General features: G+C 40.1%; 1 pseudogene; it reads right to left on the bottom strand.

The window, feature by feature from the left end:
* Positions 1-46,630: 46,630 nt before the first annotated feature.
* LOC134581428 (forkhead box protein N2-like) lies at positions 46,631-47,787 on the bottom strand (annotated as a pseudogene).
* Between the last annotated feature and the right edge of the window lie 24,302 nt (positions 47,788-72,089).

Below are 72,089 nucleotides of genomic sequence, written 5' to 3'. Positions count from 1 at the left end.
GCTTCATCCTCTAGCGCTTTAATGGCCGCTTGGTTAATCCTAGTCCTTTCCTCATTATTGAACAATGTCATTAATAACTGCTGGCAATCAGCCCATGTCGGATTATGTGTCTGAACTATCGAGGTGAACAGATCGGTCATAGCTTGTGGTTTCTCAGTGTACGAGGAATTGTGGGTCTTCCAATTCAAGAGATCGGTAGTCGTGAACGGGACATATACGAAGACTGGGTCAGCATATACCATTTGACCAGCGGCATCGAGATAGGCTGACCCAGGATTCAGACGAAGAGGCATCTGGTAATGTTTGGGTCGTTGGGTACCGGTTAGTTGCCGGGTTAGTATAGGGCTACGTGGAGGGGCGTCGGTTAGAGGTTCCGGTCGGGGGGTGGTAAGACATGATGATGTGGAAGCTTGATTTTGGGGAAGGTCGGTGAATAGAATATTCCGAGCCGAGCTAGAAGAAGCTTGACCGGAAGTTTGAAGTGGCGCCAAATCAGGATAATCGGATCTAACGGGGATGGTTCCGGAAGGGAAGGTTTAGTACGACGGGGGGTGGATTCTGCACTGGAGGAGGAAGCGGAAGCGGATGGGGGCAATGGGGGAAGGGGTGTAGAACTTCCTGTACTCGTATCACTTCCTTCTAAAGGGAAGTAAGGGGGCGGCAAAGGGATCTCGGACTCAGGGGGCGTGTCCAAAATGGACCTAACCATAGTCCTAGTGGACAAACAAGTCCTGGCCACCATGAGGCGACATTGCTCCTCTTGGCATATCCGAATCCATCTTGGCGAGTCGTTTACGGCCTGTCTCCAACAATCAATATATGGAAACTGTCCGTAAAGTTCAGGCCTACCTGATACAGCCACGTGTACACGCTGTACCAGAGTTGGATCCAAACTGCCACGTGGCGGCCATGCCGCAACCAAAGTAGGCCACTCCCTAGTGCACAAAGTGACCAAACGTACAGGGGACATTTTAACCCCCAAATCACATGTTGTAAATCCCTTTTTAAAATTCTTTACCATACAACCTAAGGGATCCAAAATCGTCGACTCCGACGCGCCCATACTTATCAATGGAGCGTCGTTGACAACGAATACTATGCACACGTTCTATTCAACAGTCACACCCATTTCTTCCGGCAACAGCACCACGTGGTACAGTTACCAAATGAAACGTACACAATAACACGATAAACACTCAGGGAATTCCCGTACACACACAGCTGTTACACCAGTCACTAAATAATCAATATTATGCCCTTTGGCGAAACTATACAGTCACCCACGCTATAATTCTCTATATATGAATTACCCGTCTATAACACACCCCAGTAACATCGTCTTTTACAAATAGTAGTTACAGTACGGTTAGCATAGGTCAAAGCACAATTTAAGGTCACAATACAATTATTAGTGGTTATGGTGTTAAACATGCAATAGACGACAATGATTAGTACTTATATACAGTGTCAGTGAATATACAGGGTTATGGTACCGTGCACTATGATACAGCAACACACTATTAACACTCTCGCTAGACGGCTGAGCTCGCGCTATCTAACAAGATATACACTTTACTAACAATCTTTAACACATATACAATCCCAACTAAACTATTGGCCAGTACCTTGATGGACTACCTAAAACTATCTACATCCGTTTTGGTTAGCCACACTGCCCAAGCACCACATATAGCGAACTAGAGGGCGGAATTTACAACAGAACCCTTTTAGTCTTTCTACTCTATCAATAGTCTAGTGGGTTCCAAATTTACACGCCTTCCCACTTAGCCAAGATAGGTTAAGATCTAGCAAACGATAATGTACATCAGAGTCTGCTTAGTCTCCCGGTCCCTCCGACCTAGCGATTGTACACCCTAGAGCGCTAGTCTAGACAAGACACCGGTGTCCGGCTAGGGCTATTTACACCAGAACCCCGCCTGACTCCAAACCAAATCAAACGGTCTTACTAAAGAGCGTTCAATTGAGCGGTGCGCCTTCGCTCCTTCCCTCCGACAGAGGGGGCAGATTCCATACACAGATTTAAACCCCTTATGGGCCTACCGCACAATCGGTATACCCCTAGTGGGTCCGCCGTCTAAAACAGCGGTCGTCTTACCTCCTCGTTCCTGAACCTGAGTTCACACTCATCGACGGGGACACCCCAGCACTTCTTACGTAGAGGCCGATGATCTCCTGGACAACAGACCAGTGGCGCCGAGACGAAGGGAGGTCCACGCAGAAGTTCAGGGGTGCAGCCGTAGAGAACGTGGGCAAAGATAGACCGTCTCACGCCTCTGCCTCTCAGCTACCGTTGAACGATGAGCTTCCCGGCCAATGCACCAAATGATACCGGAGAAACTGACGGAAGCCAAGCACAGAGAGATGGACACAGGTTTCTTCAGGAAGGAAGAGATTCTTTATTCGGTTCACCGATCGGGACTCAGAGGGACTAATGTCACCAAAATACAACAAGTTCTGAGCCCCGGACAATAGTGCAGGCTCCTTATATAGGCACATAACTCCTCCCATATTAAGCTCCACCCGCACATTCTCTTGACCAATCAATACAAATAAGAATTAACTTCCTGCTTGACCGCATGGCCTGTCCAGCACAATGGAGGAGGGGAATACTACATCCTGTATTCTTGCACATGCTCCGTACACTACTGATCGTATCTTGCCACGTGCAACTAACTGATCGATACGTCAGCATATGCACGTACACATGCCACGTGGTAATCTCGGCCTACAAAATTTATTTTTACCGAGATTCCACCACAATGTCAATCTACACTTCCTGACACTCTGTTTCAGAAGCCGAATACCACTGAGTGACCTGGAGATCTGGAGGTGGAGGAAGCCTTTGGGGTTAAACCATTTGAGAGAGGTTTGACCCCTTATAGGAAAGAGAGCACACAGGGGCTTCCTGGCATCATAGCATTTTCATTTAGATGAAGTTGTTATGGTGACCAGAATGTTCCTTTAATTTGATTAAAGGAGCACTGAATACAAGCATGTATTCCTGACACCATTGTTGTGAAAACGCTATTCACCCTTGCTTTATGTGATAATGACTATGCCCCTTCCCTTTCATGACACTGTCAAAAAGGGGCCAAACATGGATGTCATTATAATTATGCCCACCCCTGGAAAAAGTCCAGCGGATGCCCATGACCCTAAATTAATGATGATAAGGTAATGAAATGTGTTATCAATATATTACAAGGTGTGAATTATGTTGCTAAACAATCTTCACTTTTACTTTGTTTACATAACACTTTCTGTCCTTGATTACTTTCATGTATTGCAGCAAAGTGTAAAAATCCCTGTTGATTTTCTTTCCTACAAATAGAATTTGACATGATTTTCATGCTGTTTTTATTTGCTTTATTGCAATAACAAATTAAACTTATTGGCTCAAACTGCTAAAATACCAACCTACGCTTTCATTATCTGCTTATCTTCACAACTGCATCTTCCTACTCATTTACCTCCCCCTCTCATCTGTCTTAACACACTGTCATAGTGTAACTTAGAATGTATACAATAGTCGAATTCCCTTCAGCTCCAATTAAAGAGGCTCTGTAACTTAGAAAGCGTGAACGAGCCAGCTTTAGATCTGTATACACATAATCTATATTCTGAGTCTGTGAAATCACAGGTATTTATAATTCAGTTTAAAATGATCCTACCTGAAGATTATGTATGTCTTTTGCAAGAGCACCACTGGAAATTAATATAAGCGGCTGCATTCACAAATATCTCCACTATCCTCATTTCACTTCACAGCGCATGAGTGCTAATATCAGATTGTGGAAGCCATCTTCGTAGTTTTTCCTATGCCGAACAGTTCCACAATTCAGTACTGACAGAAGTTTGCTAAATTATTGTAATTATACGTTTGTTTAAATTTTTGACTGGTACTATTATTAAATTGAAAAATAAGCACTATTATGTTTGTCATGGCAGAGTCCCTTCAAGAGGCCAGAAACTATAGTTCATGTGTACTTTGAATGTAATTCAGAGACACGTTAAAAAATTGTAACTGAATGTCCAAATTAATTTCAGAGCAATTCAGTGTCTATTTAAAAATATCTCCAAACAATCTGAAATCTGTATGTTGTTAGAAAATTATTTTAATTTGATCTCTGATTTATTATTCAAACATTTTATTGTAAATTATGCAGAGTGTCAGCAGCGGTGTGGGTGTCAGGATTACATGACCAATTTGTTCACAGATTCAGAAATTTGAACATATGTTCTGACCAGGGCTGGATTTCCCATTAGAGAGTAGATACATGTCTACAGACATACGTCGCCTAGGGAGCAACTATTTTAACCCTACAATGTGCCTTTTTGGATCGTGAGAGGGCTGGTGGGAAGCAATAACCACCAGGAGCCTTGCCAATGTCCTCTCTAGTCCAGTTGTCCTCCTATACTTGATAGCAGAGCAGCAAGGACAGTTTAAGAGGGTGTAAAACTCAGTGCTGTCCCAGTGTCTGTGTGTAAGTCTGGTCAGGAAGAGGAAAGGATAATTTGCCATTTGCCGACTAAATGCCTCTCACACAGAAATTGCCCTGCAGGAATAGCAGGCACAGCATTGAGTGATGCACACTGTATAACAGGTACTGCAGCTTTAATATCAATCATAGGATGTTGTCCTGACTGCAGAAGACGAGTGGGGAAGTGCTTTGCAAACAATGGTTCAAAAATCCACATGCCCTAACACCTCTTTTCCTAACAACTCCCACAACCTAAATAAACACATTCCTTTCATTGTCCCAAATCTAAACACTCAAAACTTAAACCGGAAAACATTTCTAGCTTTAAAACTGGACACCCTATGTACACCAATACTAAATTAAACCCAACTGTAACCTTAAACTTAATAATCCACACCCCCTGTACCTTCCCTAACCATGCTTACTGAATTTTATGTATAGCTCAGTTAATATTTCGTATGTCGTCAAATATCCCCATTCTATAACTGTTATGCTCTGAGGATTATATTTGGGCTATTCCACCATAAAAATAATGTAATTTATAAAGCAGCCAATGATTCCGAAGAACATATTAAAAAAATGAAAAATACATTTATGTTCATGTTGGCTCAAGTCAGTAAGCTATTCGTGAATAGTTTCACTATGGGCCTGCTTCAAGTAATTATTATTAACTAACCTAAAATTACAGTTCTAAACAGCCTTTCCTTCAAACAATACTTAACAATAAATTCAGAAAGTTCCTATCTTCAAATATTATATTTTTACCCTTTTAAAAGATTTGATATTCTCGGGTAACATATGTAAACATTAACAAAAAAGAAATATTGATAGAAAATGAAATTTAATTTGAAATATAGAGTGCCTTTTGACAAAAAAATCCAATTATCAAATACATTTAGACAGTAGAATGTTTCACTTGAATGTCTGTTTCTGACTTTTTTATTTAAACACTTTAGACTAATAAGTTATCTCAGCATGTAATTAAAAATGATCCATCATGTCTTCTTTTCACTGATAATGGAAAAAAGAGCCAGATATTTTCTGATACCAACATAAAAAAATGAATCCTCACTGAAGGTCAGTGAATTTAGTGTATACATTCATTTTTGAAATCATTTGAGAAATTAAGGCTTTATTGAATGAAATGTAGGCTGCTAGCTGGATTACAAGAGTTCCATTATGTTCTTGCTTTTACCTTTTATACTATAGTAATTGTGCACAGTGTTTAATTGTATAATTTATACAGATAGTGCAGTGTAATCTTCCTGGTATTTTAACAGTTTTAAAATGGGATAATTGCATTTAGTTCAAGTTCTAGATAATAACTCTGTCTGAAGAAAGATATGAAAGCCTTTTAGTGTTTTTCAGCTTTGGCTGCCTTATCCAGACTGTAGCTAATTTGCCGCTGCTTGTGCAGATTTTAAAAATGAAAAAGAATATCGTTAACATTATTAAAAATATTAATGATTGCTCACACACTTGAAGGCAATGGCTGTGCCAGACGCTACGCAACTCATTAACAGGCACATGGGATGGTGGCAGCCATTAGGTAGCTTAGGATTTTGTGGTTTTTCTGTAATTGAGCATCTAGCTTTATAAGTCAGAGCCCAAGGACCTAAACTAGAGCCTAAATTAGAACATGTTGAAAATCTTTGATTTCACACAAACGTATAGTAGTATTTGTTTGTTGTGTTTACATTTAGACAGGTGTTTCTTATTATTTTTCTTATTATTTTATTATGTATATAGCGCCATCAGATTCCGTAGCGCCGTACAATTGTCTTGTAATATTCATGAAAAATGGTACCATGATTTATTGAGAGTACATTTCTTTTACTTCATGAGCAAAATAGGTGGACTACTCTCAAAAAGCATTCAGTGTCTCCATGTAGAACAAAGCACGCAAAAGCAGTTAACATCACTCTATACTTCCCTGAGCAGTTGCAAAATGATAATTTGTTTCAATGGTGTTTTCAATCAGTGCACATCTAGGCAATAGGGATACAGATATCATTATTCATCTCATGGATGACATTAACGGAAAACTCCAAGCACAGGACACTACAGGTTGTTTTAATGGTTATGGAGCAAAAAGTGCCCACCCCCAATATAACCACTACAACATGCTGTGGTGGTTATGGTGTATCTGCTGTGAGCTTCTAATGTAAAAGGATAGAGACATTGTGGACAAAGCTGGAAGGAAAAGGTGGCAAACTGTTTGAGGACAACAGGTCATGTTCTCCTCAAACAAAAATGATAAAGAAAGGAAAACCAAAAGAACAAAAAATGACAGGTCAGCGTTAAATAAACAACTGCTAAAGAAACAAACCACACCTGCCAAGGTTATTGAGTGAAAAATCTGGTGCCATGGGTGATTTTCCCAAAAGCCAGAAGAGCATGCAGTAGCAGCTGGTGATGGCAGAGTTGAAGCTTTGGAACTGTCTAGTTCCAATTACCAGCTGCCACTGGGCAAAGGCTATAACCATCCAAAGAGAGATCCACCACAATATTCAGTTAAGTTAATGTCCCACCATCTCCACCACTGGAGTTGGATGCTTACCAGCAAGAAGGTTAATCAAATTATTATATGTTATTGAATGATGAGCTGGATATATTAATAGCATATGTACAGCCCATTGATTGTGGTATCTTGGAACATCCCTGTAGAATACAAGTATGTGGAGTGTAGATTGAAATCGAAATCTCTTTAGAGAAGGATGGCCACACACTAACCTTAAGATGTGAATAGCTGAGATGCAGGCCTGTACCCAAGGAGCTTGAAGAGTGTTTACTGACCTTATGACTATTGCAACTGGTCAATGGACTGATTTAAAAGGCGATATTTATAAGTGACAACATTTGCTTTGTAACATGGCAGCCCTACCTGTTGGTTATCACTTCAGATTTTTGTTAACATAAATGATATACTGTATAATCTACCAGTAATTGCTTGATATAGCATTCAAGTTTGTGTTAATTTAGTATGGAAATGTGCTCTTCAATTAGCATGATTGATCTTTGCACTCGTTTTATTTTTGAGATATTACAGCTAATGTTGATTTGAAAGTGAAGGGTGATGTACTCAACAAGATCAGTAAAGACTGACAAGATTTCCATTTACGAGTTTTAAAATTAGCTCTGTCTTGTTCTAATATGGAACGCTTTTAACAAAAAAAGAACTTTATGTGTAACATGATGTATGTTTGAAAGGTCTTCTTTTGAGATTTGCCATGTGTTAGGGATTTTTTTAAATCAGAGTATGTGGGCTCCAAAGCTAAAAAATGGTTCTCAAAAATATAGTTTGTCTTAGTTCACCTTGAGGGTGGATTAGAAAAAGGATGGTTTGCAGTTGAGGATAATTAAGATTTCTATGTGGAGGTGTAGAATATTTGAATGGACCTTAACGTGCCTTCAGTGACTATCATACTGACAGCCACGAGAGGAGCTTACACCGAAATGGTGGAGCAAACCTTCACAATTTTAATTTTAATAGTCTCAGAGAGACCATCTGATTGGGGCAGTTTGGAAATTAAAACGTAACCAATTGTGTATAATTAAAAATAAATAAAAATTAAATCTTAATAGCAAATTTATTGGCATAAACCTAGAAACTAGTTTGTTCAGTTCATATGCAACTCAGTGAACACATATAAACTTAATGTACTTCACTCTGGCTCTGGAAATATTTAATTAGTTTGTTATTATTAACAAAAATGGCAACAGCCCAATATTTCAGTGAACATTTGAACAACAACCTATCAAACCCAATAAACTTCTAGAAAATCATAAAAAGCATACAAACCCCACAATCCACTCCCAACCCTCCACTGTCAAAATGGACAACCAAACACTGCAACACCCCCTAGATGTAGCAAATGCCTGTAATAATTATTTTGTTGGATGTGCTACCACCCTGGTGGCTAAGATAACAAATTACACTCATTTTCAGACCGCAAATAAAGATCAGGCCCTGTCAAATCTTCAAAATCCTCATATAGAGAAATTCAATTTTAGACCTGTGCCTGTTAGTGTCGTTAATAAATAAACCCAAGCTACCGCAGCTTGAGGCTGTGCTCCAAAACTAATTCACAGAGGTAGAAAAGTGGATAGCGGATAACAAACTCTTCCTAAACACTGACAAAACTGTTACAATGATCTTTGGAAGTGTACCTAAATTACATAGACTACAAAATCAACAATTGTGTATCAGAACAAATTCAAATAGCACACTGACCGCAGTCTGCTCTTTTTAATATCTAGGTATGTTGCTAGACCCCAATTTATCCTTTGGCCTTCACATTGAAAAAAATATCTTCAAAACTTTACCCAAAACTAGGTGCCCTGTACAGAAACAAATCCTGCCTAAGCCCTACAGTAAGTAACAGATAGTGCAACAAATGCTAATGCCGGTCATTGATTATGGGGATGTAGTGTATGCACCCGCACTGCAAACCCACCTTAATAAAATTAATACGTTGTATAATTCGTTCTGCCGCTTTGTACTAGAATGTAATTACTTTACCCACCACTGTGACATGCTAAAGGAACGAAACTGGCTGTCGCTGGAATCCCGACGCACTCTTCATCTTTCCAGCCTTGTGCATAAGAGCATTTCCGGGAAGTTCCCACCCTACCTGAGTAGAATGCTCTCCCCGGCTGTTCCCACCTCCTATAACTTCCGATCCAGTACTAGCGCAATATTTAGCATACTGCAATAAAAATTAAGTGGCTTGATCCTCCTTTTCCTACAGGGCACCGCAATTATGGAATAACCTCTGGGACACAGTCAAATCTTCATTCAATCTAAAATCTTAAGAGAACTATGGCAATAAACCTCAGCACAGAATGCACCTGTCATGGTTGAATTTATTTATTACCAGTTATGTATTAAATTTATATATGTGTATTTATATATAGTTTGTATATTGCATTTTTGTAATATTGTATCCTATTGTAACAATGCAATGTTTTGTGGACAAAGACACAGGACATACTTGAAAACAAGAGAAATCTCAATGTATCCATCCTAGTAAAATATTTTATAAATAAATAATTTATTATTATTATTGCTTGTATTAATTATGCTTCCAATAAACTACTTACAGGCAATGTCTATGTCTAGACCTGTCTTGCCCCCCCATGACGCAATTTGCATCCATTAATTACTAGAATTCTCCATGTTCACACCTCCAGGTTAGTGATTGGCTGAGAGTGGTCAGCTTACTGTTCTCAGCATATCAGCAGCGCCCCTGCCCGGCGTCGCTCAGGTAAGAGTGACTCCAGGGGCCTCCAGGCACCATAACCACTTAATTTCGAATTTTATGAGTAGAAAAATATTGAGATGAAAATGATAACATATTTCAACACCATGAATGAGGTACTGGATTCCTGTTTATATGAACATACATCTTTATATCTAATGTTTTTTGTTTTTTTTATTTCCATATTTTCGTGATTAATTAGCAAAACAATCTTCCAGTGATTTTAACATGACCAAGACCTTAGCACTCTGCACTGAGAGGGATTTAAGTCATTAAACAAACCCTAAACAATCCAGGGTGGTTTTGGCTCTTTCTATAAAGACAGTTACTGGGTTTCCCTCTGTAGACTAAGTAAATAAGCACATGCTTCCCTTTCCTTCAATGTCATACATTGCTGTCACGTTTTACTGCACACATCTTGCACATTTAATTTAGGCTTTCCTGTTATAACTGACAACAGAAGTAACAGACTGTTAAACAGTATAATATTCGTCTTTATTTAGAAATAACTTGCTAAGTATTGACTCGCTTGTGTAGGTCTCTAGGGTAAAAATAGCTGATGACATCCTGGAGTGATCAACTGCACTAAAGTCAGATGAACATGGTGCATTTAGTGGAACCAACACTTTGAGTGTGAAAAAATATACTAAAGCATCAAGTATTTGTCAGTGTTTTTTTTCTGTTTTTTTTTGTCTTTGTTAGCAAATGAGATCTAAATATATGTTTTGTTTTTCAGATTTGTGTTCATAGGTCTGAGTATAGATTAATATAAAGTTACTTTGTGATCAATTATTATAAAGTTAATTGCTTAGGATTATTGAATGTGAATTTAGCATATAGACTATTCCTCCAATAGAAATAAAAATGCAGAAATGGATATGTAAGAGGACTTGTGAAGCAAAAAGGCTCAACACTTTGTGTATTTAACAGATGCCTATGGTTTTGACCTCTGCATCTCACAAAAACGTTTGACATTTAATATGCACCTCACAATCTATTGTAACTGAAATGTATTGTAACATGCTTTGATTATGATTCCTGCCTCACAAAAACCATGTTAGCCTAATGCTTAATAAAAAATAAAAAAAACACGAGTAAACTCTGCCATACTGTTCCACTGATTTCAATGTGTACTTCTAACGCAATAGGACCCCACTGCCAGAATTTAAAAGTATAGCTTTTAAACCTTTTCTCCCTTAATGCACCAGCCTCCACTGTGCAGCTCGCCTCTTTGGATTAAATCATTCAGATCAATTATTGCAGCCAATCTCAGCCAATCCAGTGCTTTCCCATAGTGTTCCTTTCTATGAGAACATCTGATTAAAATAGTGAAGTTTTACTCCGTTATTTTGACTTGCAGAACAGCAATATTTTCAGATGCTAAGTTAAAACGAGAGGGTGCGGGGGGAGTGGAGGGGGGAGAGGGGTGTGGACATGACAAGTGTTCTGTGTGCCTGTAGAGTCCATTTAAACCAATACAATAAAATGTGGATCATAATGAGGTACTAGAACCCATGCTTGTCTTTGGTCAAAGCACAGACTGTCAGGATAAACTCATGAAGATAAATGTATTTGGGAATCTGGAAAATCCCCTGAAATGAAAAACAACAAATAAAACTCAAAAAAGTGACATATGATGTAACATAATGGTTTCAAGGCATTTACAACCCTTTACCCAAATATCCTTTATTACAGGGGTTCTATCAGCTATTACCAAAAAAGTCACACATAGTTGACATATTTCACAACCCTTGCAATGTGTAGTATGAATTCGATAAAGATTTACCAATTGAAACTTTGTGAAATGGTTTTATATGCAATTGTATTTATAAGGCATCAGGTATAAAAAATATCACGTTTGATATCAATAAAGTTTCCTAAGTTTTAGAGTTAGACCTGGTAACACTGAGTTCAGCAACTGTACAAACATATGTTATTGTATGTTTGCAGCTAGGTTTGGAATATATTTCCTGCCTCTCATGAACTTGCATGCCTACTTATTCCCCTTCCTCAGTAGGGCAAGCCTAGAAAAATTGACAAAGGCAAATATCTGGGTCGAAACGTTGTGGTATTCACCTTTTTCCAATAAATGTGCATATATAGAGCCTTGGAGTGCCTGGACCTACTTTCTACGATTGGTATTTAAACTGTGCTGGTCTGGTGGTGGCCCTGGGTCTGGTTGCACCCATCTTTGGCGCATGTGAATTGAGTGCAGTTCTTTTTTGTTTTTATTGGAATATACTAGCAAACTTAGTTAAACCAAAAGTGTTTATAATATCGGATGATATCTTGGAACTTTATAATTCAATTTAGTAGACAAATATAAGTTGTATAGGTTTATTGCTTCATGCAAAGCTCTCTTAGGGCAGAAAGTACTGCTTTACTAGGACAGTAAATAATAGGATGTTTCTGTTAATTTCTCCCATTTTATTTTGTTTGGAGTTATTTGAATTTGTTCGTCTGGTATAGAAAATCACGTTACTGAAGAGATGTATAATAAAATGTTTTATATAGATTTGATAAATTGTGTTTTAGAGTTTTTAATCTAATTTGGACCGGGTAACCTATTACTCCACATTTTAAAATTGTCTTAGTAATGATAGCTTTTACATCAGCATAGGTGTGTAGTGCATTAACAAGGCAATTTACCCTGGAATGTCTTCACTATATCCCCTTGTGCTAAAGGAATCGAGAACATTCAATGAAAAATAAAGGCAGTTATCTAATAAAGGAGATAGACTGCTAGAAAAGGGGTGAAATGGAATAATGATTGGTACGAAATATTACCCCCTACCAGGTTCTCTTTTAAAGGGACACTACAGTCACCAGAACAACTACAGCTTATTGTATTTGTTCTGGTGAGTAGAATCATTCCCATCATGCTTTTTGCTGTATACACTGTATTCTCACAGAAAATGCAGTGTTAACATTACAGCCTAGTGATAACCCCACTGGCCATTCCTTAGAAGGCTGCTAGAGGTGCTTCCTGGGGAAGTCCTGTCTAGTGTGCAGCACTGTCATTCAGTGTCTCCATCTTCTGCATGCAGACACTGAACTTTCCTCATAGAAATGCATTGATTCAATTAATCTCTATGAAGAGATGCTCATTGGCCAGGGCTTTGTTTGACTTGTGTTGACTCTGCCTCCTTGACAGTCTCAGCCAATCTTATGGGAAAGCACTGGGATTGGCTCAGACCACCACTTCTGATGATGTCAGCAGACAGAGGCAGTTCACAGGCAAACAGGGGTAGAGGTAGCAGCTGCAGACTTGAATACAAATACGATTTTACTATATTTAGGTAAGTAAGACAGGGTCGGGGGGGGGGGGTAGATGGTGCTTTTAGCACTATAGGGTCAGAAATATATGTTTGTGTTCTTGACACTATAGTGATCCTTTAAGTGTATAAGAAGAGGTAGAAAGAAGAAGGATTTTTGAATACCAAATATTTTACTTTTAAAGAGTGACAAAGCAGGTGTAAAAGAAAACCTAGATGTACACAATAAAATGTGTCACATGGAATTGTTTCAAATGAGTGTAAACTAGACTACAATCATGGCTTAAATGTGCAAGTCCTACGTTACTAGCCAGGTCTTAAAAGTCAATCACCTCTGCTCAGTGAAGAATCTATGACATACGTACCAAGGGGTAAATTTCTACTTACCAGGGCTAATTGTTCATTTCCCAATGACTAGAGGAGAGTGGGGATTTTGAGCCGTGCTAGAATTCAGACTAGAGTTTGTGAGAAACACAGAGCAAACATTATGAGGATATTTCCTTCTGTGGAGTGGAGATAGGGTAAAAAAACCCATCATCATAGATTTGGCTTTATCATCTTTTACTTTTATGACATGCTGAGATTAACACTGTTTTACTCATAAAATTATTTTACATGACTACTGTAAAATTTGGAATTGACAAATAATTAGAGGCAGATGATGATTACACAATTGCAAATACATGTTACTTAATTGCAAGATTCTGGACCATAAACATGAAAAGATAATCTCTAACCACCACTGACATGACATTGGTATCCATCGACATGGCTAATTGCTCATAAATTATCTATAACGTGACAAAACGTAGAGGTAAAGGATACTGCAGTAACACTTAAACAAACAAAAAAAAACATTTTGAAAAACATTTTACTTCTGTGCAGTGGTTTTGGTGGGCTTGTCCAAGTCTGTCAATGATGTCTTCTGGGGCTATTCTGTTACACAGTGGGACTATTATCTCACGTTCTGTATTTATGTGGGTAAGTGTATTATTCAGGGGCATTGGACATTGAGAAAGGTTTGTCCACCTGAAATGTTTGTGTTTTGGGGTTTTTCATTCAATTTATAGCACGGAGGTGAGGTGCACTTGACATACTTGTTTGTCCTTGTTCTGTTTTTTTTCCATGATAATAAATTATCTGCATGTCACTTGTATTATACAGACAAGCAGTGCTACAGCTTGCTGCTGACCACATCAGTTTATAGGACTATTAGCAAATGGAATTTTTTTGCAGATGAAAAACAATGAATACGTTTGAATGACTTGTTGTTGTTTCCTAGTTACAAATATTTTCTCCATATTTTTATCACACCATTTCAAGCATAGTGGAATTTTTTAATCATTTCATTTTAGACAGGAAACCAGTTTCTGAGTCAGAGAAATGTTGGCTCAACCTATTTTGGCTCATGGCTAATGAGCTGATAATTATCTTATCGTATCACAATCCAAGGATTCAAGCTGGGGAAGACCATTCACTAGACTTTTTTATATCAAAACAACCAGAACAATTCATGGAAAAGATAAGTGACTCTTGAACTGTTGTCTACACTTAATGGATTTTATTAAAAACATTATTAATATTCTTTTTTTTATTATTATTATTTTATGCACTGTTTTCACTCATGTATTCTTTTTCTGTTGTTATATACTGTTAACATGAGTGAAAGGCATCAAAACTGAATTCTCATTCACTCTCTTAAGTATTTATTCATTGGGATTTATTATTATTAAGCTATACTTACTGATGATTTATTTTTATGAGATGAACTGTTGTATGATAATAATATGTCTATTGATTTATAATCTCAAAGTATTCACAGAACAACTATATGGATTTGAGAATTCACTGAGTTTAATTCACTGAGTACTAAAGGCACCCAGACCACTTCAGCTCATAGGCACCCAGACCACTTCAGCTCATTTAAGTGGTCTGTCCTTGTTAGTTTAACCCTGCATTTGTAAATATCACAGTTATTGATAAATTGCAATACTTACACTGCAGGGTTAATTTCACCTGTCTACCAGACATCAACTAGAGGCAGATGCAGGTGGTTAGGTGACCTTTGATTGCCTAACACTTAACATTCTCATGCTTTCCAGTGTCAGCTAAACCCCATAGGAAAGCATTAATACAAAGATTTTCCTATGGGGTAATCCTAATTCGAGTGCCGCACATGCGCATTAGGTCTCCCCCACCGGCTGACAACGGCGGAGGAGGATAAGAGGCAGAGCCTGATCCAGTGCCGAGGGACATCGATGCTGGATTCAGGTAAGTGACAAAAGGGTTTTTAACCTTTTCATCACTACTGAGGGGATTGAGTGAGGGGGGGCACTATTGGGTACTATAGTGCAGGAATACAACGTTGTATTCCTTGGTCTATAGTTTACCTTTATTGCCAAGAATATTCAGAATTATTGATTTCAGTGGACACTCTACAACAAACCAAAGCTGAGCTAATGTACAGATTGCCTCTTAAAGTCATTGAGGTCTTTGCTCAGCTGTGGAATATTAATTGTGAATTTACCATACTCCCATGGGGCCATGTACTATTCTACCAATTTACTTCACTAATAATTCCCTTACCATTTGTGTGACTTTACCCCACTCCCTCTAGCATGTAAGCTCATTGAGCAGGGCCCTCAACCCCTCTGTTTCTGTGCGTCAAACTTGTCTGGTTACAACTACATGTTTGTTGGTCCACCCATTGTAAAGCGTTGTGGAATTTGTTGGCGCTATATAAATAATAATAATAATAATAATAATAATAATAATAATGTACAACTTAGTCATACCTCATTTTTGCTGAAACTTTGACAAAAGTAAATATGAAGTTATTTCTGAATATCCAACCTCACACCTGATATTTCTATGCTTTTGTTTCAGATCCATTTATTCTCTTTGTTTGCAGTGAACAAATCAAACAAAAGCAATTGAAATAGCTGAATACAAACAAATACTTCAAGTGGTTGCCGCAAATTCAACTGAAAATTCAACTTATAGTGACTTCTCCAGCTTTAAAATTATTCAACCATTTCACGACAAGCATTTTTAGCACTTAGTAGAGCACCATTTTTCTGCAAATGAGATGCATAGCCAGACACCAGCTTCTGGCACCGTTCCAGAGGAATCTTAGCCAATTGCTCATGAGCAATGGCATCCAGCTCAGTAATATTCATGGGTTTGCATGATGCAACCACCGTCTTCAAACTCCACTAGAGATTTTCGATGGGGCTCAAGTCAAATGACTGTGATGGCCACTGTAAAATTTTCCTGGACTTCTTCTGCAACCAAGCATTGGTGGAATTTGGAAAGGTCCAATGAAGCCCAAGCTTCAGCTTCCTCAAAGACGGCATGACATTTTCTCCTAGGATTTCCTGATACTTCAATGAATCCATCTTGCCTTCCACACACTGCAGGTTTCCAGTGCAAAGCAGCCCCAGAGCATTAAATTGCTTAACTGTAGGCAGAGTGCTCTGTTCAGAGGATGTTTCATTATTCTTCCTCCAGACATACCGTTGATCCATTGGGCCGAAATGTTCCAGTTTTGTTTCATTGCTCAACAGAACAGAATCTCAAAACTTCTGTTGTTTACTTATATGATTTAGAACATATTGGAGCTGACTTTTGCTGCAGGTCTTTTGCAGGTACTCGAGGGGTTTTCACAACCTGCCTTCTCAGAAATCTGGTTGCCGCCATTTACAACTTTATTTTTCTCCCCCGTGTAAACACTGTTTGCTCAACTTTGCACTTGCAAACTATGCTTCTAATGGTGTCTCTAGGAACATTCAGTGCCTTCACTATATTTTTTTTTTTTTTTTTTTTTAAATTCTTTATTTTTTGCGCAGGTGAGTACAAACATATCTATTAAACGCCACAACAGCGTACACGTAGGTAGTTACAAGTTATACAGTGGCAGAAACATTTGCGCATTTTCTATTTTAGGAGTAAAGACTTAACAGAATTACATTAACAGTTGAAGAAAAGAAATATGGTACATCTGAAGGTCAGAGATCATACTAGCTGAGTGATGAGTAGGCATGAGATGTTATGAGATGTTATGAGTAGGCATGGGATGTTACTAGGGTTTTCCGTACTTCATTCGAATATGGCATGTGATAAGGATCTCTAATAGGCTGACCTTGTGTGTCTAGTGTCTTAACCTCTATAAGCAAGCATTGGCAATTTGTGTTTGCGTACTGGCATACCAGTATTGTGTCTGCTATGCCTGGCATGCCTTATGGGTCGGCTATAGGTCGCTTAATAGTCTGGTTGTTTTGTGGGCATCCTATATCATAGTTTACATATAAGATAAGTGGAGCCGACATTTCCTTTTTGCGCTTAGCGGTCTCCCTAGACAAATGTTGTCAGAGCGTTAGACAAGTAATACCTACGACAGAAGCAACGATGGGAGGCTAGAGACGGTATAATCAATACCACGACAATCAACTTCAGCACATTTTCAACATAAAAGAAGTCAGGCTAGGCAGGACAGTCAAAATATAAGGACACCACAGAAAAGAAAAATTCTAACTTGTCGGACATGCGGCACGCTGCATATTGTGGAGTCGAGTGTTAGAGCACAGTATTACATGCAGTTTTTGCACTTTGTTTTGTTTAAGTAGTTAACATGCAAGCATAGCATAAAAGGGTCATGCAATAGACTGTCTGATTAGAACATCATACGGTTGAAGAAATTATAGTTATGAAAACAAGGAACATAGGATGAACAATTTCCCCTATCGGGGTAATAACTGCTAACCACATTGTCCTAGAGGCAATGTTTGATGGTTAATGCCTGTACAATGAGCGATACTTAGCTACGTGGCTCCTACAGGTGTGATCCAGGCACTGTGAGCCCTGGGTAGTGTTGGGCAGTGACACCTAACAGGGGGTATTAAGACTAGGGTATACTCAGGTTAGTAGGTGATGCTATGGGGCCGAAGGACTCCGGGGCACCCTCCCAATTTGTCAACAGACAGTCCCTTAATGTGTTGAGGAGGGCTGAAGATATGCGTGGAGAGTCCGGCCATCAATCTGGATTCTGCGGCAAAATTGAGTGAAAGAAGTCACCACTATCAGGCTGTGTCCAGGGGACCAAGGGGCAGTGATGTGTGCCAGGATAGCAGTGTCCCTGTGTTTGGGTTCAGGTCGTGATTGTCGCGTAGGATGCCGCTGGTGGGCGAAGTGGCACGAACTCTGGGGCTGCGGCTGCATCTCTGCTAAAGGAATGCCCTTGTCCGGACGTTGTCCCCGGTTCTGTAGGTGAGTTCCCCAGGAGATTGAGTTTGTGCAAGGCCTCCGCGGCCTCGCGTGGGTCCCGAATGACATGTGAAGTTTGCCCGGCGGTGACTTGTAGAGTGCGGCCTGGTCCCCACCGGTATTTAATTTGGTGCTGTCGCAGTTCAGTGGTAAATTGACGCAAGGACCTTCTCCATGCTAGTGTCCCACTGGAGAGATTCGCGTAGAAGGACAGGGTCATGTCCTCGAAAGAGTAAGTGATGTGGCCCCTGGTAGCTTCCAGTACTGCAGCCTTGTCTTTGAGGGTTTGAAAACGGATCACCACATCTCTGGTGGAGTTAGGTGGTGCATTTACTGGTCGAGGCACCCGAAAGATCCCATCAATAAGGACGGCTTTGGCTGTCTTCGGGTTTAGCAGTGCGGCGAGCATTCTCCTGATGAGGTGTGGGAGCTCTGCCTCGGGTACTGTGTCTGCTACACCTCTGACCTTCAGATGAGTTTGGCGCCGTTTATCTTCCAGCGTTGAGAGTTGATGTTCGTGCTGCAGGTTTTGTTGTTGCAGATTATGCACGGCTGTCTGGAGCTCCGTGATTTGGCAGGTATGTTTGGTGGTTGTCTCCTCCACTGCTCCCAGCCGTGTTGCAATGGTTTTGAGGTCTCCCCGGATCAGGGCCACATCCGCGGCTATCTTGCCGTGGTGTTCCGCCATGAGCGTGCTCAAGGCCTCCATGGTCACCGGGGTGGGGTTTGATCCTACCGGCTGGGTCTGTGCCCGCATCGACGGTGGTAGCGCCGGGGCCGGTATCAGGACTTCGTCAGCGTCGTCGGAGTTCTCATCTGAGAAATCCGTGCAGCCTCCGTGCAGGGACGCCATCTTGGCATCTGTGGCATCGTGGGCCTGCCGCCAGAGCTCCCCTATGTTCATGCCCAGCCGGGGCTTGTCCGCTCTCTGCTTTTTCAATTTTCGGCCCATCGTGCCCTTGGGTAAGTAAAGATTATCCTGAGGTGAGGCTGGCTCGTGTGTGAGCGCGGGTAGTAGTCTTTTAGGGCAGTTAATGTCGGGCCTTCACTATATTTTTTATCCTGTTCCTTGTTTGTGAAAAACGATGATCTCTTCTCTTTGTGGGCCATTCTTTTGACTTAGTCGTATTTCTAACATGCAGTAATGCATGACACTCAACAAACCCCTAGCCAGTTCACGTATTTCAAGTATTCAAGCACACCTGGTGCAACTAATAAAGCCCTTGATTAGTTGCATTAGGTGTGCTTGAGAAAACACTTGTTTTGCATATTTGTGCTTTTGTGAGGGATTTTATTGAGACTGGAGAATTCATCATAAGTTGTATTTTCAGTTGAATTTGGGGAAACCACTTAAAGCATTCATTTTCTTGAGCTAGTTCATTGTTTTTGTTTGTTTGCAAACAGCTGAAAGTCTGTAAATTGTGATAATAAACCTAATATTTAATGGGGGAAGGGGTGTCATGTCCTACCTCCTGGCATTACCGCTACCATGGCACTTCCGGGTAGACGGAGCTCCACCATGCCCCCTTCTCTGATGCGATCTCCCCAAGCTACATAGGGAGACCGCGCCAGATTCAAAACGCTGGATTATTGAAAGGCTTCCCCTCGAACCTCAAAACCGGCTATATAGAATTATTTCTCTTACTATTACGTGTACCGGACCCGGACTGGAAATCGTTTACTCACCTTCTCCTCTCCTCGACCACGGATTGTATCACGGACCTGCTCTTACCTCCTAAGAAACTCTCTCTCTTCATGGAGAAAACGCTAAAAACAAGCCTGGAACTATCTGCTACTAAGTAGCTAAGTATTACTCTTAGTTCATTGTGGATTCTGCCTGCTTGCAACTCTACTTAACTCTCTATTGCTACAAACTAACAAATACTATTGCAACTTACTAAAATATTATTGCTCTGAATAGATAGTCTCTTCCATGGACTAATTAATTGCCTCTTTCTACTGTATTGCAAATCTGATGCTGCTTGCTCTGTTTAACCAATTAACAACTTCCAAATATTTAAAGCTACAGTACCTGTCAGGCCCGGACTGGCCATCTGGCACACCGGGCAAATGCCCCGTGGGCCGCGGTGGCCAGGGGCTGAGGCCGGCAGGGGAAGTCCCAGGATCTCCCCTGCCGGTCTATGCAGGGCCGGCACTATCTGAGCGCCGGCCACGCTGTTTTCAATGAGATCTCCTCACCGGCCCACTTGGAGAGACATGCGGCTGGGGAGGGAGAGGACCCGGCGGAGCTCTAACTTGCAGCTCCGCCAGGTTCCTCTCGCGAGATCCGGCGCATTGCCATAGCAACGGCTGGATCTCGCGCGAGTGAACTCTAGCCTCGCAAGCTAGAGTTCACTCACCGCTGGACCACCAGGGATAGTGCCTGAACCCCCCTATCAGATACCACCATGCCGGATCTCCCCCCCTCCGAGGCTAAAGGTAAGAAGGTAGGGGGGGACATAATGCCTACTTTTTTTTATCTTACCCCCAAACACTCAATCCCTTCTAACATTCACACACATCACTCTCACACCCATCACACACAGCACTCTCACCCTCACCACTCTCACACCCATCACACACAGCACTCTCACCCTCAGCACTCTCACACATCATCCACAGCACTATCACCCTCAGCACTATCACACACACATCATCCACAGCACTATTACACACATCACCCTCAGCACTCTCACACATCATCCACAGCACTATCACCCTCAGCACTCTCACACATCATCCACAGCACTATCACCCTCAGCACTCTCACACACATCATACATAGCACTATCACCCTCAGCACTCTCACACACATCATACACAGCACTATCACCCTCAGCACTCTCACACACACACATCATCCACAGCACTATCACACACATCACCCTCAGCACTCTCACACATCATCCACAGCACTATCACCCTCAGCACTCACACACATCACACTCAGCACTATCACAAAACACATCATACGCAGCACTGTCACACACATCACACACAGCACTCTTACACATCATCCACAGCACTATCACACTCGGCACTCTCACACACAGCACCCTCACACACATCACCCTCAGTACTCACACACATCATCCACAGCACTATCACACTCAGCACTCTCACATACATCGCACTCACACACACATCACACTCAACACTATCACAAAACACATCATACACAGCACTCTCACACCGCACCCTCACACACATCACACACAGCATCCATCATACACACATACTGCACCCCTCACATACACACAGAACCTCCCCAACACACTGCACCACACACATACACAATACTTCCAAACATATGTATATATATATATATATATATATATATATATATATAATATATGTATGTGTGTATATGTATACATATATACACACACACACACACACACACTACATTCCTGACATACACACTCTGGATTTTGACACTGTTGCACATAGAAGGCTTTTGACACTGTTGCACATAGAAGGCTTATCAACAAACTACAATCTTTGAGTTTGGATTCCAATATTGTTGAATGGGTAAGGCAGTGGCTGAGTGACAGGCAACAGAGGGTTGTAGTCAATGGAGTATATTCAAAGCTTGGGCTTGTCACCAGTGGGGTACCTCAGGGATCTGTACTTGGACCCATTCTCTTTAATATTTTTATTAGTGATATTGCAGAAGGTCTTGATGGTAAGGTGTGTCTTTTTGCGGATGATACTAAGATATGTAACAGGGTTGATGTTCCAGGAGGGATAAGCCAAATGGAAAAGGATTTAGGTAAACTAGAAAAATGGTCAGAGTTGTGGCAACTGACATTTAATGTGGATAAGTGCAAGATAATGCATCTTGGACGTAAAAACCCAAGGGCAGAGTACAGAATATTTGATAGAGTCCTAACCTCAACATCTGAGGAAAGGGATTTAGGGGTGATTATTTCTGATGACTTAAAGGTAGGCAGACAATGTAATAGAGCAGCAGGAAATGCTAGCAGAATGCTTGGTTGTATAGGGAGAGGTATTAGCAGTAGAAAGAGGGAAGTGCTCATGCCATTGTACAGAACACTGGTGAGACCTCACTTGGAGTACTGTACACAGTACTGGAGACCCTATCTTCAGAAGGATATTGATACCTTAGAGAGAGTTCAAAGAAGGGCTACTAAACTGGTTCATGGATTGCAGGATAAAACTTACCAGGAAAGGTTAAAGGATCTTAACATGTATAGCATGGAGGAAAGACGAGACAGGGGGGATATGATAGAAACATTTAAATACATAAAGGGAATCAACACAGTAAAGGAGGAGACTATATTTAAAAGAAGAAAAACTACCACAACAAGAGGACATAGTCTTAAATTAGAGGGACAAAGGTTTAAAAATAATATCAGGAAGTATTACTTTACTGAGAGGGTAGTGGATGCATGGAATAGCCTTCCAGCTGAAGTGGTAGAGGTTAACACAGTAAAGGAGTTTAAGCATGCATGGGATAGGCATAAGGTTATCCTAACTATAAGATAAGGCCAGGGACTAATGAAAGTATTTAGAAAACTGGGCAGACTAGATGGGCCGAATGGTTCTTATCTGCCGTCACATTCTATGTTTCTATGTTTCTATGTTTCTATGGATCCCCTATACACACACTAGATTCATTGTAAGCAAACACATACTACACCCCTAAACACACACTCTCTACAAACACTACATCACCTACACACACACACACTATAGCCTGTATGCACACACTTGCTACATCCCCTATGCACACATTCTCTACAGCCCCTAGCCACATATTCATTACATTACACCACAAACACAACACGACTAAAACCGAGTTAGTTGCTGGCTAATCATGGCAACATCACTTATGGGTAGCTCTGCCCCTAACCAGATCAGGGCAGGATCCATTAATAACAAAAGAGAGGAAATAGACTAGTTTGTCCTACTTTTCTTTTTTTGGCCACCTTCCCATGTGCACCATGGGTTTCCCAGGCACATTTCAGCCTCTCTGTGCCTGAAGGACCCAGTAAACAGCCTGCATGAGCAGGACTAACTGGTTCAGATTCAAACTAGTGATTTGAATCTACTTTAAGGACTGACTTACAACATGCTGAGGACTAGACTAGGCCCAATTGTACTTCAGAAGCCATATATTATTTCCCCTACAGAACCTAGAGGCTACTGGGAGATAGACCTCTTCATTCAGGAAAACTTCTTTCTATTTCTACCTTTCCTCAGTTCGTGTACTCACATGTTCGTGTATTTCCTTAATTCGGGAGTTTGATCTTGTGCCCTTGTGGGTAGGCCTCGTAATCTGGTAAGTGTTTCCCTGTCCGTTCATCTCGTTTTCCTTTCAAAGGGATTCTCCGGCTAACTTCAGTTCATTTATAGTCTGTTCTCATGAATTGGCGCGAACTGTGATAGGAAAAAGGCGTGAAAGGCTCAGTGTTCTAACGAACGATCTGTGCATGCGCAAACTGTTCACTTAAAGTTACAGGTTTCCATTCGGTTCTTAAAGTGACAAGTGCTTTCTGTCTCTATGAAAATATCTTTCAGTGCTGCCAGTTGTATTTTCCTTCACACCTTAAGATAAGAATGTCTCCCATTTTCATTACTATTCATAGGAAATAATATATTTTCCTTGAAACAAATTTCTCCTCACTCAGCGCTTTTTATTCCTTTTTTATAGATGTCCTTTTCCTCTGCCTCCTACCACTCAGGTTCAAATAAACATAGGTGAGCCAAAGTTTATTAGTTTATAAGGGGGAAAAAAGGAATGCCATACAGGCCTCATAGTTACTTACATGGCCCTTCTTATTTTGCAGCCCAAACATGTGCTGGGATAGATCCCCCAGGAAACACAAGGAAAAATCTAATTGCTACTTGGCCTGCCATAAAACTGCTCTAGAGGGTAAAAATGTATGCCTCACCTGTATGACAGAAGTGGCAGACATTAAGCCCAGAAAGTGTTCTCCTCAAGAAGAACTTAAAACCTAGATATCCCAAGCCATAGCAGTAGGCTTCAAGGCTTCTACTAAAAACACCACCTCCAAAAAGTGTCAACGAACTGAACCCTCTTCTCCCTCATCTGAGTCTGAGCTGGAATTCTTTGAGGATATTTCTAACGAAGAGGAGGAGGATATGGAGTATGGCCCCAAATCCTTAGACTACAAATCTGTCGAAAAACGTATCTTCCTCATAAATAATACCCTAACATTACAGGAAGAAAAGACGAAATTCGTGGAATCCAACAAATATTTTGAAGATCTCAGATCTTCAAAACCCTCATTTCTTGTGCATCCTTCTATCAAGGAAATGATCCTTAGTGAATAGGCCAGGCCAGAGAAAAAAGTTACCCTCAAAAATAAAAATCCAAGGATCTACCCTTTCACCTCCAAGGATTGCAAAACTTGGTCTGCTATTCCAAAGATTGATGCGGCTGTGATAAAGATTGCAAAACGTACTGCGATTGCCATTGACTCCATATTTACGGAAACCTAAGAGACTGGGTGCCAATCTAATTATAGCTTATCTGTCTCTGGGCTCAGTCTTACACCCAGCTATAGCTCTTTCCACCGTGTCCAGAGCTATGAAAGTATGGTTAGACAACCTGGAAGACGATATTCAAAGAGGTGTGAGAGGTGTCCTTCTGGACAGCCTTAGGGATTTCAAACTTGCAGCAGACTTCAGCTCTGAAGCATCCCTCGATATCTGCAAGATGATTGCCAAAAGCATGGCATTGTCTGTCTCAGCCAAAAGCACCCTGTGGTTGCACTCTTGGGGAGCTGACTATTCTTCAAAATCCTTGCTATGCGATCTTCTCTTTCAGGCTGATTTCCTTTTTTGGAAAAGTCCTCAATGAGGATATCCAAAAAGCTGCAGATAGCAAGAAAGCTTTCCTACCTCAGGGGATGAGAACCCCATACTCAACTTTGTTGAAAGACAAAAGATTTTGTGACAGGTCCTTTAGAGACAACGACAACAGAGCATATCGACCAGGTAAAGAATACAACAGATATGCGTCTTGGAGATCCTTTCAGTCTCCCTCATCTTCCTCTAAATCCAGAGGGGGGGATTAGGAGTCCCTTCTAAAAACATCTGAAGGTTTACAGGCCCATACAGACTGCCTAGGAGGAAGACTTCATCAATTCGAGGAAGAGTGATACCGTGAACTTGATGTGAGAGAGCTTATTATCAAGTACCTTTCGGTTACTTCTGTCTCCAGAATGACCAACAAATTGTTTGTCCTTCCTTCGGGCCTTTGTAAGAGTGAATCGGCCTCTTCCTCTACCTTAGGAGACCTAGTGAAGACTTCCTTCCTAAAGTTGTATCTAGATTTCATCTACTCCAGGAGGTGGTTCTCCCATCCTTCTGTACTTCCCCATCTTCTCCCGAGGAAGAGTGATACCGTGAACTCGATGTGAGAGAGCTTATTATCAAGTACCTATCGGTTACTTCTGTCTTCAAAATCACCAACAAATTGTTTGTTCTTCCTTCGGGCCATTGTAAGGGAGACGCGGCCTCTTCCTCTACCTTACAGAGATGGATAGCTTCTGTCATAACAGACTCCTACCTGCGGTACAAGCTGACTCCTCTAGCCAGAATCAGTGCTCACTCCACCAGGTCCCTGGCTACGTCTTGGACTAATTGGGCAGAGGTACCTCCGGATGACATCTGCAGGGCAGCTACTTGGTCCACTCCTACAACCTTCATTAAGCACTACAAATTGGACCTACTTCCTTTGGCAGAGTCTTGTCGGCTGTTAATGCTCATAATAATTTGCTCTCATAATAATTTCCTCTTATCATTTGCTCTCACATACCCCCTCACCCAAAAACCTCAGCCTAACCCCCCTCAACTCAGGAGGGACCTTAATTCTCTTGATCTCCAACAGTTGTCAGCTGATATTGATTCACAACTGCTGTCCATCCCTTCCCTCTCCTGTCCTTCACAGGCCATCTCCATATATAACTCTACTCTTACATCTGCCTTGAACACTGCAGCGCCACTCCAAACAAGCACCTCGAGGAGGACCCGCCCCCAACCATGGCATACTAAATCAACGCGCTACCTGCAAAGATGCTCCCGTTGTGCTGAACGCTCTGGAGGAAGTCTCGCACCCAGTCAGACTTTCTCCATTATAGATTCATATTGTGTTCATACAGTGCAGCCCTTGCCCTTGCCAAACAGTCCTATTTTTCCACTCTCATTAGTTCATGTTCCCGCAACCCCAGGCGTCTCTTTCACACCTTTAATTCTCTTCTTCGCCCTGCTGTGGCCACCCCCAAAACTAACCTTACTGCTGATAACTTCGCATGTTACTTCACTGACAAGATTGAACAGCTAAGGAAAGAATTCTCCCCTCCTTGCCTTTCTGTTTCTCAATCACACATAGATCATGCCTTTCCTACCCTTCAGACATTCTCCCCAGCTACTGACCAAGAGGTGGCTGCTCTTCTTTGCTCCTCTCGCCCCACCACTTGCCCGCTCGATCCTGTCCCATCTCACCTTATTAGATCTCTCTCCACTTGTCTCGTGCCTTCTCTAACACACATCTTCAACTGCTCGCTCTCCTCTGGCATCGTCCCTGCTGACCTTAAACATGCCACTGTAGTACCTATACTAAAAAAAACATCCCTCGACCCATCCACCCCCTCTAACTACCGTCCCATATCCCTGCTCCCTTTTTCCTCAAAGCTTCTGGAAAGACTTGTCTTTACCCGTGTGTCTCATTTCCTCAATTCCAACTCTCTCCTTGACCCTCTTCAATCTGGCTTCCGCCCTCTCCACTCTACAGAGACTGCCCTTATCAAAGTTACTAACGACCTAATCGCAGCTAAATCCAAAGGCCACTACTCCATACTAATTCTTCTTGACCTCTCAGCGGCCTTTGACACCGTTGATCATGCTCTCCTTCTTCAAACTCTTCAATCGCTTGGTCTCTGTGACTCTGTCCTCTCATGGTTTTCCTCTTATCTCTCCCAACGCTCATTCAGTGTCTCCTTTTCTAATGATACCTCCTCCCCTTGCCCTGTCTCAGTTGGAGTTCCCCAAGGCTCCGTCCTTGGTCCCCTTCTATTTTCTCTTTATACTGCCTCTCTTGGCAAACTTATTACCTCTTTTGGATTTCACTACCACCTGTACGCTGATGACACCCAGCTATATCTCTCCTCCCCGGACCTCTCCCCTGCCGTCCTGCAACGTGTCACTGCTTGCCTTTCTTCCATCTCTGACTGGATGTCCTCCCGCTTTCTGAAACTCAATCTCTCAAAAACTGAGCTCCTTGTCTTTCCTCCTCCTAATACTGATCCTCCTCTTTCGCTCTCCCTCCAAGTTTGTGGTACCAACATCAGTCCATCCTTGCAAGCGTGCTGTCTTGGCGTCATACTTGACTCTGGTCTCACCTTTGAGCCTCACATCCAGCATGTTGCCAAATCCTGTAGATTCCATCTTAAAAACATAGCCCGCATCCGCCCCTTTCTTGCACCAGATACTACCAAGGAGCTTGTCCATGCTCTAGTAAGTTCCCGCATGGATTATTGTAACCCTCTCCTGATTGGTCTCCCCAATAGCCGTACTGCACCCTTACAGTCCGTAATGAATGCTGCTGCTAGATTGATTTTCCTCTCTAGTCGTTTCTCTCACACCTCACCCCTCTGCCAGTCCTTACATTGGCTTCCTGTATGCTATAGGAGTCAATTCAAGGTACTAACTCACACCTATAAAGCACTGAACAACTCTAGCCCCTCTTATATCTCCTCACAGATCCATAGGTATGTCCCTTCTCGGTCTCTCCGTTCTGCCCGTGACCACCTCCTGTCCGTTGTCCGCACTCGTACAGCCAACTCGCGCTTGCAGGACTTCTCGCGGGCGGCTCCCTTCCTATGGAATAGCCTGCCTACTGCCATCAGACTCTCCCCTAGTCTTGCATCTTTTAAGAAGTGCCTTAAAACCCATCTCTTTAGGAAAGCTTATGGCCTCCAAGACTAACCCTTACCTCACATACCTGTCTCTTGCCCTCTCCTAAAGGGCAGCCCACCTTATTTGATTGTAAATTCCTGTCCTAATGTGTTTTACACCCCACCTCCTATAGAATGTAAGCTTGTTTGAGCAGGGTCCTCTTCAACCTATTGTTCCTGTAAGTTTATTTGTAATTGTCCTATTTATAGTTAAATCCCCCTCTCATAATATTGTAAAGCGCTACGGAATCTGTTGGCGCTATATAAATGGCAATAATAAATAAAATAAATAAATAAAACTTAGGTTTCCTTTGCAGCAATCAGAGTCTTGTGTCAATTCCATTTAATTTCTCCTCACTTCCAAGGTTTTTTTTGCTTGGGTATTACCCATAAGTGATGCAACCATGATTAGCCAGGGATATGGAAAATTAGATTACATACTTACCTAGTAATTTTCTTTCCCTGGCTATTTATCATGGCAGCATTAGTCACCTACCCTTCTTTCTTTTTAACTGGACTGAGGTATGGAAGGAGGAGGGACCTTTTATGCCTTCAGTCTCTTTCCTCTATTTTTTTTATTGGTTGATCCTGTCCTGATCTGGTTAGGGGCATCGCTACCCATAAGTGATGCTGCCATGATAAATAGCCAGGAAAAGAAAATTACTAGTTAAGTACGTAATTACATTTTCCATATTAATGTTTCTGTTATTTTCAACTTATCATTAGCCACACATTGAGACTCACACTTCGGAATGAGAGTTTGCAAAATGCGTCTATGATAAAGTTCATCTTGAATAAAACACTATGAGGAAAGGAGTGTAAAGTCACATTTGTTTTGGAGAGTTTGGTGGGTAAAATGGTAGAACGTTCTCTGTCAACTTTGGAACAGAGTAGATATTGTAGTCAGTGAGTTCTAGTATTGTAAATTACATCTCACAAGTTGGACTGTCTAGTCTTTCCTTCCACAATGGCCTTTCCTCTGTTAACGTAAATCAACAGCAGTTTAAAATAGGAATATTTCATACAAAGGAATTGTAAAGCTTCACTGTCCAATTACTGCAATGTTTCTTTTTTGTTAAATAAGCCCCTTTGGGTTCAATATGTTTTCTTATAAATTCATTCATAGGGTTTCATAGGTCTATTTTGGATTACATCTGTAAATTAATTATTTATGAAGTATTGGCCATACAACTGAAATATATTACATCCAGTCTGCAGTCATAGAAATTAGGCAATGTTTCTTATTTAGTAAAATAATTAGCTGTATTGCTAATTTGTGTCAACAGACATCTCATTAGTTTGCAATCTTTAGCATGAGTATTTGTCTTAATGTTGTGTCCTTGTCTATGATATTTGAGATATCGCTTAAAAGAGCAACTATACTCTTTCCAAAACCATTAGCATGTACTTATTAATACCCTTCAGAATGATTGATTTAATGAAATTCATTGCACTCACAATTTCAGGCATTAGCAGTAATGTTGAATATCACAGCAAGCGAATCCATATGTCACTTTTTACTTTAACAGATTTTTGTTTGGTAATAAATCAAGGTAGCTAAACACAACTGGTATGGTTCAATTTACTTGTGAAATAAAATTTAGCAAAAGGATAACATTGGACTTAACATGGTATGGGTAAGGTATAATAACCGCATGCCAGCAATGGCATTGTTCCACCCTCAATGGATTTTGGAACGTAAGGAATTTTTTACCAGAGTGCTGTTTAGTTGCCACTGAACTTTATTAATATGCCATTGCTTGATATGGTTACTTGTATTTTGTAAAGGACAAAATAAAATGTTGGAAAATTACAGCATAAAAATAAGTTACAGGCATAAAATAGACGTGAATACGTTTCCATTAACTGTATAGAGTCAAACATTCACTTCTCAGTATATCTATCATCTACTAATCACCTGGCCGTATATCCACCTCAGATCCAGGTTCTTGCCAGATCGCCAAGTTTCAGTTGGCTAGCTCACGGTTGACCTCTATCCTGTTTTTTGACATTTGAGTTCAATCTAGTTCTTGTGGCTCGAATGTTTAGTTTATATTTTTTGTGACATGTACAGTTTTGTTTCTAACATCCACATACTTGTTGCCAAAAGGTGGCTGATCCAATTTTAAAGGATCACTCCAAGCACTATAACCACTATATTTTTTAATGGTTCGATTACTTACCACTGGGTGCTGCTCCCCGTCTCCACTACTAACATGAAAAATAAGAGCTTCCATTTAGCTCTAAGTCCTGCAGTGCAAGGCTAAGCTCAGGAGCTCAACATATGAGTGTGTACTTACAATGGGGGACTATGCCAGGGCACTCCTGGTACCATAACCACTATGGCGAGCTGTAAAGATTATGGTGCGTGGAGTGTTCTTTAAGTCCAGTGTCCTAGACCTTGACCTCCACTTGACTATGCTCCTCTTTTCACCTCTCAGATGACTTTGTGTCTAGCAAAGTCCTCATTAGGACCTGTAAGCACATTTCCATCCTTTTTTACTGTACAAACTCTGTAAAAAAAAATTCTTAATCCACATAAAGTTCATCATTCACTTTTTCTACAGTGCTGAAGTACGGTCTGCCGTCAGGATCTAATACAATTCTGACAAACAGAGCTTTATGGTAAATGTAACTGGAAGTTCAGAGGAGCTATATCTGTTAAATAATGAAGTTATAATAATGCTTTACTAAAGAAGAAGCACATGTCAACTTTATTGAAATCATTAGCATTAGCATTTAATGGATGAGATCCTGCCTATTGCACTTATTGCAGTTTAGCCTGTAAAAGGTTAATAGTTTTTAGTAGGTGTGTAATGCATTCTATATTTTGGTAACAGATATGCCACCTAATTATACAGAGAGGCACAGTATTTATCATAGCGGAGAATGAAGCAGAGAAATATAATAAAATACATAATTATTAAAATAATTGTTATATAATACATCATCCACACAAAAGTGGTGCATTTTCTTGTCTCAGTCAGTCTTTAATTCACAATATAGCATCAGAAATGGCTTAACATTTTTATTTTTTTTTAAGCAAAAGTACACAGTGACAATGTAATTATGGATCCTTAATGCCAAGATCCTGACTTGTTTAGAAATGTAGGTCAAAGGGTTCAAAAAAGGACTGTCATTCTACACGGAAGAAGTATTTAATTAAAATAGTAGCTGTCAAAGAACTGACAGGGAAAAAATGGAGAAAGTAAAAAATAAATAAATATCTATTTGTTTTTGCTTCATAATAGGTTATCATCCATGTAAACTTCGAAAAAGTCCTGTGCCATTAAGATTGCAATAAGTATCACATTGTCCTTTGGGAAACTAATGAGGCTGACTTGTGTCACCTCGAAGTCTTTCTGCCACCTTTAAACCCGAGAGACCTTTTTCCTCCAGGCATTTCATAGCTACACCGTTCGACACAAACCTGGTCGTAATTAGTTCTTAACTCTCTATTAATAATCTCTTATTTTTAGCTATATACTTAAAAATCTTTCTGAAATTAAAGAATACTAAAATATTAGGATTTTGAAATTGTAAATAAATGCAAAATGGAATGCAAGTAAGTTGAAATAGTTCTGGCCAAAAGGATGAGGGGTAACTAGAATGGGTAAGTTGATAAAATTCTTATATCAGTGTACACAATCCAAAATTGAAATGCAATTTTAGTTGAATTTAGTTGTCCTTGCCTTTCCTTACATTTTTTTTTTTCCTGCCTCTCTTTACTTTTTTTGTCCATGCCAGTGATAGGATGGCTAGAGGTCCACTAAAAAGGAGAAGAAGGGTTTAAGCACTAGCTGGGTCAGGATGCTTGCCAACAACGGCAGAACTCTAACTGGACACCAACGTCAAGCAAAAAAAAGGTGAACATCCTTGAGACTTGTCAGTTTAAAAATGTAGACTATATTCCATCACAAAAAGAAAATATGGACCCTCATTAAAATGTATGGGTTTCATCTACTCTACTGACTTAATCAAAGACTAAGGTTTTAAAGGATTCTATGAGATTATACCAACACTAGTTTTTATGTTATAATACAGTAATTTTGAGGAGTAAAGGTTTTGTTCTGAACATTATTGGAAATTTAGGTGAAACAATGGCCCAAAATTGCAAATATCCCTTAACAGCCATATAGATTTTCATCCTATCAGAGATTCAAGACGTTTGGCATGTCCCAGTGGACATTTAAGTAACTCTGAAATATCAAGCGTATTGTATTCTATAAAAAAGAGGGTAGCTGAAACACCTGCTTTCTCATCCATTAGAGTACAATCAGTTTGGTTCCATGATTATACAAACCACACAGAATATTCAAAAGAGTTTTCAGAATTCTACAGCAGAGCATCATTTTCACACTTTGTATTTTCCACGGGGCAGACAAAATGTTAGTAGATAGAGACATGTAGGGATTAGAGGCAAAAAAAAACACAATAGATAGATAAATAAACAGAAAACTAGATAAACACAAAACCAGACAGACAGACAGGTCATTTCTTTTAACATTATCCCACACGTGCTCCCTGCTAATTCTGACAAATAAGGTAATCCAAATTTAACATAAATAATAAATGTCTGTGATTTATGTATGATTTTTAGAAAAAAATATTTTTGTATTTTATTTTTTTTAATTCCACAGAAAACACTTTGTACCTTTTATTACATATTTAAAGATCGCTGGGGATTTTTTTAATTTAATATGTTGCCTAGACACTCAAGCCTTTGCATTTTTTAGGTGGTTATTTTTCTATGTCTTAATTCCAATATGATCATTCACATCTTTTGGGTTCGTAGCCAATACCTCACACCACCTCCTAGACATTAAGTAATGGTCATACCCTCCCCGAATATTACTTGTTTTTCATTATACAATATTAAACCTTTTTTTTTTTTTAAATTATAGTTATTGTATTCCAGAAAAAAAAATAACTATTTATGGTTTTAACCCCTTAATGACACAACTTCTGGAATAAAAGGGAATCATGACGGAATATATCCGTCGTCTGTCCTTAAAATCTACGTTAAGGCTTTGGTTGTTTACAGCTAATCTTAACACATGTATGAGTAGGGGCATATTTCCTTGTGTAGTATGTAAGCATGTATATATTGATATACCCACCACATGTGTTCCCTATTAAGGGTTAATGGGTATGTTGCTTTTTTAGAGGAATGCCTCTTTCTGTTTAATTAGAGATTTCTTTGCCTGAAGCTGAGGGAAGCAAAGTGACTTGTTAGTATAGGACCCACCTAAGAGGTTTAGTCTTGTTGTGGTAGGTGGGCTTACATCTAATGGCCAATGGAGTAACTAAATAACCTCCATTTATTTAAATATGCATTGGGATTTGGGCTGGTGCCCAAATAACTTTTTTTTCTTTGGTTTTTATTGATGTATTGGGGTTGATGTGTGCTATGGTCGTTGTTGCTGTCCAGTAGTGGTGGGAGTTTGAGCGTAGGACTTATTTTTGTGTATATGTATATGTATCTTACTGTATATTTTACATAATGTCTCAAAGTAATCATAATGCCTCTTGTTTGTAACCCTGTTTTATAAGCCAGAGGAACAATGAGACTATATTAATAGAGTATATGACAATATATAAAGCAAAATATATTGTACACCACAAGGCTTTCCAACTAAAGTCCAGCCGCACAAAATAAAATATCCCAAATATCCCAAATCCTTGTTTAAAACTTTAGTTAAGCAAAAATAATTAAATTCATACTTTTCAAAAATGTATTTTTTTTCCATCTCTTCTAATGGGGTGTCATCCATTTTTGAAGCATACTCACCTCCTCTCCAATAGTTCCAGCACCACCATGAGCCCACCTTCGTGGGTCTTCTTTATGGACTTCCTCTCTGTTTAGGAAAGTTCTTCATTCCCAGTTTGGAGATTGATACACAAGCACTTCAATAGTCATATTGTGGAAATGAGGACAAACCTTCTCACTGAACTATACAATAACAGTTTGCATCACTAATAGAATCTTAAATAAATACAAAAATGATATATATATATATATAATATGTTTACTTACATTTTTTCCTTCTTTTACTGTGCATAATATCACTTTTTGTTACCTCTTTAATTTATATTTTTTCAGTGAGGTACTATATTTCCTCTTCATCTGTCAAAGGTATTTAAATATGGACACGATATCTTTTTCTGTATGCTCTACAGTTTGCCTACATTCTGTTTATTCCTTATTTGTTCTTGTTCAGCAAATTGATGGTAAAATAGGCATATTATGCTTTATTTTATTTTTTTTTGCTTACTGTTTAAATATAACCCAATGCTGAATGGGCTGCACCAACTAAAATAGAAAGTTAATAGCGAAATATTAGTGAGAGATAATTTTCACTTGTTCACAGAGATTAATCATTTGGAAGAAGCACAATACCGTGAATTTTCTGAAGAACAATAATGAACGTGATACCAGATAATTGGCCTTTTTGGTCCACTTAGTGTATCTCCATACAGGTAATAATGAATCACAGATGATATAATGATGTGATCTGTAATTGAACAAGACAAATGAAAGGACATCACCCCAACCTGAATCCCGAACAAGACAGACAATGAATTAAATGATTTATTTAATTATTCGCAGGTAAAAAAAAAAAATGAAACAGTGTTACATGTTGAAAGAAAGTCACAAAGGCACCGAAAAAGTAACTATGATCAGAACATTATCTCAGAGGCAGTATTTTTAACGCTGTAGTTTTTTTTTTAAGATTAGTCTACAGTTACAAAAAAAATAAAAAAGCAGATGGTTGGTGCAAACACAGGTGAATAATTACAATAGACATCACTGTGTAATTAACATCTACTAGAGCAGGGGTTCTCAACCTTGTCCTCAAGGACCCCCTATCAGTCCAGGGTTTAGGGATTACCTGGGTGTGTCTAAGGTGTTTAGAAAAATAAAAACAAAAACACCTTAGAGTCTAAGGTGGTTTTTCCCCCCCTTTTTCTAAACACCTTAGACACACCCAGGTAATCCCCAAATCCTGGACTGGTAGGGGGTCCTGAGGACTGAGTTGAGATCCCCTGTACTAGAGTGTCAGGATCGGGTCAGGGATCCAACACGCAGAGTACAAAGAGTAGCAGATACGTATACCGGTCCTTAGAATGGCCGGACTTAACGTATAACTACTATAGAATGGTCAGAGACAAGCCGAGGTCGAGGGAACGAGAGGACAGGAAAGCGAGAGACAAGCCGGGTCAAGGATAACAGAAAGACAGGAGAGTAAACAACAAAGCCGGGTCAGAACCAAAAGACAAGTGAATAACAAAGCACTGTGTGACTAGGCGGACTAGAACCACGACAGGGCAATGAGTGAATGAGAGAGCCACTGTTAAGTATCCTGGCTAGGGAGAGAAGACACGCCTCCGGCGAGTCCTGATTCGTCTCCCGAGATTTGAGTGGCAGGACGTTCCGGGTTGGCGTCATGACGTCTACCTCCGGTCCTCCTGTTATAAAAGGAAGTGACTCCCTCGCGGCCGGCGTTAGCAAGACCGAGTGAACCGCGGGAGGCCGAGGAGACATGCCGACCGGACGAATAAACTTCTAAGTCTCTACCTCTCTCAGAGGTAGAGACTTCAGGTACCCTGACAGTACCCCCCCTCTCAGATACGCCCACCGGGCGGAAGGAGCCGGGGCGAGATGGAAAGCGGGAGTGAAATGCCCTGCGAAGACGAGGAGCATGAACATCCTCTTGTGGTACCCAACTCCTCTCCTCAGGACCATATCCCTTCCAGTCAACTAAATATTGTACTCGCCCCCGGGAGACACGAGAATCAATAATGGAGTTAACCTCATATTCCTCCTGACCCTCCACCTGAACAGGGCGCGGAGGGGCGATTGTAGAGGAGAATCTGTTACAGATTAGAGGTTTCAGCAATGACACGTGAAAGGAGTTCGGGATGCGCAAAGTAGCTGGGAGAGCTAGACGATAAGCCACTGGGTTAATTCGAGTCAAGATCCTGTAGGGACCAATATAACGAGGAGCGAATTTCATGGAAGGAACTTTAAGGCGAATATTCCTAGTACTCAACCACACTCTATCGCCTGGAACAAAATTCGGAGCCGCCCTTCTACGTTTGTCAGCATGTTTCTTAACCAGAACAGAATTGTGTAGAAGAATCTGTCGAGTCTGATCCCACAACTTCCTCAAATTGGCCACATGGACATCAACCGACGGCACTCCTTGGGAAGGAGAAACCGGGGGAAGAATAGATGGATGAAAGCCATAGTTCATGAAGAAGGGGCTTGAATGCGTAGAGTCACAAACGAGATTGTTGTGCGCAAACTCCGCCCAAGGAATCAAACCGACCCAATCGTCCTGGTGTTCGGAAACAAAACAACGTAAGTATTGCTCAATCTTCTGGTTGGTTCGTTCAGCAGCTCCGTTAGACTGAGGATGATAGGCGGATGAAAAATTCAATTTGATGCCTAATTGAGAACAGAACGACCTCCAAAAATGTGAAACAAATTGGGAGCCTCTATCAGAAGTGATCTCCGAAGGAATCCCATGCAAGCGAAAAATCTCTTTAGCAAAGACTTCCGCCAATTCAGGGGAAGTCGGGAGTTTAGGCAAAGGTACGAAATGTGCCATCTTGGTAAACCTATCGACTACGGTGAGGATAACAGTGTGCTTTTTAGAAACAGGCAGATCCACAATGAAGTCCATTGCCACACAGGACCAAGGTTTGTCAGGAATTTCCAGAGGTTGTAGAAGGCCACAAGGAAGCGAATGCGGTAGTTTAGTTTTAGTACAGACCACACAAACCCCGATAAAATCCTTAATATCCTTCCGTAACGACGGCCACCAGAAATCCTTGGAGATCAAAGAATACGTCTTGCGAACACCTGGATGACCAGCCACCTTACTCTCGTGAAGACACTGTAAGAGCTCCAATTGGAGTTCAGGAGGGACGAAAAGTCTGGAAGCCGGAGTCAGTCTAGGTGCCAGATGCTGCAAGTTCCTTATCTGATCAAGTAGTGGAGAATGAACTTTGAGAGTAGTGTTAGCGATAATGTTACACTTGGGTACTATAGAGGACAAAACCGGCTCAGATACGGCAGCAGGTTCATATTGGCGAGATAAGGCGTCGGCTTTAGAATTCTTAGACCCTGGCCTATATGTGAGTACGTAGTTGAAGTGAGTGAGAAATATGGACCAACGAACCTGTCTAGATGATATTCGTTTAGCCTCTCCAATATAGGATAAGTTTTTATGATCTGTCAAAATAGTAACAGGATGCAAAGTACCCTCCAACAAATGTCTCCACTCCTTCAAGGCCATTATAACCGCTAGTAGTTCCCTGTCACCAATGTCATATCTGCTTTCAGTACCTGACAATTTTTTGGAAAAGTATCCACAAGGATGTAATGGTTTATCTACACCCAACCTTTGGGACAGAACAGCACCTATACCTGTCTCAGAAGCGTCAACTTCGAGTAGGAAAGGTAGAGTAGTATCAGGGTGAACTAAAATTGGTGCGGAAGCAAACAGCTCCTTGAGTGTCTTAAAAGCCAGAAGTGCTTCAGTAGACCAATTCTTAGTCTCAGCCCCTTGTTTGGTCATATTGGTGATGGGAGCAATGATAGAGGAGTATCCCTTAATGAAACGTCTGTAGTAATTAGAGAAACCAATGAATCTCTGGATAGCCTTGAGACCCTTAGGTAAAGGCCACTCTAATATGGATTGGAGCTTCTCCGGGTCCATTTCAAACCCCTCCCCAGAAATCACATAACCAAGAAAGGTAGTTTGGGATTGGTCAAAGCTGCATTTCTCTAGTTTGCAGTATAAGCCATGCTGAAGAAGTTTGTGTAAAACCCTTCTGACTTGTCCGTGGTGAGTCTCAATATCCCTGGAATGTATAAGTATATCATCAAGGTATACAATCACACAGTCATCTTGAAACTCCCTAAGAACCTCATTAATAAGGTCCTGAAATACCGCCGGGGCATTGCAGAGACCAAAAGGCATTACAGTATACTCATAGTGCCCATATCGAGTATTGAATGCAGTTTTCCACTCGTCACCGTCGTGGATTCTCACCAAATTATAAGCACCTCTAAGGTCTAACTTAGTGAAAATTTTAGAACTTTTTAATCGATCAAAAAGCTCGGTGATCAAGGGAATCGGATATACATTTCTGATGGTTATCTTGTTAAGGCCTCGGTAGTCAATGCAAGGTCTTAAAGAACCATCCTTCTTTTTAACAAAAAAGAATCCAGCCCCAGCAGGAGAGGAGGATCTTCTAATGAACCCCTTGTCTAGGTTTTCACGAATATACTCCTCTAGAACTAAGTTTTCATTCGTAGACAAAGGGTATACATGACCCCTGGGGGGCATGGTACCAGAAAGTAAATTAATTTTGCAATCAAAAGGCCTATGTGGTGGTAAGGTATCAGCCTTTCTTTTGTCAAATACTGCCTTTAAATCTTGATACAAGGACGGTATCTGTACTTTGGTAGAGTCGGTAGCGTTATTAAGTGAGTTGACACTACAAAGAGGTGACACTTTCTGTAAACAATTCTCTTGACAATTCTGACCCCACGAAACTATTTCCCCTGATCTCCAATCTATAACGGGGTTATGTCTCTTAAGCCAGGAGTATCCCAGGACTATGGGAACAGAAGGGGATGAAATGAGTAGTAGGGATATCTCCTCCTTGTGTAGAATACCAGTAGTTAAGTAAAGAGGTGTGGTCTCCCGGAAAATCACAGGCTCAACTAAAGGTCTACCATCAATGGCTTCAACAGCCAAGGGTGTCTTCCTTAACTGGGATGGGATAGTGTGTTTGGTGAGAAACTTTTGGTCGATAAAACTCTCAGCAGCGCCGGAGTCTATCAATGCCATAGTCTCTAAAGTTCCCTTCTCCCAAGTTAAAGAGACCGGTAATAGGAGTCTATGTTCTTTGTAGTTATGAGTAGAGGACAAAATCGAAACACCCAAGGTCTGTCCTCTAGAGAAACTTAGGTGCGAGCGTTTCCCGGACGGCTGGGACAGCTCAAACGTACATGACCTCTGGCCCCACAATACATACACAGTCCCTCTCTTTTCCTGTACTGTCTCTCCTCCTCTGAGAGACGAGTAAGGCCTAACTGCATAGGTTCTGAAACCTGTGGATTTTTGGTTTCAGAAATTTGAAATGATGGTGCTAGTCTAGAGGAAGATTTAGCGGTTCTATCTCGAGTATTCTGTCTCTCCCTTAGACGTTCGTCAATACGAGAGATAAAGGAAATTAAGTCCTCCAGATTCTCGGGAAGCTCTCTTGTCGCTACCTCATCAAGTATTACATCAGATAATCCATTTAAGAATACGTCTATATAGGCCTGTTCATTCCATTTTACCTCTGCCGCCAAAGACCTGAACTCTAGTGCATAATCCACAAGTGTTTGGTTGTCTTGTCTAAGGCGCAACAGTAATCTGGCTGCATTGGCCCTCCTGCCAGGAGGGTCAAAAGTTCTTTTAAAAGCAGCTACAAAGGAATTATAGTTATAGACTAATGGATTATCATTCTCCCACAACGGATTAGCCCATCTCAGAGCTTTCTCAATGAGTAAGGTAATAATAAATCCCACTTTTGCCCTATCAGTAGGGTATGAACGGGGCTGTAGCTCGAAATGAATACTGATCTGGTTCAAAAAGCCACGACACCTCTCAGGAGAACCAGCATAACGTACAGGTGGGGTAACTCGGGAAGAAGCACCTACAGTAGCTACCTCTAACCCCGGACCCACAGAAGAAGCAGACGTATTACGCATCTCCTCAGGTGGATTAATAGGGCGAGACAGCAGCGCCTGTAGTGCTAGAGCCATCTGATCCATCCTATGATCCATGGCGTCAAACCTAGGATCAGGAGAACCAAGCTGACAATTTGTACCTGCAGGATCCATGGCCCTGTCGTAATGTCAGGATCGGGTCAGGGATCCAACACGCAGAGTACAAAGAGTAGCAGATACGTATACCGGTCCTTAGAATGGCCGGACTTAACGTATAACTACTATAGAATGGTCAGAGACAAGCCGAGGTCGAGGGAACGAGAGGACAGGAAAGCGAGAGACAAGCCGGGTCAAGGATAACAGAAAGACAGGAGAGTAAACAACAAAGCCGGGTCAGAACCAAAAGACAAGTGAATAACAAAGCACTGTGTGACTAGGCGGACTAGAACCACGACAGGGCAATGAGTGAATGAGAGAGCCACTGTTAAGTATCCTGGCTAGGGAGAGAAGACACGCCTCCGGCGAGTCCTGATTCGTCTCCCGAGATTTGAGTGGCAGGACGTTCCGGGTTGGCGTCATGACGTCTACCTCCGGTCCTCCTGTTATAAAAGGAAGTGACTCCCTCGCGGCCGGCGTTAGCAAGACCGAGTGAACCGCGGGAGGCCGAGGAGACATGCCGACCGGACGAATAAACTTCTAAGTCTCTACCTCTCTCAGAGGTAGAGACTTCAGGTACCCTGACATAGAGGCTCTGAGCCTAGCACCACAATATAGTCTAATCTTGGGAAAATTGGGTCAGATTTGGAGTGATTAATTATGCTTGTTTAGTTTCATTCATTGACGTTTATTTTAAGCATCATTTTTAAAAGCATGATGTGTTAAAGAGACTATTTTATCATGACAGCTCTATTATGTAATATTGTTTAGCATCTAGTATCTGATAGGCCTGACAAACTAGCAAAAGAGGTGATTGCTCATGGGAAAAGGATACTTTATTTATAAAATGGACTACTCTAATTTATAATAGGAAATTAGAGTTAGTTGTTTTTTTTTTCTCCTACCTTTTTGGTTAAATTGCTTCCATACTCACTATATAATGTTGCATTATATTATTTTTTTTATTTTTATTTTTTACTTTAATTAAAAAACAAAACCTTTTGGCTATCAGAGAGTATATTTTACATAACAGAGCAAGGGGAATTCATGTAATCTGATGTGAAATTATTGAATTTATTGCAGGGGTTCCATTACGAAGCTCACAGCTTTCCACATACTGATTGCCAGAATTTCGAGCCCTAACTTGCTGAATTAAGACGTTATAACTGTTCAATAAAAATAGTCATTAGATATCACTGGGGAGAGTGTATCTATGTTGCACACTACTGCTTTTCCTTAGCGGTTTCACACAGAATTAGGACAGCTTATAGTACCTCTGATGGGTTCTAGATAACTGCACTAGGGATGCTAGATTCACATGTTTTGGGGACAAATATGAATCACTGATATCATTAGGCAGTGCATGGAAATTGCTTCTTGCCAATGCATAAGATTCAGTTGATGCTCAAAAGTAAATTAAACAAATCTTATAATTAATCACAAAAGTTCTTTTGGCATCCCTCCGGTTATCAAGCTGATGGAATCTGTTTTTTCCTTACACAGTGTATTCTGATAAAATGATAAAGATTCAAACATCTGAGTTAAATTATGCTTATTTTAACATTATTATTGTGGGCATGGTACAATTTACATGCCAGTAGTTTCAAGTAATTTTAGTATCATTGTTGTGAAATAGCAGACAATCAAAAAAAATATATTCTTTTGTCAAAGAGTGAATTAATTACAATATTGTAAAGCCCTTGCAGAATACGTTGGCACTATGCAAATGTCAATATTATTATTAATAATAATAATAATATCTTCACAAAGCAATTTCACTATTTAGACCAATATAACAAATATGTTATTCCCTGCCTTGCCAAAATAAATGTACACTTTATTGTTAAAAATAAATAAACATATTTATTTATTTTTAATGTTAGAGTGTTTCTGTTAGTGTTTCGACTTAGGGCCTTCCCCCATTTTAAAAGAAAAAAAAAAAGTTTCAAATCTTTATAAAATCTCCTTGTACAGCTACTCCGCTTCCAGTGATGTCTTCAGTAATGATGACTTTTATCCAAACCAATACTTTTCTCTTTAATGGGTGGATACGCGTCAATCGCCATCCTACACCAATCAAAAAACATAAAGAGCATTTGGTGTCATCATTATGTGCATAATGGCAATGAATCTACAGACCTTTAATTCTCAAATGTCTTAATAAGAAGGAGCCTGTGCTGTGGTACTGACAAGTGGAAGGGTGGGGGGGGGGAGGGGGGGGAAGGGATCTTTTGTTTTTCTGCTGCACTACAACAATCTGGTGTTGAATAAGTTTATGTCATTCTTACTAATCCCGGAGCTCCTCGATTCAGCCGGGGGTCATAAATGCACGATGCACGACTCGAAGTACAGGACCTATCAGTTTGCACGAACAGAAACTCCCAAATTCGGCCTTTTGCCAAATTCGGGTCTTTAGGAGCTCTACTATGATGCAGACCAATGGCATTGATTCCCTCCCTTTTTAAGCCAGGGCTTTTCAGTAGCAAGTTGCCCTGTTGTGGTTCTTGTATACCCCAAAATGCGCTTTATTTATTTTGGATTTCTTGTTACTTACTTTGGCTTGTTTATCGTTTCTCCACTTCCTGTGTTCCTGACCTTGGCTTGTTTTACCATTTATGCCACGGGTGTCAAACACAAGGCCCGCAGGCCGAATCCGGCCCGCCAGACCTCATCATGAGGCCCGTGTAGCCGCCGCCGGCCACCAGCCTTCACCCAGGGCCGGCGCGTCCATAAGGCGGCTCAGGCGGCCGCCTTAGGGCGCACTGGCCCGGGGGCGCAAATGTCCGGGTGACCGGCAGGAGGGAAGCGCACAGCTCCCCTCTCCTGCCGGTCACTTCTTGTAGCGTGGCCGAGCGCCAAGCTGCAGTGCCGCGGACTGTGTGGAGGGGGCGGGCATATGAACACGTCATATCCCTGCTCCCTCTGTAGCACACAGTGCGGCTGGCGCCCAGCAGGGGCGGAGCTACCGCCGGCCCCCTCACATCAGCCTGGGAGGAAGTCCTCCCAAGAAGACAGCAGAGGGCAGAGAGGAGGGGGGCTGGGCAGGACCAGCTCCTCCAACTCCCAACTACCTCAGGCAGCACTCTGGATCCCAGGTAAGCCACCCTCCTGAACCTGTCTGTCTGTGTGTATGTATGTCAGTCTGTCTGTGTGTATGTCTGTCTGTGTGTATGTCAGTCTGTCAGTGTGTATGTCTGTCAGTGTGTGTATGTCTGTCTGTCAGTGTGTGTATGTCTGTCTGTCAGTGTGTGTATGTCTGTCTGTCAGTGTGTGTATGTCTGTCTGTCAGTGTGTGTATGTCTGTCTGTCAGTGTGTATGTGTCTGTCAGTGTGTGTGTGTGTCTGTCAGTGTGTGTGTGTCAGTGTGTGTGTGTGTGTCTCTGTCAGTGTGTGTGTGTGTATTTGTCTGTCAGTGTGTGTGTATTTGTCTGTCTGTCAGTGTGTGTATTTGTCTGTCTGTCAGTGTGTGTGTATGTCAGTCTGTCTGTGTGTATGTCTGTCTGTGTGTATGTCAGTCTGTCAGTGTGTATGTCTGTCAGTGTGTGTCTGTCTGTCTGTCAGTGTGTGTATGTCTGTCTGTCAGTGTGTGTCTGTCTGTCTGTCAGTGTGTGTATGTCTGTCTGTCAGTGTGTGTATGTCTGTCTGTCAGTGTGTGTGTGTCTGTCAGTGTGTGTGTGTGTCTGTCAGTGTGTGTATGTCTGTCTGTCAGTGTGTGTGTGTCTGTCAGTGTGTGTGTGTGTCTGTCAGTGTGTGTGTGTCAGTGTGTGTGTGTCTGTCAGTGTGTGTGTGTGTGTGTGTCTGTCAGTGTGTGTGTGTGTGTATTTGTCTGTCTGTCAGTGTGTGTGTATTTGTCTGTCTGTCAGTGTGTTTGTATGTCTGTCAGTGTGTGTGTGTATATATATGTCTGTCAGTGTGTGTGTATGTCTGTCAGTCTGTGTGTGTGTGTATGTCTGTCAGTCTCTGTGTGTGTGTATGTCTGTCAGTCTGTGTGTGTGTGTATGTCTGTCAGTCTGTGTGTGTGTGTATGTCTGTCAGTCTGTGTGTGTGTGTGTATGTCTGTCTGTCAGTCTGTGTGTATGTCTGTCAGTGTGTGTGTATGTCTCTGTCTGTCAGTGTGTGTGTGTATGTCTCTGTCTGTCAGTGTGTGTGTATATATGGCTCTGTCAGTGTGTGTGTGTGTATATGTCTGTCTGTGTGTGTGTGTATGTATCTGTCAGTGTGTGTGTGTGTATATGTCTGTCTGTCAGTGTGTGTGTATGTCTGTCAGTGTGTGTATGTCTGTCAGTGTGTGTATGTCTCTGTCAGTATGTGTGTGTGTCTCTGTCAGTGTGTGTGTGTGTCTCTGCCAGTGTGTGTGTGTATATGTCTGTCAGTGTGTGTGTATGTCTGTCTGTCAGTGTGTGTGTGTGTATATGTCTGTCTGTCAGTGTGTGTGTATGTCTGTCTGTATCATTGTGTATGTATGTCTCTATATGCCTCTCTGTTTTTTATGTCTGTGTCTGTATTTCTGTGTGTGCCTGTGTCTGTATGAATGTATGTCTGTGTTTGTACGACAATGTACCTGTATGTGTAGATTGTATGACTGTGTTTGTTTGATTGTGTGCCTGTATATCTTTGTGACTGTGTGCCTGCATAATTATGTCTGTGTGCTTGTATGGTTGTGTGTCTGTATGTTTGTGTATTTGTGCATGTATGCATCTACTTGCCATTATTCTGACTATGTTTCTGCTTTCAGAGCTTGTTATTACTTACATTATTACAAAAAACAGTAATAATTGAATGCAGTGACAATAATTTATGATAATAAAGAGTGGACACATAGTCCTACAGATACAACCGGCCCTTTGAGGGTGACCAAACTGCTGATGCGGCCCCCGATGAATTTGAGTTTGACACCCCTGATTTATGCTGTACTCTCCTACATTTGACCTTGGCTTTCTTCTTGACTACTCTTTACGTTAAATACGGCCATTCTAAGGACTGGTAATACATTATACCTCTCCTTTAGCAGATTAGGGTCTGTGTGTTTTGGGTTCAACTACTCTAGCCGTGACAGTTTACCTGTCAAAACAGTTAGCATTATAAAATCATGTACATCGATATATAGAATGGTCTTCAATAACTCACAAACTATGTACTAGGTTCTAAGTGCTCAGATGTAAGATAACATAACCTTATTCTAATGTGCATGCTGACATTTTGTATTGCGTTCATAAATAGAGCATATCTTATGAGACATCTTAAGATACATGCGGTGAAATGGGTTTCATTCACTCTCACTCCACTAACAGAAAATACAAAGCCAAATAAAGAAAATCAAAAACAAAAATAAACAAAAACATACACAAAATTGAAGGCACACAATGGGACAATGGGTAAAACTGAAATGTGCACAATATTAGTACAGTCACCTACAAAGTATATTGTGGTTTATGGCAGTGGTAGGTTTAAGTACCATAAGAAGGATTTAAGATAATGATATGGGCAGCTTCAGTCTCAATGTGTACATTTTCCAAACCACTTTTAAAGAGGGGGATAAGAAATGTACACACAATTTTTTTTTAAATAAATAAAAATAAAACAAATCTTTACAAATTTTACATTTCGAATGTGCTTTCAGCACCTATTATTAAAAGGACACCATAGTCACCCAGACCACTTCAGCTCAATTAAGTGGTCTGGGTGCCAAGTCCCTCAGGTTTTAACCCTTCAGATGTAAACATAGCAGTTTCAGAGAAACTGCTATGTTTACATTGCAGGGTTAATCCAACCTCTAGCGGCTGTCTTCCAGACAGCCGCTAGAGGTGCTTCTGCGACACTGGATGCGAAAATCACATTCAGCGTGCAGAACATCCATAGAGCATCCATTGAGAAATGCTTTCCTATGGACTGTTTGAATGAGCGTGCGGGACATGCCGCGCATGCACATTCCACTCCACTTGGAAGCTGACGGTGGGGGAGAAGAGGTCACCGAGAGAGCCCAGCGCTGGATTAAGGTAAGTAGCTGAAGAAGTTTAAACCCCTTCAGCGCCAAGGGAGGGGGACCCAGAGTGGGGGCACCTTTAGGGCACTATAGTGTCAGGAAAACAGGTTTGTTTTCCTGACACTATAGTGATACTTTAACCTGCCCTGCATATAAATAGTTGGCAAATGCATTGTGAATACTGCTATTTTTATTACTTTGTCACATAATGGCAAAAGACAGACATACAGAAGTCAGCGTTTCGTCAGCAGCTTTCAGTAAAGGTTGGGTAACAATTCAAGGACTCCTTTGCCCTGGAAAGACTTTTACAGACAGATTTAAATAGCTTATTTAGGGGGCATTAGCCTTTCATGCATTCCCACTGTGTTGAAATAAATTCTGTGTATTATGCTAAGGCAGTAATGTAGAGAGACAAAAAAATAAAACAGATCAAATTGGGGAAAACTATAATATTATATAAGTATATGCCTCACAAGTCGTTTATGGCTATGATCTCCTGCACAAAGAACATTAGTAAAACATATTGCCACACTTGGTGGCCATGGGGCTGTGGGGCTGTGGGAAGGAGAAAATATATATATAGCAAAATGTTACAGGCTGATAACACAGTTTTCCAGTTCCAGTTTTCCGAGATTCGCAATGCTGAGAGTCTGCACCACTTGCACTGTAATTGTAATCCTCCATGGGATCCATATTAATGGCCGCAGAATAATTTTCTTGAAAAGTTAGAGACGCGGGATGTTTAAATGCACCAGCATAGCTGCGTTTCTTGGGCAACATCACTTTCAGAGGCTGAGGTTTGGGGCTTTCAGTAACACTCATTTGAACATCTTCTCTGATAATGCAGCAAACACAATCTATAGCTTCTTGCTTGATGGAACTGTTAAACAGCATCATTGCAGAGGCAGCATCAATGACATAATCTTTCACAGAACGTCCTTCATTCTGTTTTATTACAATGTGGAGGTGTTGAAGTACTTGAAGGTGAGGCAGGAGGAGTATACAATGCAAATACTGCTGAAAATGGTTGCTTATTCGATGCTTGTATTAAATTGGGTTTGTATTCTGGATCAACACACCACAGAGAGCCTTTTCCATTAACTTTTCCATTACTTCTTTCAACTTTCCAAAAACATTTATTGAGGGAAAGATTGTGTCTTACAGAGTTCTTCCAACCAGTAGCTGCAGTGGCAAAACACGGAATCTGTCAAGAATCCAACTGTAGATCTCTTTATCGGGCAGACATTTATTTGGAGAGTGTTCAATTGCCATATAAATGAGAAGGCTAAACGAATAGGGAGGCTTGGAAGAGGCTGATGACTTTTCAGTGTTTTGACACTGGGGAATTGTCACCTTCAATGTCATAAAGTGAGTTCCCAGTCACAAGTCCCTCAGTCCCCAGGCTGAAGTTTTTAGGAAGATTGGTACTCTCATGAAGTCCGTTCAAGTTTGTCAGCTCTTCATCTGCTGACCCAGAGTCCCCCGCAGAGTCCTTTGGCCTAGCCGCACAAACCTCTTCTGGCAGATTACCCATTTTGTCAATCTGACTTAAATCAACTTTCTCTGCTCCTGGGGTTTCTATACTCTGACCTGGAGTTATTCTCGTGACCGGACACATGTAATCTTATTAACTAGGCATGGACCATGTCCCGGTAACAATAGAGCAGTGAGAGAGGGCAGGGTTGGGGGGGTGATGTGTCATGTATCAGCAGCTGCATCCCTCCATCCACGAACAAGCAACACCACCAAATTCCACACCGAGTCACTAAGGCAGCAAGGCACCCAATAGAACCTCCCCATGCCCTCAGCCTGGGGCATGCACAGCTCGAAAAACCCGACAAATGTAAATATTGTTATTGCTCAGAAAAGACAATGTTTAATGTTGTCCAAAAAAAGGAAATAGAGTCTGCAAACCAAAACCACTTCACTAAGATAGAGCATTTTTTGAAACATGGGATGCATAGCACATGGTTAAATGAACGATAAAATACCACTTTTTGTGCTTTATGCTGCTCAGGGATACCTTATCCTATTATTTTACATATTATTTTTTCATTTATTAATTTATCCTTTCCAAAAATCTTGAGTAGATCATAAGTTTTCCATATTGGCCACTCAGTATCAAGTGGTCTAATATGTTATGTTTCTCACATAGCATAAGTCTGACAAGGCACCTGACAGCATTTTTCAAAAATACAAATATGCCAATATTTTACCAAAATGTATATATGTATGTATACAAAATGTAGAGTTACACCAATCATCTGTACAGCTAGGTATACTGCTCTACATTTATCCTTCCCGGGTTGCTAGAATGTAGAGATGAAGTTTGACCTACAAATGTTGTCGTTGATAGTGAAGGACTGCAAATTACCTCCTTAGCAGAGAAGCAGAGGAGTAGCATGGAGTCCTGAGAAATAAATTGTTTATATGCACGGTGTCAGCATCTTTTTCTAGTATATCATGAAAGTTAGCCCATTTATATATGCTGTTGGGAGGGATGAGGTTAATGGTCAATTTCCATCTCTAAGTACTAAAAAGAAACTATAAATACATTCAAAGGATTTCTAAAACAAACTCACTAGCAATACCACTTACGGCAGCTCTAAGCCCCAGATGGAAGATATCTATCCAGAGATCTATGAGAAATAAGAGAGGTTTTCCTACATGCAGGCTAAAAATAATTACAATATCTCTTCAAATTTGTGATTATGTACCGTGGTATAAAGTAGCAAGAAGGGCACATTATGTGAAATACACAGTAACCAAGTCTAAAGCATTTTCCATATAATATCAGTGATTCAAACCAAATAAACAGACATGAGGCTTCAAACATTAACACAACTAGCAGCTGACTTGTTCTCAGTAACGAAGCTTTGGTCTATCTTTGGATGCTCACTGCTCCGTGGTTGCTTGGCACTGCACTTTTTTACCTTGAGTACGGTTGATGGATTCATTTAGAATTACTGGCAGCAATGAGGGAGCTCAGGTGCTGCAAAAAAAATGGCAGGTGGCTAAAGCTGACTTAACAGCAATTAAATGTACAAATCTTTGATTAGGCTCCTGAGAATGGAGTCATTAGCAGAACTGAATGGACCAGCTTGCTTTCTATCGCCTCATTAGCCGCAGTACTCATGTTACTTTAAAGAGCTTGAGCAAAAATAATAATAGAGAAAAAGGCTCCCACTTTCAGTAAATAACCTACAGTAACAAAGAGACAGCTTGGATAAGCATTTTACAGTTTAACAAGAAGGTCAAGAATTCAGCGTGGGGTCATTAGACCCCGTGAGTGCCAGAGGGACCAGGGAGATATTACTGTCACAGCTGCACACTGCGAATGTTAGTATGTGAGAACTGATTTGAGACCTTGGCAGCAGTGAACAATTGACTTGAAATATGTCCACCAGGACAGAAATGTTGCCTTTTTTTAAATTTTACATTAAGGGGTCACCTTAGCAATGCTATGGGGTGTTTTTTTTTCCTACGTTTCTATTAATTAAATGGGAATTGGAAGGACATCTGTTCTGCTCATCTGTGGAATATCAACAAGTGACACCATTATTCACTGAAGGCTGAATTGTCAGGATTCCAAAGTGAATTTGTGATGAAGTTTTTAATCTTATTTAAATTAAAAAAAAAGAGAGAGCCAAAATGTTAAAACACTCCAATTGAGCTCATGCTTTTAAATTGGCTGTTAGAGCCTGAACTTTGAAATTCATGTTGACTTCACAGAATTCACACTGAATTCCTGACAGTGCACCAAGTCGGTGAACGACACGGATAGAGTGTCAGGCTGTCGCTCAATGTACCAAGCCAACGCTGAAAGGGTTAAGCACATATTTTAGACTTATTTTAAGGATTTAAAAGCAGAAAAAAAGCTTTAGGGGTGCACATCAAAATAATTATTTCTTGTATTATCTACTTGATGTCAAACATATTACCATAAAAAGAAAAGAAAGATGATAAATGAATAGCCAATCAGAAAGAAGAGGTCTCTGGGAAATATGGTCTTAGCACTAAAGGCAATAAATGTAGGGCAACATTTTTTAAAATATAAAAAAATAAAGCTTTCTTTGTTTTATAAGCTTTTTCTTTTTTTTTTCCTTTTTTTGTTGTTTTTGTTTTCTTTTGCTAATGGATGGGACACAAGAGAGTGGGTATTTAATTAGAATGTTATCATTCAATTACAACTGTCGATTAGGCTAATTAAGGAGTAGATGTAATTTAAATTTATTCATTTTTGTGATTGTTGATAGAAATTCGATGAGCGCTAATTATCACATTATGGCATTTTCATGTAGCTGTATTCTGCCTCAATTGTATATTTATTCTACAATAGTTACCTGAAATGTTAGCCAAATAGTCTATAAAATGGGAGATGAAAAGTGGTGTAAAAAAAAAAACAAAAAACAGGAAAACCAAATATTTACTTACTGTAATTTTCTTTTCCGTCTCTGTTTCCACAGTTGCATTGACAATGGATAGTTCTTCACTTTCACTTGGTAAAACAACTAAACTTAGACATCTATAAGAAGGACTGCCCTATGGCAGATCCTCAGTCATGTAACTAGTGAACAACAAAATAAACAAGGACCGCACAAAACAAAACAAAACAAAAAGGGCAGGATGTCAATGCTGCCATGAACACACAACCAAAAACATTGCATTGACAATAAGAAATACCCAAGCAACAATAAGGGATGGAAAGTCCTCATAAACAAAGAAAAAACAGAAACCAAGACTTCATTTATTTATAAAACAAGACAGACTGAAGGACACTCTTCTAGAACTATAGAAGATGCAGCAATATCTAACCTTTTGATTTCAGAGCTTTGAAAATATAGTTTCCACAACCCACTAGCTTATCATAGAAGTTCAGGCTAGTTAACTCTATCCCTAAACCTACACCAACATTAGCCCTAACCCTAATGCGGAGGAGGCAGAAAGGCATGCAGACACTATGGATCTCCCTCTCTCAGAGGGAATTATGGAATCCTCCCAGATTCCGAGAGAACTACAGTGGCTGAATATGGTGATTCCCCCTCCATGTTTCAAAGGATTGATTGAAGAACTCACTTTCAGCACTTTACACAGCACACTGCATGATGTCATTGAATGTCACGGGACCCTTAAGTGGATGTATACCTATACAAGTTAGATTCTACAGTTTTTTAAGCATTTTGCACCTTTTTGGGTTCAATGTAAGATCAAAGACCTATACAAAAGTTGGTGTAGCAATCTAACATGGAGTTTCCAACACCTGTTGAGACAATCACCACCGCGTCATTAAAAATAGAAAATAAATTGAGAAGAAGAAGAAAAAAAAACACCTTAATTTTATTGATAAATATAAATAAAATCCACTTAATACAGGTTTGTGCAAAAAGCAATTCCGGCAATAATATGACTAATACAACAGATATGAGCCAGATAAAAGATATAAGACTTAAATAAATATGCACACATGTCCCAAGTAAATATAATATATGGACATTGAGTCCTTGTACAAAAATTATTTTGGGTTTAAAATTACCGAAATAAGATAATGTCCTATAAATGTCCAAAAAGTCCTCGAGAAAATCCTACAGCAATCTTAAAACTCTGATGCCGTTTCTTTAATTGTCCTTCACCAATCTTTTGTCAACAGTTTAGTAGATATGTTTAAAAGTGCAAACCAGACAGGCTTCTATGGTGTAATAGATTTTATTAAGAAAACATTCATATGGGGCGTGGCCTGACCAGGGAACGAGCTGGACGCAACTAGCTAGAGCTCCGTTCCCACAGCGCTGTATATAGCGATAATAAGCAATTTACCTCACTCTACTCCAATATAAGATGGATAAGCGAAGTTCTAAGAAGCTGCACAAGAAGGGTCCTGACCCCGGAACCACTGTTCTGGACATGCTGACCGTCCAAAAGGCCGGCACTGCGGAGCGCCAAGATGGCGACGATTTGGGCCTGTTTCCTCGCTCCCCCTCACCTCGCGGGATGTGGGCCGCGAGTCCCAAGGGGGGAGAGGCAGCGCAAATTCTCTCTAAGCTAACCGAAGTTCAAATCTACCTCGCAGGGGAGATCGAGAGGTCCACCTCTGTCCTCAGAGCTGAGATCTCTGCGGTGGGTGAGAGGACCGCGAGGCTGGAAGAGCGCCTAGAAGAAACGACTCTGGCACATAACGCGGTCATGTCCCATGTGCGCAAACTGGAAACTCAGGTGGCAGACATGGAGCTGGCCATAGAGGACATGGCAAATCGCTCCCGACGGAATAATGTGCACCTGAGGGGTCTACCGGAGAGCGAGGACGAGGGCCCCCTGGAGACTACACTCCTGGTGCTGTTCAGACCCTTGCTGCCCGACATACCGGCAGCACAATGGTGCATCGAACGGGCGCACAGGGCCATCCGTGCGCGGAGACAGAACCCCAACTTCCCGCGTGACGTTATTATCAGGTTCCTCCACTTTACCACAAAGGAGGCCCTGATGACGAAATGCAGAGATGGAGGATTGCACCACGACGGAGTTACCCTGCAGCTGTACATGGATCTGCCTCCCAGCACGCTGCAGCGTCGACGTGAGTGGAGGGCGATCACAGAAGCTCTTAGGGAGGCCGGAGTGCGTTATGCCTGGGGACACCCGTTTAAGCTGCTGGCTTTCCGCGGAGGGAGAGCCCAGATGCTGGCACCGGGGGGTAACCCCAAGAAGTTCCTTCAAGAGCTCCAGGTCCCAGTTCCAGCCCAGCTGTTGGAGAGAGAGGAGGCCAGTGACGACCTAGCACCCCTGCCGACGGAGTGGCAGGAGGCATTGACACTCGGACCGGATATAGTACATGGGTGGAAGGTCGGAGAATGTAAGCAGGGCAAGAGAGTGACTGGGGATGGGGGGGGAACCTGTGACTTTATTTGGGTGGGGGGGATGGGATGTCACTCGGGGGGGGGGGGACACTCAGTCCCAGGAGGCTAAGGGACATGGCTGGCGGTGTTTTTTTTCCTTTCTTCACGCTCTTTTTATTTTTGGCGGGCTCGCTTGGAGCGAGACTTGGGAGTGGGGGAGGGATCTCGGAAGTCCTGGGAGGGTGGTGATTTATGGTAATTTCACGGAGAGGGGGGGAGGGTGGAAAAGAGCACACATACTTGGGGATTCACCTGGGGGGGAGGGTTTAGGTCTCCTCATAGCTGATAGAGGGGGGGGAGAGGAACAGAGCACACAAGCTGGGGTTCCACCTGAGGGGGGGGGTCTCGGCCACCCCATAGCTGAAGGGGGGAGGGAGGGGGGGAGTGGAAAAGAGCACACAAGCTGGGGTTTCTCCCGAGGGGGGGTGTCTCGACCACCCCATAGCTGACAGAGAGAGGGAGGGGGGGAAGGCAACTTGTGGATATTTCACTTCTGATGCTTTTAACCTTGGGCGGGCGGGGGTTCCTTTATAGGGAACACGGTACAGACACTGCATGCTATTGCCAAAAACCTTGGAGCACCATGTATTCTGAAAAAGCAGAACCCTACACAATTCGATACAGCATGACGTATAAAAATGTTCGAATGGCTACACAGGAAATATAGGGGCAACAGAAATGTTATAAATGTTATCCTGGACAGCAAGATTAGAATAGATAGTGATGTCATTACCAGCAAGGCAGAATCTATAAAATGTATGCTACAAAATTATATCTGAATGTTAAACAACAATTTTGACAAGGGTGTATATATTTAGTGTTCTTCGCGCTAAGATCCCTTTTCAAGGCTATAAGTAAAACCTCTTTGAGGACGTCTAAGGGTGGCAGGACATCAGGGTATGGGACTGGGCGGTGGTATTCTTGCCCTACCTTGGAGGGAGGGAGTAGCAAGGGGGATCAAGGCTGGAGGCGTGGGGCCCCATGAGGTAGGCTGGGGTGGGCGGCGGACCAGTGCAGCGCCAGTGAAGGGAGAGAGGGGGGGACCCTTTGGGGGCGCGAGAGCTCGCTTCGGAGCGGGGGGAGGGGGGTAATTGAGGGTAGGGGGATGAGCGGCATCACTCACCCACAACTCTAGGGGATCTGAACAACTCCCTACATACCGGGGGATCCTTGGACGCTACTTTCCCTGCAAAGCGGTATATCCGCTACCTGAAACCTAGGTACAAACCGGTTACCGATGACATGTTACACAAAGGAGTAGAACACAAGGCGCACATATACAATCTTAACTAATAGCAAGACAGCGCTACATGGTCTGCGGCTCATGCATCCACATCTCTCTCTAGCGCGGTGCGCGGACGAGATGGGGAAATGTGAACCCCCTTCCAGTCTGGCGACGGATAAGACCAGACGAAGACAGCCGAGCACCGCGCGTGCGCGGCTGTGGTTCTCTATTGTTCCTATTGTTATTTTTCTTCTGTTCTTTACCTCTTCTCTTAACCTAACCCTGTTGTCCATTCCTTTTCCACCCTGTGGCGGGGGATCCGGGGGCCCAGCGGAGGACGGCGGTGGTCGTGCGGACGTGCGCAACTTATAACCTATTAGAATGGCTCTGAAGATCTCATCTTTAAATGTAAAGGGGCTTAACACGCCGACCAAGAGGCGGCTTCTCTTCAGGGAACTGAAGAAAATGCAGTCTGACATTGCGTTTATACAGGAAACGCATTTGCCGAGACAAGCAAAATTTCAATTGAAGGATCACACATTTCAGGTATCTTATGAAGCACGCAAACACACAAAGCATAATGGTGTGGCGGTATTAATCCGCAACAGCTGCCCCTTAAAAATTGACTCCACCACGGCGGACCCGAACGGGAGGTACATAATAGTTTCTGGCACACTTCTCTCACACAAGGTACATCTCATTAATGTTTATGCCCCCACCCACCCAGACCAAGGTTTCTGGGACGACCTAACAGCCAAACTCAGCACCCTAAACAATGGGCTCACCATCTTGGGAGGTGACCTGAACGCAGCGCCGAATCCGGCGATAGATAGAAGCGCACACAGGCGGGGGGGGGGGGGGGGCGGGGACCAGGGGAAGGGGGGGACAGGATAGGCAGCTACACAAGTTTATCGTGGACACCGGGTTCGTGGATATCTGGAGAGCACATCATCCAAGCACGAGGGACTTCACGTTTTACTCAACACCTCACGGTACATATTCTAGAATCGACATGTTCTTGGTTAATGGGCGCTCGCTAGCACGGGTAACAGGGTCAGAGATAGGATCCATTTCGTGGTCGGACCACGCGGACGTCCACGTTACACTGGGGAACTTGTGCGTTGCCCCTCCATGGTCGTGGAAGCTAAACTCATCCCTCCTAAAGGATCCAGAGACTGTCGAGCAGATCCGTACGGACATTCTGGAGTTTTTCGACTCCAATGACACACCGGACATGCGCCCGGAAATCCTGTGGGCGGCCCACAAAACGGTGATACGTGGATCTCTCATTAAGATAGCGACTGCCAAAAAGAAAGTGAAAGCCCAAAAACTACAGGGACTCTTGACAGACTTGCGGGCATTAGAACAAAAACATAAAGATCGGCCAAGCGGGGACACGTATGGACAGGTCGAGGCAACTCGCCATGCCATACGCACCTTGTTAGTGGACGATACGGTGAGGGCCATTCTATTACATGGCGGCACAATTGTCACAGGTGGCGATGTGGCACTCCCCACCAGGGGAGCGCAAATGGGTGGACATAGAGTCCCTTATGACGGGCGCGGATATCCCACAGCTCCTCATGTGGGTCCCAAAGGAATTCAGACCAGAGATTAGGGCCACATGCCCGTCAATCATTAACTCCCTCCAAGTATGGGACACCTCCAAGCTTAAATATCAGCTAACATCGGACCGTTCCCCGCTTATGCCATATTTACGCAACAAAGCCTTCGTCCCAGGGATGACGGCGAGAGATTTTAAAAAACTTGAAGGCATAGGCTTACAACGCATTTGCCACTTATACGAGGGAACAGAGGTCGTCTCACAGCAGGGCCATCTCACTCCCGCTGACTTTTTTAGATATTTACAAATCAGGGACTTGGCAAACCAGACACACATAAAGATGGCAGCTTGGAAACAGACGACGTTCTTTGAGCGCATCTGCCTCCAAGAGATCATACCCAGAGGCATGATAGCGCGCATGTACGCTCACCTCTGTTCGGAAGCAAGGGACTGGGGCAAACTAGCCTATACAGATCAATGGGAAAGGGACCTAGGAGACACGCTGGAAGGCATAGAGTGGCAAGAGATTTGGGAGGCGAACCACACCTCGTCAGTCTGTGTTTCTCTCCAAGAACAATCCATCAAAACAATGTTGCGCTGGTATACCACGCCAGTTAAACTATACCAAATGCACAAGACCCCTACGGACGTGTGCTGGAGGGGATGCGGCCAGAGAGGGACATATGTCCACATGTGGTGGGAATGCCCACAGATGGTCACTTTCTGGAGACAGATACAGGCTCTACTGGCGCAGGTTTTCGGTAGACCCCCAGACCTCGACCCATGGCTCTTCCTTTTAAGTAGGACTCTTGAGGGCTGGACTAGGCACAAGCAAAAGCTACTCCACAAGATAACTCTAGTGGCCAGGCGGGCGGTAGCCTCCGACTGGCTTAAACCAGACACCCCTCCCATTGTAGGGGTCATTAACAGAGTAAAAGAGATCCACTTGATGGATGATCTGACAGCTCGATTCAGGGGCACCTCCAAATCCTTTCAAAAAATTTGGGAACCCTGGGAAACCTTTACCCTGGGACACTGATGTTTAGCCAGATCTTGATGGCGACCCGCATGTCTGGGTGACTGGAGCCCCCCCTCCCCCCCCTCCCTCTCATGACCTTCTCCTCGCTTTTTCCTTCTTTCTAGTTCTTCTGACTTAGATATAAAAAATCAATGACCAACATTCCGCATGCATGGGAACAGACACGAGAGGCATATCCTCATGTAGGGATGGACGACAGCGGCCCAAACAGCCGCAACACAGGGGGCATTCCACAGCCAGGATAAGATCTAGACACCATCTCATCCAGACAACATAAGGGTTGCTACGGTCTAGGACCAAGTACTACAGATCACCCTCAGAGAGCCGTAAGACAGGCTAGAGTGAACGGAGAGGCAGGGAGATAGTGGCAACTCAATAACTTGTCAGGCGTTTGCGACACTGTAACCCTGTTATACCTTGTCTAAGTTGTAAACCAATACCATGTGGCACTGTTCTCTTTGTCAATTTGATGTTGTGTCATGACAAATAAAGAATAAAAAAAAAAAGAAAACATTCATATACAAAAACACCAAATATTCCCCTTTTCTCCCCTATTAAAATGTACTCACAAAATATTCTATATCAGGAGAAGAATGGTGGATGCCTAATATATTGTGCAAAATACAGTAGGAGTGGTGTGGGGTATGTGTATCACCAAGGTAATCCCTCTGAAAGTTCCGCCTTTTGCCTGCTTTGCCATGCCGTGAAGTCGTGGTAAGGAGTCTCAAAGGGGTGAAGACAAGAACACTACGCTGATGGTTGGCTCCTATGTGTTTTGTGAGTATGCACTCACTTCTTCAGGGAAACCGCTGAAGAAGTGAAAATTCAAATTGAATATCAAAATAAATTTCTAATTTAACGTCACAGTAGCTAAACGGGAAGCATAGCTAACTGGGGAATTTTTCCAGTTCAGCTATTTTGACCTTGTGTTTGAAATTTAATAGTAATTCACCTTGAATTTTCACTTTGGTGAATAACCCTGATGTCATATATGTGGTCTCTAAATAGCATTGTTCAAGAATATGGAATCAGGATACCTTGTTCAACTTGAGCATCCTTACGTAGTTAAAGAGATCAAGGCTGTGTACCTGCCTGCTAGGAGCAGTGTATTCTTACCTTGGTATGTGTCAATAGCACTCTAGCATACTGTAAGCTCTCTGATCATTTACTATCTAGATTTTACATAAAGTAACCAAACTATGAAATCTAATGTGCCTGTATTTATCTCAACTGAGCCTTTTTATAATATGCAAAGAAACCCAATAGTGATATCATCGCTGGTGGTCCGGTGGCAGGGTGGGGTTCAGGGGGGGTTTGCCAGGGAAAGGTGAAATTTAGTAATCTGAACCTGTCCCTCACAGGTGTCACCATTATCTTCTGGCCCATCCTCATTTCAGCACCAGGAGCTGACATCACTGCTGTACGCTCATGCATGTGCAAGAGTATAGCATTGAGATCTATGGAGGATCCTGCGAGACAGCAGGATCCTCTCCTCCATATACACAGCTAATATCTCTGCAGCCATCATTGGTGCCTGGCTGGCAGATTGACACTTCTACACGGTGGTAGCTTCAGCCACTGTCTAGAACTGTCAGGCATAGGAAAAATACTTAGACAAAGTAGTCCCTACTTGGCATTAGTATACCTTTTTATTGGGTTGGAATTTCCAAGTAGAGGTTCGGAACTACCACTAGGGGTGTTACTAGGCAGCAATGTAAAGACTGCCTTTCCTCTGAAATGGCAGCAATTACATTGAAAAGCCTGCAGAGACATGCTATAGACACCAGAACAACTGCATTACGCTGTAGTGGCTCTGGTGACTATAGTGTCCTTTTAAGCTAATGGCTACATTTTTACAATAAATTTCAATAAGTATATATATATTGGGCTATTGTTATCACCAGACAAAAATATGCCAGTGTAATATATGTATTTATTAATAGGGATATGAGCAATAATATAAACAGAAATAAAGCTAGTGTTATGATCATAAAATGAAACAGTGAAGTAAATCATTTACATTTTAACAATAAATTGAATGCACGAGAGCGTTGATAATGGCACTGTTTTGCAATAGGTAGGCAATAATATTGCATGATATCTTATGTTATCAGCTGCCATTAACTTAATATTTTCTTTACGTGTGTTATGTACTAATTGAGACTTTATCGACAGTCATATGCGATACTATCATGTTATATAATAAGCTGCTATCAACAGAACATTTCCTTATTGGTTTTATGTACCAAGTAAGGCTATCTTGTCAGTCATATGTCACACTTTGTCATACTTCTTTAAGCCCATGTGTTTTTTTATTTTTCTCACTTTTTAACCTGTTGGCATGCATTTGATAGATAAAGCAACAAGGTATTACAGTGCTTTAGATTGAGGTGATTTTGCTTCCCAATGAGGCATCGACGGTTACTTATTTTATATGTTTGGATTTTACATTCAGCGCTTAGTGTGCCTTGCATATCTCTTTTTAACAATAAGCCAACCATCTTGAAAAGTGAGAATAATCAGCAACAAGTATCGCATCCGAGATAGCCAGATAATATATATATATATATATATATATATATATATATATATATATATATATAAAGAATCAAAGACATTACATAAAAAGGCACCCAGTGCTAAGCCAGGTTTTGCTCACTTCTAATGCTATATCCACTAGACCACTAAAAGTCACCTCCAGGGAAGGGGGAGATTCAGATAATATTTAAAAATAAAGTTAAAGTGTCCAGTTAGGACTGAATTGCCTACCAGTGTTGATTTATTAGTTGTAACACTGCTTCTATTAAAATAAATCAGTATTAACAAGTCTGTTCTCTCCTCTTGTTTTATATATATAGACAGTGGCAGAACTACCGTCATCGCAAGGGTCACAGGTGTGACCAGGCTCGTCACTCCAGGGGGCCCAACCACCCTGTGGACCCCTGCGACCAACTGCTTGGGCCATGCATTAAGGGGCCCATCGGGTGGCCCATGCTGTCGGTGTCAATGTATTTCCAGGGGGCCCGGTCAGCGCTGCGGAGCTTTAACAGCGCGACAGGGCACAATGTGACCATGTCAAATACTGGGAGGAAGTGACAACTTCCAGTCACTTCCTCCCAGCAACCACAGAGAACCATGAGGGAGGGGAAGGAGAGGAGGGAGTCAGAGCCAGAGCCAGCCACTGGACCCCAGGGAGGTCACCCTCCTGCACCTAAAAGGTAGGAAACAAGAGCGTGACTAAAATATTTTGCATGTGTGTGTTTTTGTGTATGTATGTGTCTGTATGTGTCTGTATGGATGTGTGTCTGTATGTGCGTGTCTCTGTGTCTTTGTGTCTGTGCATGTCTGTATGTATGTGTGTATCTCTGTATATATGTATGTGTCTGTGTATGTATGTGTGTATGTATGGATGTGTGTCTGTACGTGTGTCTGTATGTGTCTGTGCATGTCTGTATGTATGTGTAATTTAAAGGTATAGATTCAATCATATGTAGCATTCTGAGTAATATGAACAGTTTGCACCATGTCTGGTTATATCAAATCTATATCACCCTCAAAATACACGTTTTAATTTGAGTCAGCCAAATATAAATATCAAGCTGGAAGACCAAGAAAAAACTGCTGGACTTTTAATAAGTCAGCAAATCAAAAGTTGTCAGTTTTATAATACTAGGCCAAGAGATCACAAGACTGAAACCTTTAACTTCTAGTCCAATAATAAACCTTCAAGTTCTCAAATTAGGTAAGAAAAAAAAATGAAATTAAATGATATTTAATAAGGAAATATATAATTTAAGCAGCAGAATTTTTTTTTATAAAATAAAAAAGCAAAGATAGTTTACTAGAAAGCACCTGCCAATGATTTCCTTTATTCTTTATGGATTTTTTTCTTTCTTTAAAAGGTATAACAATCTCAGCTTAATAGCATGTCACGTTTAATATATTTTAAAAAAATATTAAGGTTAAAAATTACAAAATTAAAAAAGAAAGTTAAGATTACAAATTGTGTTTACCTTTTCTGGAGAGATGCATACCCGAGATACACAGAATTATAACTTTGACAGCTGTCATTTCTTGGCACAGTCTTCTGCCAAAAAGTATAACACAGCACATTTTCTTTTCACAAAAAGATCTGATGATCTTAATAATATTAATAACAATAGAAAAAGAGATCATGCAATTATGCAAAGAACAAAAAAAGTGGGAATGGTTTTATGAACTTTGAATCATAGCATGTTTCCCTATTATAAAATAAGGGCGTTCTCCTCATGTTATATTATCTTTGAATATTTCTGAATGATAATAGAGTAATATTGCACAAATGTAATTATTATTATTTTACCGGATAATCGTTAAACCTATAGACAATCAATTATTTGTATAATCAATTCACCTTAAAATAAGAGTGTTCTTCTGACGGTCATGTCAACTTTAAACTTTTATTAATTGCATTAAAGTAATATTGCATACTATGTTAATTATTTTGCTGTATAATATTTAAGCATTTAGACAATTACCCTATCTGCAATTATCATAGCCATTTAAAAAAAAGTCAAATAGTTATTTAGTTTGTAAACAACATTAAATTTTAACCCCTTAACCCCTTAAGGACAGAGCTTCAGAAGCTTGTCTTTCACTTAATGACAACGGCATTTTTTGCATTTTTTGCTATTTGCGTTCAACTGCAATTTGCATTTTACTAATTTATTGCACCGACACATATTATATACCGTTTTTTTAAAGGACAGAAAGGGCTTTAATTTGATGTAACACATATATATATATAAATGTTTATTTATTATAAAAAAATACAGAAATATGCAAAAAAATGAATTTTTGTGTGTTTTTTTTTTACAGTTTTTGCAATAATAATGTGTACATAATTAGTGCAGGTTAAGGAAAGTAATTAAAAATAAATTCATTTAGTTGTTCTGAATTACAGAATATATAATGTGTCTGGGATTTTACGTTTTTTTTGGTAGTTACAGGTCACAAAGCACAAGGAGTAAAATAAACTTTTTATGTGGAGCGATTTTAGAATTTGGTATGTTTGTCTTGTAAGCCTAATAGCCATAAAAGAAAACAAAATTGCCACACAAAAGTATATATTTATATAAAGTAGACACCACAGGCTATTTACCTAAGGTTGTTTTGACACTTTCTACGTAGCCATTTTACCGCCAACCTCTACTAAATATTGGAGTAAAATTGTGTTTTTGGGGGGTTTTCGCACACAAACTTATAACAAAGAACTTCTCATGTGTATTTTGTAAAGTTGGTGTGTGCTATTCCTGTACAAAGTTTTATTATGTGTTCAGTTACTTCTGCTGAGTACAACGGTGCCCCCATTGTATGTCTTTGGCACTATTTCGTGAAGCTACAGTGCCATATAGCAGACCTGTCCTTTTCAGTATTCACAGTAGAATTTTGAGAGACGGATTTAATGAGCCTATGCTTCCATTTGGGGTATTATAGTAGTTTGACTGTTCAAAAAAACCCCACAAAGGCCTACCATTTGTAAAAGTAGACACTCCAGGGTATCTCATAAGGTGCATATTGTGCCTTAACATGCCCCCATTTTTTTACCATTACATGCCAAAGTATGTGGTAAAAAATAATTTTGTGCATATTTTACATACGGCATGCATTTTTGCTGGGCATTTTGTATATTTCATGTGTGCCACTAAGTTCAAACCCCCCAAATTATGCTCAGCTAAGTCTTCTGAGTAAAAGGACACCCCCATTGTATGTCTATGGCACTATTTTGTGAAGCTACAGTGCCATATAGGAGACCAAGCCATATCAGTTTTGACCGAACTTTGAATTTTGACGCCGGGCCTATGTGCAATTTCCAAGCATCTTTGCAGGTTTTAAATTCAAACTACCCCACAAAGGCCTACCATTTCTTAAAGTAGACACCCCAGGGTATTTCAAAAGGCATATTTTGAACCTTAGCGTGGGATCATTTTTCCGCTAGCGTGTACCAGGTGTAGTGGTTATAAGCGTTTTTTTCTGCCTTTTTGACACACAAAGTGAGTTTGCACAGTATATTTTGCAAACCATATGTGTACTACCACTGTATAATACTTCATATTTTGCTCAGCTATGTCTGCTGAGTACAAAAATACCCCCGTATGTACCTTTGCCAGGTATATGTGGACATCGGAGGGGCACATTTGGGACACAGCCATTCCATTTTTTTTCAAATTTTGAATTTTTACGCTGTGCCCATGTCCCATTTTAGAGTATTTTACCAGGCTATATAATCCAAATACCCCATAAAGCCATACCATTTCTTAAAGAAGACATCCCAGGGTATTTAAAAAGGCATATTTTGAACCTTAGCATGGGATCATTTTTCCGCTAGCTTGTACCAGGTGTAGTGGTAATAAGCGTTTTTTCTGCCTTTTTGACACACAAAGTGAGTTTGCACAGTATATTTTGCAAACCTTATGTGTACTACCACTGTATAATACTTCATATGTTGCTCAGCTATGTCTGCTGAGTACAAAAATACCCCCGTATGTACCTTTGCCAGGTATATGTGGACATCGGAGGGGAACATTTGGGACACAGCCATTCCATTTTTTTTCAAACTTTCAATTTTTACGCTGTGCCCATGTCCCATTTTAGAGTATTTTACCAGGCTATATAAACCAAATACCCCATAAAGCCATACCATTTCTTAAAGAAGACATCCCAGGGTATTTCAAAAGGCATATTTTGAACCTTAGCGTGGGATCATTTTTCCGCTAGCTTGTACCAGGTGCAGTGGTAATGAGCGTTATTAAATGTATTTTTTTACTTTTTAAAACTTTTTTTACTTTTTAAAACCATTTTTTAAACTTTTGTTTTGATTATTCATTTTTTTAAAGTTTCCTAAACTTTCGTAAAACTTTTTTTTACAGATTTAAATTTTTTCTAAGCTTTTTTTTTTATGTTAACCCCTAACTAGCAGTAAGCAGCACTAACAGTAAATTCCCCATTTTCCCATAACTCCCACCCACCCCAGCTAGCAAAATATTTAATTATACAATATTTAAATTAGTTAATTAAATAAATTTAACCCCTGAGGGTTAAAAAATAAATAAAAGTTAATCGTCAGGGGTTAAAAAAAATTAGAACAGTATAATACTGTGATCTGTATTTTGATCACTGTAGGCAGTGATCGACTGGCAGGGAAGGGGTTAATTTTTATTTGGACTGGGTAAAGGGTTTATTTTTTTAATTTTTTACTTAAATGTTATTAAAACTTTTTTTAACTTAATTTTTTAACTTTTTAAAGCTTATTTTTAAACTTTTTTTTAACGTTAACCCCTAGTTAGCGTAATACTAAATCCCCCAATTCCCCACTAATTTCCACCCTCCCCAGCTAGCTAAAAATTTATAATTTTAAAATATTTAAATTAATTAATAAAATAAATTGAACCCCTGAGGGTTAAAAAAAAAAAGAATTAACCCTCAGGGGTTAAAAAAAAAATCAGATCTTAGTAAAATGTAATCCCTGCCAATTGATCACTTTAGTCAGTGATCAATTGGCAGGGAAGGGGTTAATTTTTTATTAAAATGGGTAAAGGGGGGTGGGATTTTAATTTTACTATTTTTTTTTCCACCAGGGGGCAGGATCACTGAAGATCCGTCTCCCTGCACTTCACACAGAACCAGGAAGTGCAGGGAGGCGGAGGTGAGTATAGAGAGCACATGTGCCCGCTCAGACATGCTGTCAGAGCGGGCACATGTACTGGGGCAGCCCGATCCGGTGCTCCCGGTCTGCCTCTAATGCAGAGGCAGACCGGAGCACCATTAACCCCACGATCGCCGCGATTGCGGCGATCTGGGGTTAATTTTAACGGGTGACGGACAAGGTCCGTCACTCGTCATTAACGCATTCCCCTGAGTGACGGACCTCATCCGTCACTCGTCGTTAAGGGGTTAAGGACCGGACTGTTTTTGCGATGTTGTACATTTGCGACCAGGCATCTTTTTGACACTTTTGTGGTGTTTGTGTTTAGTTGTAATTTTCCGCTCTCTCATTTACTGTTCCCATACAAATTATATATTGGTTTTTTTTCAGGACAAAAGGGGCTTTCTTTACATACCATTATTTATATAATCTCATGTAATTTAATTTTAAAAAAATGAAAAAATATGATGAAAAATTGAAAAAAATACACGTTTTTTGAATTTTATGTGAAAAATCTTTTACTCATCTACAAAAGCGAATGAAAAAAACTGCTAAATAGATTCAAAATGTTGTCCTGAGTTCATAAATACCCAGTGTTTACATGCTTTTTGCTATTTTTTTGCATGTTATAGGGCTATAAGTACAAGTAGGATATTGCGGTTTCAAAACATACATTTTTAAAATGTATCAATAGTGACATTGTAACACTATTATCTGTCATAAATTGCTAAATAACACCCCACATGTACATATTTTTTTAAAAGTAGACAACCCAGTGTATTCAATATGGGGTATGTCCAGACTTTTTTAGTAGCCACTTAGTCGCAAACACTGGCCAAAGTTAGCGTTCATATTTGTTTGTGTGGGAAAAAAGTAAAAAACTAAATTGAACGCTAATTTTGGCCAGTGTTTGTGACTAAGTGGTTACTAAAAAAAGACTGGACATACCCCATTTGCAATACCTTGGGTTGTCTTCTTTTGCAAATGGTATGCCATCATGGGGGTAATTCTCATTCCTGGGCTACCATACGCTCTCAAAGGCAACGTAACCAACCTGGCCATTTTCAATGTAAAAATATTTGACCCATATATTTGACCCTGTAACTTTCAAAAACGCTATAAAACCTGTACATGGGGGGTCCTGTTCTACTCAGGAGACTTTGCTGAACACAAATATTAGTGTTTCAAAACTGAAAAATGTATCACAACAATTATATCATCAGTAAAAGTGCTGTTTGTGTGTGAAAAATGCAAAAAAAGTCACTTTCACTGACAATATCATCGCTGTGATATGTTTTACTGTTTTGAATCACTAATATTTGTGTTCAGCGAAGTCTCCCGAGTAAAACAGTACCCCCCATGTACAGGTTTTAGGGTGTCGTAGAACGTTACAGGGTAAAATACAGTGATAGCAAATTAAATTCTCTGGACTTTCGGCCTCGTTTGGCAGGCAGGTCCCTTAAATTTCAATCAATAAAATAACTTAATTATGTAAAAATATTACATAAATACGCACGTAGAATTTTAATATATGTGCATATTTATATATTTGAAGTCTACGTGTATATTTATATAATTATTTATGTCATTTTGTATACGGACATATGAATAGTTTGTATTCTTTTTATTTATTTATATATATACATAGATATATATACAATTTCATTCTAAGTGTATTTTGATATAAATATATATATATTAATATCAAAATACAGTTAGAATAACATTTCGTATAGATATATATATATTTTTTTAATTTTTATTATTATTTTTATTTATTTTATTTAATTTAAAATTATATATTATTCGTATTTTATAATTATATATATACAATATATATTATATATATATACACGTGTGTAAATTAATTATAAGTGTATTTTTATATTAATATATGTACATATTAATATAAAAATACACTTAGCATGACATTATATATATGATATATAGACATATATTATATAGGTATAATATATGTCTATATATCATATATATACACATATATAATAATATTATTTTTTTTTATTAACTTTCACTTTAATTTTTTTTTTATGATTTTACACTCAAATATATGCTATAAACTTTTCCAAAAACTTTCCGGCCTCTATCTTCTATACTACATTCCCCATAATGCATCGCAACCGTCACTAAATATGGCGGCCGATCACATGATTATATTTATAAAATATGGTGGCCAATCAAATGATTATATATATAATCTTTTTTTTTTACTTGTTACTATGTGTCAAAAATGTGTATTTAGTTTTTTAAATACACAAACAACCTCAGCGCATATTATGAAAGCATAAAGTATTGAATTTACATAATCTGTAGTTTTTCTCTGCAATTTCAATTCCATCAAGTTATGTGTAATAATCTTTCTACAAACATGCCATGATCAAATAAAACCAGCATAACAGATTATGGTAGCACTCTAGAGACAGAAATGATTAGACCCTTGATGTCTAAGTGCCAAGGTCAAAATTGTCAAATATGACTGATTACATTTTCTAATGGTTTCTCACTGCCTATTAAAGAGCACTCAAGGATTCCAAGTCTCCTGTGATCATAGCATTCAGAACTTGCGCTGATAGCTGTGATGTATTCTCTAATCTTAGACACCATAAACAATAGCTAACCACTTGTAATTGAGTTTAAATTGATTTCAGGTGGCTTCAGAGAAAAGCAATTTCTATAGCAGATTAACCTTTTAATTAAAGTAAATTAAGTATATAAACAGGTATATGCATTCTCATAGAGCAGAAAATCATATTTTATTTACACTAGTGTGTGAAGAGATTGCTATCGTAACCTCAGGTAGAAAATGTTTGAACAACAATGAAAGATACATTCTTGTAGGATACAATATTTATTATAAAAGTATAATGTTTATTTTGTAAGGTATTCATTTCAATGCATGACTATGACATGGCATCTTACATATTTGTTCACTTCCAACAAGTTGAAAAAAATTGATTCCAGCAGAGGTGTTTTTTTATTTCAATTGATTGTATTTTTTAATGTTTTATTAATCTTTATTTACAAAAGATGCACTTTGTCTGGTATTTTTGCAATTACAGATTCATCAGGATGTAAACCGATGGATTGCATTCTTTTGCAGAGTTAGGGATTACATTATTATATAGCTACATAGTAATCTAAGTTGAAAAGGACTTATATTCATATAGTTCAACATTTAAAATACATTTTTAATGCTGTTGTTAAAAAAAAAGGTAAAAAATTAACCAAATTTAAAGTGATGGTCACTGTATTTCTACTAACCTCTTCATTGAACGCAATTAAATTATTTTGGTATGACCTGCCTTAAAACCATGTTGAGTCCTACTAATGATATTGTTGAAAATTAATTAATATTTCTAATTGAATTATTTTTATTAAATGTAATCTGTTAACAGCCCTTCAAGTAATTTATCAGCCACATATTTTATGCACACGGGTGTGAAGTTCCCTAGTTGAGTTTTTGAACCTTTGTTAAATGTAAGCAACACAGATTTTACTCCAATCCTATGGTTCAATTCCTGTAAGAAAATAATCCTGAAAAGTTAAGAAGAGTGGTGAGTGGTATGGATGCTTCTACACTAAGCTCCCTAATTACTTACTCTGCTAAGGAAATTCAGCCCTATGACTGTTTTGTGGTATAATCTCAAGCATACTAAATATGGTTTACAAATTAAAAGCAGATATCTGTATTTCTTATGTGTGCTCAAAGCCCTGTCTAATATCTTATTTATCTGGTTGCCATACAGCAACAATATACAGATTGACCTGTTCAGTCTCTTTTACAGTGTAGGGAGATTATGGCATAGTTGATATTCTTTTCCATAATGCAGAGGGACTTTCCAGAGCCTCAGAGAAAAAATATATTTCTACACTGGACCTGTGGATCAGTGAAATATAAGTTAATTGGGCTTAATTTATTTCCAATTGTAATGCAAAAAGCAAATATATTTCCATATACATGTTGATGATATTGAAAGTATGCTTTAAGCATTATGGCTTTCGGAAGTGCTTTACAGATTAACGTCAAGTCCCCATTTTCACACTTTATAATAAATACAGATTTCAAGGGACACTTTTATAAAGGTGTTAGAACTCCCATCTGCTCTCCTTAGGCTATGCTTCCATATTTAATGCCTCCCTATGAGAATAATTGCAGGCACAGTGAGATGATTGCCACGTATAGATGCTGCCTCATGATGCTTCAATATGAAAAGTGGACTGCGCAGGAGGTCATCAGTACGTCATTTAGGGGAGAGAGGGCGAGCAATAATCTTAATAGACATAAAAACGCTCCAGCATTACAAATAATTTTGTAACGTTGGGGTGTTTTTTTTAATAACTTGGATACTGTAGTTTGGAGCCATCTTACTTAATAAACAAATAGTCCATATTAAGTTTGCTATTTTGTTTTCTATTTAAACCAATGTTTACTGTATCACTTTGCTAAGCGAGAAACCACCAACTTTTCTTGAGCTGTCAAGCTGTAAATAATCGCCATTAGCAAGTGTAATGTATGCACCCATTAGTGAATATACTGCAAGCCTAGTGCCTGAGTTTCATATTATTCGTGAGTCATTTTGGTTGTATGTCAGAAGGAAGACATGTTCTATTGTCTTAAATGATCCTGAAATGTTTACACATATTTAGGTTAATTTATTTTTTTTACTGGCATTATAAAAGAGAAATGGCTCAAAATGTTTGAAAATGTCCTAAACAATTTAGCAAATATAATTTATTCAATTTCAATCCATTCCCTTTAACAGTTGAGAAATGCTAACTACATCTATCGAGAGATTTGGTAAATTTGATTCAGGCTATAATTTAGAGTAAATATAAGAGATTTCTTTTATTTTTATTTATTTATGAATTAATATTTATTAATGAAAATTGTGTACATTGTGATCTATAGTTCCCCAATAATTTATTCCAAAGCTTCCATAGATTGTATGAATGTCTACATTCTTTAGTATTGAAAAACATCTGAAATATTTTGTGATTATTTCTTTGTTTTGTATTTAACAAATTGAGTACCTTTAGCTTACAGTCATAAACTGTACAGACATATGATATATATCACACATTACAAAAAAGGTATAGGATCAGCGCTGAGTGATCTAGAGGGAAATAAACAAGTAGAAAGCTGCAACCAATGGGTATGAGGTTCCCTCCAACGTCCTCAGAAAAGAAATAGCAAAAACACAATAATAGGTCGCGCTGTACAGGAAATATTATAATAAATAGATAAAAATATATATATTTTACTCACATATGATAAAAGGACAAACAGAGAATACAAATAGATATGTGCATAATAGTCCCAATATATAGTAAACTTCTTGTGGGTTCCAATAGGCTAATAGCGACTTGATAGTGTAGTCAATGAGAGGCTGGATCTTCTATAGCTTAGGAAATCTTGACTCAATGGCGGACATGTGAATGAAAAAAAAAACAGAAAGACTCCAATAGTGCAAACTGTGTTTGAGTAGATGGAATAAAGTGTATGTTAGGGAGGTATTTCACTCACCTATTCAAGAGCATGTACTTGCTCAAGTGTGATTAGCATTCAGTGGCGTTGGCCCCCCACTGTCGGGATATACGTGTAGATAATTCCTCGATATGAAAGAAAAATAGAAACCAAATATAGTGCTCACTGTATTAATAAAAGTAAGTCTGAGAAGTAGAGGGCATACTCACATTTGAATGAGCAGGATATACTGCTCAATATGATGGCGTGGGTGGTATAATCCCCACCTAGGATTCTTTGGATGATGGTCTGCTCCAAAGTGACATATGACCAGGTTAAAAAAAAATTATAAATAAATAAATAGGAATAATAAAATGAAATAGAATAAAAGGTATATGGCGAATAAATAGTAAAAAAGCCAATATTCCTTTATTAATACAATAAAAAAATATATAAAAATAGCCAAAAATAGCCAATGTATTAAGTTCAGCAGTTTAAAGAGGCGATCATTGGCTGAGAGCACTATCGCTCACAACCAATGAAAGCTTAGCTCAGCAGAGCTAATGGAAGCTCCATGTTGAAGTTTCCAGCTGCAGGAGATGATGTAGTGACCAGTGCCTGGTAAACCATAGGCAAGTTGACAAGCCTTTTTCAAACCTTCTCACATAGATTCATAGAATAATGTAAGACATTTTTTAAAAAAAGAGCTAAAAAAAAGTACTAAATTATATTTGATTAAAATAGAAGGCCCTAATGAGTGGATATGCTTTTTATGTTTCCCAACGTCAATGAAAAAGTCAAACTTAAGTAGTCACTAATTTGCATTAAACTTCAAGTTGATTGTTCAATATGTGATATGCTAATTCAATAGAGAATTTGCATTCACTGGTTTTCTCTTGTGATGATGCATTTTTAAGCCGTAACATAATGCACTGACTGACACATTGGAAAGCATAGAAACGGCAATGCCATAACCCAGTCAGTAGAAAGCAGTCCGGATTCTCGAGCATAAAATAGTCAGTTTTATGGCATTATTGTGTTAGTGATGCCATTAACCAGTTATCTATATCATGGTACCTAGCACAGCCTGTCTGGACACATAGTTTGGTGTAAGGACCTCCAGACATCAGGATTAACATGTAGGCAGTGTATCACCTCTACTTCTTCCTCCTCTCTTGGTCTGTAGGCTGAATGGTAATAATAATAGTAGGATACATACTTAGTTTTAATTATAAATGAACCATTGAATAGTCTTTATCTTGGTCTAAATACCATACTGACAGTCTCTGTAAAATACCAGATGATGACCGGTCCCTTTGTCCCAAATATTAAAATCTGTCCAAGTGGTCGGTCTTCCATTACTGAATCAAGCCTTTAATCTTTAATAAAAAAATCCAAATTGACAAGTCCAAGTTATACTATAATAATGTGTTAGACATTAACAAATGCTTGTACTTACCAATACTCTAAACTATACTAACTTGGTAATATTTTTACATTTTGCTTATAACAAGTTGATTGAGTGAATATGATCTAAATGTATAAATATAAAGTAAGGACACTCCACATGAAATATAAAAATTATTACTAAAATAAATGTAGAGAAGATATAAATTGTTACGAGTCTACCATAAATATTCAGTAAGTTACCCTTGTTCCACAAGAACAGCAAGCTGATTGAGGTATTCTTATAGTATTTAGGACATCATTCTGTAAAAAAAAAAAAAAAAGAATACACATTGTATTATGCTTCTAGGATTTGTTATTATGATAAAAAAAAATTCTTTATTAAAGATATACAGTGGATTACCGTTACCATAAATAAATAAAAAAAAATAGCAACAAAATGCACAGATATGAATATTTTACGTCTAATTTGTTAAATTGCCTTTTGTGCACTATAAGCAGCGCCAATGAGTAATCTGCCGAGGAGGTAACAGATGTCATTCTGCATTTCACCAACACTATAATAATAAGGGAACATTTTCAGATTTCTGCCAATTCCGAGCAACCACAGCCACTCACTGCAGGATTTTAAAACTTTTAATTACAAAGAACTGCAGAATTAGATTTTCTACCCATCCG

This window comes from Pelobates fuscus, chromosome 1 (assembly GCF_036172605.1).
Source record: "Pelobates fuscus isolate aPelFus1 chromosome 1, aPelFus1.pri, whole genome shotgun sequence".
NCBI classification, from domain to species: domain Eukaryota; kingdom Metazoa; phylum Chordata; class Amphibia; order Anura; family Pelobatidae; genus Pelobates; species Pelobates fuscus.
This window is presented reverse-complemented; position numbering and strand designations above follow the sequence as displayed.